Source organism: Microtus pennsylvanicus, chromosome 3 (genome assembly GCF_037038515.1).
Source record: "Microtus pennsylvanicus isolate mMicPen1 chromosome 3, mMicPen1.hap1, whole genome shotgun sequence".
NCBI lineage: Eukaryota > Metazoa > Chordata > Mammalia > Rodentia > Cricetidae > Microtus > Microtus pennsylvanicus.
The window spans coordinates 100,424,193-100,496,281 of record NC_134581.1 but is presented as its reverse complement, the minus strand read 5'-3'; the positions used below and the strand labels follow the sequence as shown (position 1 = coordinate 100,496,281).

The 72,089-nt window shown below is 36.2% G+C and overlaps 3 protein-coding genes and 1 pseudogene across 3 annotated transcripts; 1 reads left to right on the top strand and 3 right to left on the bottom strand.

Annotated features, from left to right (window-relative positions):
* Positions 1-5,456: 5,456 nt before the first annotated feature.
* Positions 5,457-6,395, bottom strand: LOC142847266 (olfactory receptor 7G2-like). Its single transcript, XM_075967982.1, has one exon. It carries the CDS (start codon positions 6,393-6,395, stop codon positions 5,457-5,459), a length of 939 nt encoding a protein of 312 aa, XP_075824097.1.
* A 17,212-nt stretch (positions 6,396-23,607) lies between these two features.
* Positions 23,608-24,578, bottom strand: LOC142846838 (olfactory receptor 7G2-like; annotated as a pseudogene).
* A 20,514-nt stretch (positions 24,579-45,092) lies between these two features.
* On the bottom strand, positions 45,093-46,034 carry LOC142847265 (olfactory receptor 7G2-like). The gene has a single exon (XM_075967981.1). The coding sequence runs from the start codon at positions 46,032-46,034 to the stop codon at positions 45,093-45,095; it is 942 nt and encodes a 313-aa protein (XP_075824096.1).
* Positions 46,035-61,206: 15,172 nt separating this feature from the next.
* On the top strand, positions 61,207-62,148 carry LOC142847264 (olfactory receptor 7G2-like). Its single transcript, XM_075967980.1, has one exon. The coding sequence runs from the start codon at positions 61,210-61,212 to the stop codon at positions 62,146-62,148; it is 939 nt and encodes a 312-aa protein (XP_075824095.1). The 5' UTR covers positions 61,207-61,209.
* The last annotated feature ends 9,941 nt before the right edge of the window (positions 62,149-72,089 follow it).

Below are 72,089 nucleotides of genomic sequence, written 5' to 3'. Positions count from 1 at the left end.
AAATCAAATCATAAAATCTTAAAAAGGATATCTTGTGTTCATTTTGTACCATATTGTTTCATTAGCCTTTTGCTGACCTCATCCCATTATATGAAAGCTTTCTGTTGATTCTGCCCATATTCCCTTTGAAAACCATATGTAAGATAATATAACCTTTAATAAAGTCGCTTACAGAGATATCATCTCATGAAAGATCTCTCGATCTGCAAATTACCTATTTTCTCGCCCTCCCTCTCAGGAGCCTGTCACTAAAGAATAACTTCAAATATAATATAGTAACAATGGCTGAACATGGCTAAAGAAATATTTCTGGCATAGGGCATATGCTAAGCAGTAGTGTAGCTGGATCATATGATCAATATACTTTTGCTTTTTTGAGAGCTTCACAGAGCTTATCATAGTATCCTTACCAGAATATGTTGCCATTTGTTTTGTTCATCTTGGTCATTTTGGACTATTGTAAAGAGAAATTTCAAAATAGTTTTTATCTCATTCCCTAATTATTCAGAATGTTGAGCATCTTTAATGATATTTCCTCTCCACTTTTTCTCACTTGTGAGAAGCTTCTATCAGATCATGTTGGTGATTGTGGACATGGCAAAAATCTAGCCCATGGAGATTTTAGGCAGGAATGTAAGGACATTGTCATCATTTTGCCATATGAACATGGTGTCAAACTTCATTCTTAATATTTATATTTATATTCCTATAGATGTATTCTCTCATTTTTAATAAAAATGAATTTCACTTAATAAGGTAGTGATGAATGCAGAGACATAACTGTTGGAAATGAATGAATAATTGACTGAGAGTTCTTCGATGGACACATTTCATGTGTATCATTGTCTATGCTCTGTGACTTATAGAAAATAGTGGAAGAGGGGATAAAATAATATTAGAGCCATATGACAGAGAGGAGTGCTGAGAAATGCAAACTTCCCTATGAATTATTGGAAATCTATGGCTTCTGAGTGAGGGAAAGTTTCTTTACTTGGTGAGGATGGCCACTGGTAGGTTTGTAGAGCTCCAGCAAATATCCATAAACATATGTGATTATGAACAGCACTATGGACTCAATTGTTTAATGACAATAAAGATAATAAAAGTTTAAAATGTGTAATATTGGGATGTTAAGGAGGAGGAAAGGTTCCAGATAAAATGGGTGCTGTGCTTCCAGGGTCAATATGATGAATGTACGTTGTAGAAATATAGGTAAGTTTTCTATAGGAACTGTAAATATCTTAAAGAATGTATTATTAATAGAAGAATGGTTCTCAGATAGTGCCTTAGACTCACCTCTTGTTAAAAAAATGCGTAAAAACAAAGATTAGTCAACCAATACAAAACCAGAATTTAAAAAATATCCTCTGATGCTGAAGATAGCCCACAAATGTAAATATGGGAACCACTGTTGCAAAATAATGAAAACTATATGACATAATTACTTCACTATTCCACTATTTTCAGCAAACTCAGGCATTCTTTTTGGAGGTATTTTGCTTATTTGCACCTAACTGAGAGACAGGGGTGGAGACCCCAATCAGAAGGCATTTTACTCTCTGCAGCAGAAGTTACCCAGAAAAACTCCCTTTAAATAAAATACTGCATTTCATTTTTCCTACATTGTAATGTTTTGCTCATGTCTTAGCTAACTTTTTTCTTTTGCTGTGATAAAACATCATGGCCAAAACAAGTTGTATAAGAAAGCATTTAATTTAGGGCTTAAGATTTAGAGTGTTAGAATCTATGACCTTGGTGTTGGAGAAGATGACAGCAGGCAGCTGACACTGAAATGAATTTGCAATTGAAATGCACCCACAATGCAGAGACAGAAAAAGACAATGGGGATAGTGGAATGTTTTAAAACCTCAAATTCCACCTCCATTGAAACACTCCCTTTTATGAGGCTACATCTCCTAATCTTCAACAAACAGGTCTTCCAACTAGGGAAAAGAGTATTCAAATATATGAGCCTATAAGTGTCATTCTCATCCACACTACCATGGTTTCTTATTTGTTTCCGACGAAAGTAGATATTAATGTATATTAACAAAATGTAATAATCATAATAAATTCCTGTCAGCACCAACACTGATGCTTATATAGCTCTATTACATAACAGATCATAGCTCTTATATTGTTATTCATATTACTTATTTTCTTATTCCATGAGGGTTATAAATTATGCATTTATTTTCTCTTAGTGTCACTAAGTGATTTACTCTTAGTTAACAAAGGTGAGGTGATGAATAAAGCTCACACAGATGTTTTCACAAGTGTGTTTCTGGTGTATGCCTTTAGATTGAAGGATTCATAGTCAGTAGCTCAGGAGTAGGATGTAAATATATAACTTTATTTCTTATGATCTTGATGTTTATACATTTAGGCATTCATTCAGATCTATATGATTATCTCCTTTGTTGCTAGAAATTATCACCATAATAAAGCTACTGGTTTTTGCATTATTTTCAAAGTAGATAATTTCCTGAAAAAAATAAACATTGTATACAAACAATAGATTAAAAATAAGAACTGTACTCAGAACCAGAAGAGTTGTTTCTGCTATCTATAGCTGCAAAGTTTGATGCTCATATTTAATATCATTAACAACGAAATGCTTGTTCATAAGTCATTATTTACATTAAGTAATGTACAGTACATTTTGGCTCCCTCCAAAAAAAGTAAATTACAGGACATTGCATGGGATTTGTATTAAGTAGAAATAAAAATAAAAGCTACTTTTTAGGCTTTATGTTGATTTATAGAAAAATATGGTGTAACCTCCCAATAGTAATACCCTAAACAAAAGTAGGATGAGAAAAAAACACAGAGACTGGAATGATATTAGAAAATATCATTTATAGATATATAAAATATATCTAAAAGTGATTTTAGAGGAAAAATGTAAATTATCAAGAGCTGATTTAGTAGAAAAATATTAAAAAGTGGATCCACAAACATAGCCTGGCTGGATCTTGATGAGAAATAGTTATGATGTTGTTGTTATGTATGGTTTTTAATAAAACTAGATAAATTATCAATGCATTTCCCTTTTTTCTATTTAAATGTTTAAATTTTTATTTCTCAGAATTCTACAAATTGTTACAATGAAATACAATCATATCTATCTCTATTTATCCCTCTAACATTCCTCACATTTTCTTCCACAAAATTCCCTCCAATTTAATGTACATATTTTTTGGAGAATGTACTGAATCCAGTTGGTGCCACATTCTCCAAAATGAAGGATTCTCCCTCCCTCCTCCAGCTACTACCCACTCCAAACAGATCTTATGGAAGACGTTTGACCTCGAGATTGTGCACTTGATATGCGCAAGTAATTTGGCAGCCTTGATCTGGCACAGTTCTTGTGAAGGTAGCCACAGTCATAGGGTGTTCACAGAAGACACCATTTCACTATTCTCCTCATTCAGCCTTAGATACTCTTTCCTCCTTGTCTTCTGCCATGTTCATCAAGCCTTGATGGCATGGTTACTATAGGTGTCCCATTTAGGAATGAGAACTCAATTTTTTATTCTCAGCACTTTTCCAGTTATGAATTTCTCCATCGACTACTGCCTGTATCAAAAGAAATTCTCTGACCATGGGTAAGAGCACCCCAGGTCTAAGGATAAAAGTACAAATATGTATAAGACAATCAGCATGGACATTTAAAAATAACAGCAACAGGTTTTAACCTAGGGTTTATGATGTTCACATCCATGAGATTTGGATCAGCATTACATTGTCAGTCATTAATTTCTCTTATGTAGGAAAGTCTCAAATTCGTCTGAGAAGTGACATTATTTCTTAGGACTTTTCAAAGTATTGTATCAGTTGGTATATCTTGCCTAACACGCTGGTACTACTCACACAAAATGTAGCACATAATAAGATGATTAATGCATTCCACTGCCCAGCAGCCTGCCCAAAACCTTCCAGCAGTATGGAATGAGAAGTGAGTGTGATTGAGGTTAATTATATGGAACTCCAAAATAATCAATAAAATATTATGCTGGAAAAATATTATTACATATTTTTCTTCTTCCCTTTCTTTATTAAGAAAAGTTCTCATTTATTCTTTCTGGCAATTATTTTTTAAAAACTGTCCAATTATGAATTTGAGCTTTTTTTTCTGTGTATTCAGTTTTGTGAGTTCTGTCACATTAAAAGTTAATTTTCATTGGGGAATGGAGAGATATTTTGTATTGATATTAACTTGAGGCATTTCTTTCTCATTGTTTATATTTAATTTGGCACCCAAAGATTTTACAAATATGTCAGTATTTCTAGGACCCCTGTTTATTTTCAATAGCTTTTAACATAAAGACAGTCTTGTCTACTTCTCTATGCTATCTCTCTTTGTTAGCCTCATATTCACACCATTCACACCTGTCTTTTTATACATTTATATCACGAATAAAAGACAGCATTGGTATTAATATATAAAATACATTCAGTAAAAATATAATAAGAAATTATAAATATCAATTATTTAAAAATCTACATGTAGATTCTTAGTGGAATTTTTAGTACTTTGCATAATAAAAGCTGTTTCTAATACATTTTCTATGACCAGATGGACATAAGGCCATCACTCAGTCCAATGCAAAGATGTGTTATGTCAATTATTCAAGTGTTAAATATTCATGTAACAGAGCAAAGGGCTGAAATGGTATGTCTTTGGCATCATATTTAATTTGACATCTATGTTTTTCCCTAAATCCATAGCATTTCTAAAGAAAACCAGTTCCTGGGAGGATTTTTTTTATAGAATCAAATGAAAATTACCTATATCTTGTTATAAATCTTCCAACATACTTGAAAAAAATGAAGTGTTATATTTTAATTCACTAATGCAGCAACTGATAATCTTAAACTGAAACCAATTTCACTGTTCATTTTAAAGCTTTATGAATCTGAACTAACTGATATTTTAATGTAATAAATTTTATTAATAAAGACACATTATAATAGATATCCTTACTATGATGATAGATAGATAGATAGATGATAGATAGATAGATAAATGATAGGTTCTCAATACATATCTAGCAAGTTGATAGGAATCTAAGTAATAAGTTGAAATTCTCAGGTCACCAAAAAAATAATACTACCACATAGATGCAGTTTTATTTCAGTGGTATTCATACCAAGTCCAGTTTACCAACTGTAACTACTTTTGAGAAAAAAAAAATACAATAACATCTGTAATTTTAGGTAGTCTTTCTGTGTATTGTGGGTAAAGTAACTGCTCTGAGAACTAAGGTAATACAGATAGAGCTTAATCCAGACCATATAACATAAACAAAATTGAGCGTGAGTTGAAGTATGCCAAGTCATCTTCACACATTGAAGTCATTTTAGGTACTACAGAAAAGGGAAGAATTTTTGTTCATTAGGATTCTACTGAATTTGAATTTCTCTAAAATGCCACATGGATACCACAGGATACATCACACAAGATAAATTATTCTACCAGCAAGTTTCCCCAATGCTTTCTTCATTTCCCTGTTTCGTAGACTATAGATAAAGGGGTTCAGCAATGGAGGAACTACACTATACATCATGGAAGCTATTGCACTGTTTTCGAGAGAATCTGTCACTGCAGAACTGATGTACACACCAAATCCTGTCCCATAGAATAAGGAAACGACAGACAGATGTGATGCACAAGTGGAAAAGGCTCTGTGCTTTCCTGCAGAAGTTGGCATTCTTAAGACTGAGGACACGATGTAAATATATGAAAAAATAATTCCACAGACAGGACCACCCCCAAAGAAAAAAGCTGCAACAAATATCAGGAAATTATTAAGAAAGGTATCCGAACAGGCAAGCTTGATAATCTGCGCAAGCTCACAGAAAAAGTGGGGGATTTCTAGTTCTGTGCAAAAGGAAAGCCGCAGGACCATCAGACTGTGGAGCAGGGCATCCATAATGCTAAGGAAAAGGGAGAATAGAACCATCAGGACACAGTGAAAAGAGTTCATGATGACTGTGTACCTTAGGGGTTTGCAAATGGCCACATAGCGGTCATAGGCCATCACTGCCAGTAGAAAATTTTCCATTCCACCAAAAATTGAAACAAAGCATATTTGAGAGAGACATTCTATGTAACTTATGCTGTTGTCCTGTACTTGAATGTTCACCAGCATTTTGGGGATTGTGACTGTACTATAACAAATGTCATTAATGGAAAGAATAGAGAGGAAAAGGTACATGGGAGTGTGCAGTTGGGAGTCAGAGCTGATGGCCATGATGATAAGCAGGTTTCCCAGAGCTGTGATCAGATACATGAAGAGGAACATGGTGAAGATGAGGGGCAGAAGTTTGTGATTGTCTGTCAGTCCAAGCAGATGGAATTCTGAAAGTGCTGTTTGGTTTTTTAGTTCCATTATTTTTGTGGGAACTTTGAAATGAATAAAGTAAAAAGAAAATTGAATTCAAGAGCATCTGTGACAGAATCACTTAAGTACTTGTTAGAATAGCCTTAGAATACCACTGGCTATAGTTATATTCTATTGATAGAAACCTATATTCTCTCTTTTTACCTACCTCATATATAATAGTCTTAATATTTAAAGTACTCCAAAGTCTTCTGTCCACAGTATAAAAAATCAGGAAAATAGTGTAATATATTAAGAGAAATATGTGTTGAGAAAGAAAATATTTTTGAATGAATAAAAATCATACCTCTGGTTGTTCAGAATATGGAACCTGGAAAATAAACTATTCATCAATGTTGGATTTATTTCATGGGATTACTTGACTGAGAAAAGACAAATCAAGAGGATCTCTTTTCATATTTACTCTTTCTCACTTACTTTCTTACTCATGTTACCTCAGGATAAAATTTTCATAAGATACTTGTCTTAATTTCAGAAGCTAACCTGTATATTGGAAAATGAGTATTTGTCCTCAGTAACTTCACTAAAAGGTCCAAGTGCTTCTCGTTCTGAGTGTGCAAGTATCATGCTTTAAACTTACACCTCACACTGATTTCCCCAATCACATGTCTCAAGGGGATAAATAAAAATTGGCTCATTAGTCCAGTTATTTACTCCACTTTTATTCTAATCCCAAAGATGCCTACTATGGGTAAGCATGTAGTTTTCAAGTGACTTGTTCTCTTACTCTGGAGAACAGATTGTGAAATCTTATTCTCTTTATTGCATCACTCTGATTTCAAAGATGTGGAATAAAAATAGATGTGGTAATTTTCTCCTCTACCACATACTATTGCAACTGTAATATCTATCTTCAGCACATGGGGCTACAGTCATGGAATGAACTCTCTGAAGCTGAGATTAAAAACTAAAATCTCTATTCTTTCTGTATTTTTCAGGTATCTACAGTGCTCAACTAAATTAATTAAATATATATTGAGCACCTTTTTACACACACACACATATCATCAATTTACATTTTGGCTTTTAAACTAGATAGAAAAAATAGGGATATAATTGAAGAATAAATAGGTGATTATAAAATTTTAATACTTTATTTTTAAGATTAAGTTGTTTGGCCTACATATCTACTCAAGATAGTAAACCCTTCTACAAAATAAATTTGATAATAGAGTTTTTATCTATGTGCTTAATTTGACCTGATGCTTTATTCAACTTATTATAAAAACAATTAATTTTATCAAATCCAACTTGCAAATTTGAATGGGAGGCTGTCTTGCATTTAGGGAAGTAATATTAAAAATAATATTACTTGTCATCAGAGAGGCTTCTTCAAGCAGCTCATAGGAGTAGATGCAGAGACACACAGCTAAATATTAGGAGGAAAGAGAAATCTCTATTGTGTCTGTACTCTTGGAAAACACCCTGAAAGAAGGGAAGAAAGAATTTTAGGAGCCAAAGGGTTCAAGAACACTAGGAGTGTGTGACCCACATAACCAAAAAAGTGGGGCTCCTAGGAACTCACAAAGACTGAAGATGCAATCAGAGAACATGAGTTTGCTCAGGTCCTCTGATGATATATTATGGTTTTAGTTTGGATGTTTTTTTGGAGACTCATACCAGAGGAAATGTGTGTGTCTTAGCATCTTTTATCCTGCTCATGATTCCCTTTTCCTCATACTGGGTTGCCTTGCCCAGTCCTGAGAAGAGGGTATATGGCTAGAATCCATTTATGTTATTGTGCCTTGCTTTGTTGATATTACTGGGAAGCCAGCTTTTTCTAAGGGACACCGGAGGAGAAGCAGAACTTCTCAAATGGCAAGATGGGGAGTGGGAACTGGAAGGAGAGAAGGAGAAATGACAGTCAGGATATTGAATAAAAGAATAAAAAAAGAAAAAATATTCCCATAAATGAGATCAGGGCAATTTCATCAATGTTTTTCCTACATTTTTGGTAATTTAATATTATTCCACTTTTACACATGAACTCTTAAATGTTTAGTGTGTCTTTATTTCATAATTGTAGCTAGTGATATACTCATATCTTGTAAACACTTCTACATAAAGCTCTTTTATTTGAGACATATGGATTAATAACTGATTACAGCCTAGGTCCATTATTAATGACCAAAAACATTTGACAGGATCTGAAATTATTCCAAAGTACAATATTATAACACTTGAATGAGGAATTCTGATATTCAATGTATCATTTTACTTATACAGTTTTAAATTTAATATATTAGAACACTTTTAAACCTCTGATGAAATCTTGTATTTACAAAAGAAAGTTCAGCATGGTAGGTGGGGAAAAGGAAAAGAAGGATTCCAGGAGCTAAAACTTAAAACCTTTAAAAATGAAAGTAGGTTTAACTATCAAGCTCATACATGTCTGTAACTCCAGTTCTCCATTCACAGCCCCTGATTGATGAGATGATAGTTATGTATCACATGCATGGTAGTGTTTTTTTAAAAATAATATGAAATTTTTCTGTTTGAACTCACATCAAAATATAAGCACCCATACATTATAGTTATACTATATTGATTTTATATGTCCCATATGTAAAAATAAAATCAATATAGTATAAGTATAATGTATGGGAAAACCAAATACTATTCATTCAGTTCATTTAAACTTGCAGTGCTTGCTACTCCCATTTCTGAAATTGTCTCTCAATAACTCTATTACTCATTATTTCAATTCTTTTTTGTTTTTTACTTTATTTTTTATTGAAAATTTCCACCTCCTCCCCTCCTCCTACTTCTCTCTCCCTCCCCCTCCCCCTCCCTCTCCTGTCCAAGGAGCAATCAGGGTTCCCTACCCTATGGGAAGTCCAAGGTCCTCCCCGCTCCCCCCAGGTCCAGGAAGGTGAGCATCCAAACAGACTAGGCTCCCACAAAGCCCGTCCATGCAATAGAATCAAAACCCAGTGCCATTGTCCTTGACTTCTCAGTCAGTCTCCACCATCAGCCACATTCAGAGAGTCCGGTTTGATCACATGCTCCATCAGTTCCAGTCCAACTGGCCTTGGTGAGCTCCAATTAGATCAGTCCCATCATCTCAGCGGGTGGACACACCCCTCGCAGTCCTGACTTTCTTGCTCATGTTCTCCTTCCTTCTGCTCTTCCTTTGGATCTTGGGAGCTCAGTCCAGTGCTCCAATGTGGGTCTCTGTCTCTGTCTCTATCTCCATCCATGGCCAGATGAAGGTTCTATGGTGATATGCAAGATATTCATCAGTGTGGCTATAGAATAAGGCCAGTTCAGGCTCCCTCTCCTCTGCTGCCCAAGGAAAAAGCTGTAACACCTGGGAATCCCTCCAGAGTCAAGTCTCTCGCCAACCCTAAAGTAGCTCCCTTAATAAAGATATCTACTTCCCTGCTCCCACAACCACACTCCTCCATCCCAACCATCCCATTCCCTCAAGCTCTCCCCATCCTCCACTTCTCTCTTCTCTTTCCCCCTCTCGACTTCCACCCACTCGACCCCCACCCCCATGCTCCCAACTTTTGCCCAGTGATCTTGCCTAGTTCCAATTTCCAGGAGGATAAATATATGTTTTTCTTTGGATTCACCTTTTTATTTAGCTTCTCTAGGATCATGAATTATAGGCTCAATTCCTTTATTTATGGCTAGAATCCACTTATGAGTGAGTACATGCCATATTCTTCTTTTTGGGTCTGGGTTACCTCACTCAGCATAGTGTTTTCTATTTCGATCCATTTGCACGCAAAATTCAATATGTCATTTTTACTGCTGAGTAGAACTCTAATGTGTATATGTGCCACACTTTCTTTATCCATTCTTCTATTGAGGGACACCTAGGTTGTTTCCAGGTTCTGGCTATTACAAATAGTGCTGCTATGAACATAATTGAACAAATGCTTTTGTAGTATGGTTGGGCATCTCTTGGGTATATTCCCAAGTGGAATTGCTGGGTTCTGAGGTAGGTTGACTCCTAGTTTCCTGAGAAACCACCACACTGATTTCTAAAGTCGTTGTACAAGTTTGCATTCCTACCAACAATGGATGAGTGTTCCCCTTACTCCACATCCTCTCCAGCAAAGGCTATCATTGGTGTTTTTGATTTTAGCTATTCTGACAGGTGTAAGATGGTATCTCAAAGTTGTCTTGATTTGCATTTCCCTGATTGCTAAGGAGGTTGAGCATGACCTTAAGTGTCTTTTGGACATTTGATCTTCCTCTGTTGAGAATTCTCTATTCAGTTCAGTGCCCCATTTTTAATTGTGTTTAATTAGAGTTTTAATGTCTAGTTTCTTGAGTTCTTTATATGTTTTGGAGATCAGACCTTTGTCTGATGTGGGGTTGGTGAAGATCTTCTCCCACTCAGTAGGATGCCTTTTTGTCTTAATTCTTCAATAAATATCTAAAGCACACAAAAAAATATGAGCACCATGATCCTAAGCAGCTGCTCATGAAGAAGCTGAGGTATTGGGATGCAAAAATTCAAACTCCCTGAACCTGTTCCCCTCCATATATAAATAAGATAGAATTGCTTATTTGAGATGGGTTGAAAAATGTCTGTTGAAATTGAAATCCAAAATGAAAACTGTTTTCAATAGAGTCAGATAATATAGTTTATATAATGGGATCACATAAAATTATACATATACCTTAACATACAACAGAATTAGATTAAATTTAAACTAATTAATACTTAGATATCATGTAACTGTTAATTGTGGATGAAATGGGTGATGGATGACTAAATTATTGAGTTTATATTTACTTTGTTATATTATCACATTATAGAAATCAAAGTTAAAATCAATAATTATACAATAACTAAACATGAATGTCAAGAATGAGATGACCCAAGACACCCTTCATTTCCCCATTTCTCCAGTCATAAATAGCAGGGTTCACCATTTGAAGTATTAAAAGTGTATACTTACAACACCTTATTTTAAAATGATTGGTAAACAACTGAAGAGCTGCAGTCCACAATAAAACTGATCTCATCGAGCAAGGTTTTCAGTGAGAGTTGAGAAGAAAAGGTACAAAAGATTTCTCATCTTCTCTCTGTATGTGGGATTGTAAAATAGATCACATGATTTAAATGTAAAAGAAAATATCTGAGATAGTGGTACATGATAAAACATGTTACCCATGGTGTATATCAAAATGTTATTGCTGAAATTATCATAATTGGCAAATTTGTTGATCTCTGTGAGTTTACACAGGAAGTAATGGATTTTCTGGTTTGCACACAAGGACAACCACAACACTGATAGACTGAAAGGTAAAGCATGCACCATGCTAATGGGAAGGAAAAGTTGAACCAGCGTGTCACAGAGGTATGGGCTCACGATAACTGTGTACATCAGCAAGTTCCAGATCTTGGCATAGAAGTAAAAGGCTGTAACTGTGAAGAGGCAGTTTTCCAGGTGAAAAAATTCAAGATAATGAAGGATTGAGAGAGACAGCTATAGAAAGTAATGAAAGTGATGCTGAGAATTCTTAGATGTTCATCATCATCTTAGGGACAACAGTTGTGCTTTTAATGATATCAGTGAAGGACAGACTGGAGAGAAAGAGGTACATTGCTATGTGAAGATGGAAGCCATAGCAGATAGCCTGTATAATTAATTAGATAATAAATTCTCCAGAATAATGACTAGGTAGGAATTTGAAGAACAACAGATTGAAAATAAAGGGCTCTAATGTTGAATCATTGTCAGACTCTAAAGGGAAAATTATGAAATACCTGTTTGATTAATGAGTTTGATAGATTGTACAGGAAAAAGAACATTGAAAATAAAGTGAAATGAATAGATTCTTTTAAAAAGGCCATGGTAACACATAGTGATTTTTATAAATGAAAGAGGAGGTATTTGTATGACTTTTCTGATAAGGTCTATTGATGGAAATGAGAAGTCTTTGTTCTAAAAACACTTGAGATAAACTTCTTAGTTCTAAATTCTAGAAACGGATCCTTATTATCAAAGACAGATATATTTTCATGAATATTTGCTAATAAAGATAGTACTTAATATTCACTGTCCACTCTTTCATCTTTCTATCATTCTTTCCAAACTTATCAGATGAAAATATTTTCATGAGTCATCTTTACGTAATTATTTCAGAATTTTTCTTTTGATTTTTCAAGACAGGATTTCACTGTGTAACCCTGACCGTCCTAGAACTTTCTTTGTAGACCAGGCTGGGCCTAAACTCAGAAATCTTTATGGCTCTGACTCATGAATGCTGTAGTAAAGGCCTGTGCCAGCACATGGGACTCAGAAAGGGAGAGTGGAATGGAGAAGGAAGTATGTGGAGAGATAGCTTGTATTGGGATACACTTGGGAGGAACTGTGGAAGCCTAAACCAGTGAAGACTTCCTAGAGACCATAGTGATGACTGCTAGTAATGAAGGACACAGAGTCTGAAATGGCCATTTGATGCAAGTGGATGGTCAGGATAGCACTCAGTGAAGTTGTTGGCCAAGAGTGTGCAGTGTTTATCTCCAAAGAACCCAGGCTGATGTTAAAACAGAGGGTCATGGTGCAGGAGAATTGTCTTTAAGCTGTCAACCATGTTTTAAATAAATGCTGATTGGCCAGGCAGGAAGTATAGGCGGGAAAACCAGTGGAAGTAGAAATGATACAATGAGAACAGGAGAATTCTGGGAAGGAGGAAGTTAGTTGATTCCTCCCACTCCTGCCCAGACCGCAGAAGCAGCAGGATGTGATCTGCCCCACTGAAAAATAATACTGAGCTACATGGCTAACATAGATCAGAAAAATGGGTTAATCAAGATGTGAGAGTTAGCCAGTGAGAGGCTAGAGCTAATGGGCCAATCAGCTTATAATTTATAGAGACCTATGTGTGATTTTCTTTGGGGCTAAACAGTTGTGGGGTAAATGGCGGGAAAGAAATCCCAACAAACAAGCAGGCCCCTCATGTTACAGGGTCATTTGCTGAAAACTGAAATCAAAACCTCATTGCCAATGGCAATGTTCACATAGTTCCTTGAATGAAGAGAGGTTAAATTGGTGCCTGCCTAGAGCTTTCAGCCCTATGTTCCAATCTATTTAGCTTGAGAGGGTACTATGCAGGCTACAGACAGAGAAGCCAGAATTTAAACTCTCAAGGTATAGTCTGTTCTGCCTGTAAGATATGCTGAGACAATGGTGGCTGCAGGATTTATAGGAGTGGCCAACCAATGTTCTGTTTAGTTTGAGGCCTACTCCCCAAAAGCTAGCCTGTGTAATCTACTGCCTGGATGGCTGAGAACTAGAGACTGAATAGTTTAGAAACCTAGGGTAGAACCAAACAGGATTGGTAAAAAGTACCAAACAAGCAAATGAACAAATGATAAAATTATTCCTAATGATATTCTGCTATACTAATAGATCAAAAACTTGTCTAGCCATTATCAGAGAGACTAACTCTGACAGCAGATGGGAGCAGATACAGAGCACAAGGTCAGACTTTGAGCAGAGAGATAGTCTTAATAGGAGGTCTCCATAAGATACTTCTCCTCAGAGATGAGGAAATCCAACAGAACATGGAGAGGAAAAATTATAGGAGTCAGAGTGGATGATGGACACTAGGAGTACATGGCCTATTGAATCAATGAAGCAGAGCACAGGAGGTGACAGAGACCGAAACAGCAAGCACAGGTCCTGCATGGGTCTGCACCCTATTCTCTGTGCATAAGGTGTGGTTCTTAGTTGGTGTTTTTTGTAGGACACGTAGCATTGGGAGCAGGTGTATCTCTAATTCTTTGACATGCTCCTAAGACCCATTTTGTCTTATTAGCTTGCCTTGCCTCATCTCAAAATGAGGATTTTTGTCTTGTTAAAATGTATCTTGTTTTTTTTTTTCCTGTTTGGCTGCCATCTCTAGTAGGCCTGTTCTTTTAACTGAAAAAGAATAGGTGAGGGAGTGAATCTTGGAAAAAGATGAATTGGAGGGCAAATGAGAAGAGTAGAAGGAGGAAAAACTGTGCTCCAGATATATTACATGGTATATGAATCTATTTTTAGTAAAAATGAAAGAAAAGAAGGAAGACATTTCCTGTAGTATAACAAGAAAAAATATTGACTGTCTACCAGACTTACTCTAAACTCTCAAGCAAAAATAAAATTAAAAGTAATTTCGTCATATGTATAAGGTAAAGTTTCTATAACTTTTAAATGGCTCACAATTATCTTAAAACCCACTCAAAATGCATCTGTAATAGTTCATGTTATCTATCCTATAGATGTATAAAAATGTCATTAAACCATCACTAGTCAGTGTTTTGAATAGATAGGTTCAGTATTAATTTCTTGACACTTTATTTGACCATCTGAGCAAAAGCTTCTTAGTATAAAATTAACATTGATAAGTAAATGACTATAATTATATTTTTTGTAAATATGTATGTATTTATGTGTGGTCAGGTACAGATATATATTTTGAGTTCACATGAACATCCAAGTGCATTCTTGTATAGGTGAAAGAACCAACTTGGGTACTGTTCCTCAGTCTTCAGATACTTTATTATATAATTTTTTTTTGCTATTTTAAGACAGGTGTCATATAGGAAGTGAGGCAAGCATGCTCTAAGGATCCACCTATCTTTACTTCTCCCACTTCTTAGATTACAAGATCACACTAATATTCCTATTTTTAAAAAAAAATATATCTCTTTTAGAGTTCAAACTCAGATCCTCTTGTATGAAAAGAGATTTGCCCACTGAACTGTATTATAAGCTTAATAATAAAATTCTTTCAAATTTCTTTATAACAGCTTCTGCATATATGTGCTATAATTTTTAATTTATAGGTAGTTGGATAACTTATACTCAGTAGGTCATCTGTGGAATATGGAAAGTAACCCTGCAGGTGGTCATTAGTAGTAGTTAAAAACTGTTGCTTTTCAACAGAACTCACCTAGTTAATATTGCTTAGATTGCAAGCAATCCTTGATAGTAATTAACTCTAAATTCATGTGAATATAATTACTGGAATCTCTGTATCATCCTAATTGAGCCTAGTCTCATGAGACTCATAGCATGTCACTGTACAATATAAACACACACCAAAAAATTTAAATGAGAAAAACAAATATAAAGTCTCCTATGGAAACATGCCAGAAGGCAATCTCTCAGTGATAAAAACTAACTATATAATAGCTCTAAGTAATCAGCAATTTCAAAAGATATGTCCTTAGAGAGCAATATTATTTGGCTCCAGAGAACATAAAAGTAGTTGACAGTGATAATAATTATTTTAGTGTTTGATTCATACACTCAAAATTGTTATAGTGTCTCCAACTTTCTTTTAGAATAAAGCAACATATATAATTGAATGAGATGATTGTGTCCTCTTGGGAACTGCTAGATGAATATATTTTCTATGAGCAGGGTAATAATCACTTCAAAATGTGCATGTTTCCAAATTTCACAATCATACATAAACAAAGTTAAGAAAAACTCGTGCTGATTGGAATCTAATGCTGATCTTATCTCTAATGCCTCATCATTTCTTCCCTCCTTCAACTCTTTCTCTCCCTCTCCCTTCTCTCTTTCTCTGTGTTTGCATGAAGCTAAATGAAAGGCATTAGAGCAGTTTTGCAAGGGAAAATAGTCAATAACAGTATATCATCCCTTGAGGAATTTTAGAAATTACTTCCACATCAATTATGTGATAACTGTAGGGGTGGTAGATTCAACTGCATCTTCCTTTAATTCTCACATTTAGACAATACAGAAAACAAATAGGTCAGGGAGAGAGACAGTAAACCATTGAAAACTCAGTCAAGTAATGAATTCAGTTTCAGCTGTTGTCCTTACTTTAGCATATTAACTCATTTGTGGCTCATTTTATGCAGTTATTGATCTAAAAATGACTCCATCTCTATACTGTCCATAATAAGATCATAAACTATTTGATTACAAGCCAACAAGACCAGCAATATACATTTCTCACTGAAGGATTTGTTAACTCCTCAGCCTTGTATAATATCTAAGTTCAAAAGGATGTTGATTGCTTGTCTCTTCCACAATATATTTATGACATTAAGTTGAATGTATCAAGTGTGCAAGAGGTAGCAACAATTTCTAGCTTACTATTAACTTTATTGCATCACTGGATATGAAATGAATCCAATCAAAAATCAAGGACCTGCTATTTCAGAGAAGTTCTTAGAATATCAGTGGTGTAAGACATGCAAGGATATTCCTCTGAAGTGAAGAATAAATTATCACACCTGACTTCTCCACCACCAAGAAAAAGCACAGCATTTAGTTAACCATTTGGATTCTGGAGACAACATTTTCCTTATTCCAGAGGGGTACTCCACTCCATATACCGAGAGACTCAGAAAGCTGTTAGGTCTGGGCAGGGCTTGGAACAGGAGGTGGGTCCTTGCAAAGTTAATACTACTGTGCAGGTCACTCTATCTCTTGGGACACATGATCAAGCAGACCCAATGTGACCTGAGATGTCAATGGTTGTGGTGGATACTGTTTGGGGTCTTTGGTAAACCTAAATAGGTGAAACACAGAAGAGACCTTTGGGATTTTGGAACAACTATCTGTCATCATGTATAGACAACTATTTTCTCTATGAGAAATATTTCTTGGTCTATTATTGGACTTTGTGGAAACTGAACATTTGAATTGGGCCACTACGTTATCATATGATATGAGAACTTATGATGAGGTAAATATTATCTGACCTATGATTTCAAAGGTAAGCTGTGCCACCCAGAATTTCATAATAAAATGGAAGTTATATACACATGATAGAACTCAAGCAAGTCTTGAGAGCATAAGCAAGTTACAAAAAAATATGCCCAAACACTTGTATTATTTCTGTCACAATGTAGTCTGCTACCAAGCATGTACCTATTGTCTCATGAAGTATGTTGAGAGAGGAAAAGACAATGAGGGCCTGCTTTAATGATGATTTTGCATGTATGTAAGCATCATGCAGAAGTAGACAGCAACAGCATTACAGCCAATGAAAAACACCAACAAAAATAAATTTTCCCAGTGGGTAGAACTATGGGATGAACAATATATTGTTTTTAGCAAAAATGATCAGATGTGTGATTGTTCATCGAGTTATGAGCTATAGTCAATGGATTGGGTGGATGGTCAGAGACTTTGAAAGACAATGATTAGAAAATCGATGAGAAACACAACTAGAGAAATAGTATGAAGGTAAATTTCTCCTAATGGGTGAAGCAAGTCAAGACACATCTGTCCCATATAAATTCTCTTTAAAAAGTGACTTCATCTGAAGAGGCATTTAATTATCAATTATATAGGATGACCCATTTTGTGAATGGACAGCCTCTTCCCAGAGCCATCTATGTCATTGTCCAAAGGGCCTATGAACAAAGAGGTCATGGTGGCGGAGATGGGAGTTATGCATAGACTTGACAATGTGAACTGCCAAGTACTAAGATTGTCCTGTCTACATCTGCTGCTGACTATAATATCAGCCAATAGTAGAGATCAACATCAAAACTCAGAAATGGCATCATTCTTTCAGTGTCCAGCCAGTGACCTGGTGATAAGTTGATTACAATGGATCCCTATCTCCACAGAAAGAATAACACTTTGTCCTAACTGGAGTAGATCCTTATTCAGGTTATATATTTGCCTTTTCTGCATGTACTGTTTCTGCCAAAATCATGATACATAGACTTACAGAATGATTTTATATCTTCATGTTATTCCACACAATATTACTTTTATCCAAAGCACTCTATTCACATCCTGAAATGTGTGACAGTGGGCCTATAGCTATGGATTCCACTGGTACTACCATGTTGTCTACTGAGGCAGATTGCCTAATACAAAGATAAACTGGTCTTTTGAAGACATACTTGCAATGTGAATAAGGTGGCAGCAGCCCGAAGGGCTGGGATGCCTTTCTCCAGAATGAAGTATATGCTTTGAATCAGTATCTAATATATGGTATGGCTTCTCCCATACTCAAGATCCATGGAGTATGGAATGATGAGGTGGGGGTGGTAATAATTCTACTCATTTATCACTCCAAAGAACCTACTAGGAAAATATTTGCTTTTTCTTTCTATGACCTTAAGCTAAGCTGGCACAGACATTAAGGGAAACGTTGAATAAATGGGACCTCCTGAAACTGAGAAGCTTCTGTAAAGCAAAGGACACTGTCACTAAGACAAAAAGGCAACCTACTGACTGGGAGAAGATCGTCACCAACCCTGCAACAGACAAAGGTCTGATCTCCAAAATATATAAAGAACTCAAGAAACTAGACTTTAAAATGCTAATTAACCCAATTAAAAAATGGGGCACGGAACTGAACAGAGAATTCTCAGCAGAAGAAGTTCAAATGGCCAAAAGACACTTAAGGTCATGCTCAACCTCCTTAGCAATCAGGGAAATGCAAATCAAAACAACTTTGAGATATCATCTTATACCGGTCAGAATGGCTAAAATCAAAAACACCAAGGATAGCCTTTGCTGGAGAGGTTGTGAAGTAAGGGGTACTCTCATCCATTGCTGGTGGGAATGCAAATTTGTGCAACCACTTTGGAAATCAGTGTGGCAGTTTCTCAGGAAATTCGGGATCAACCTACCCCTGGACCCAGCAATACCACTCTTGGGAATATACCCAAGAGATGCCCTATCATACAACAATGTTCATAGCAGCATTATTTGTTATAGCCAGAACCTGGAAACAACCTAAATGCCCTTCAATAGAAAAATGGATGAAGAAAGTGTGGAATATATACACATTAGAGTACTACTCAGCAGTAAAAAACAATGACTTCTCGAATTTTGCATGCAAATGGATGGAAATAGAAAACACTATCTTGAGTGAGGTTTCCCAGACCCAAAAAGAAGAACATGGGATGTACTCACTCATAATTGGTTTCTAGCCACAAATAATGGTCATTGAGTCTATAATCTGTGATCCTAAAGAAGCTAAATAAGGTGAACCCAAAGAAAAACATATAGTTGTTATCCTGGGTATGGGAAGTAGACAAGATTGCCGGGTAAAAAATTGGGAACTTGGGGGCGGGATGGGACGGGGGTAAGGGTAGATAGGGAGAGAAAAGTAAGAAGGGGAGAATGGGGGGAACTTGGGGAAACGGGATGATTAGGAGAAAGGAAGGTTGGATAGAGGAGCAGGGATTCACATAACTTAATTAAGGGAGCCATCTTAGGGTTGGCTAGAGCTCTGAACCTAGAGGGGCTCCCAGGTGCCCAGGGTGATGTCCTCAGTTAGCTCCTTAGGCAGCTGAGAATAGGGAACCTGAAATGACCCTATCCTATAGCCATACTGATGAATATCTTGCATATCACCATAGAACCTTCAACTGGCGATGGATGGAGATAGAGACAGAGACCCCCACTGGAGCACTGGACTGAGCTCCCAAGGTCCCAATGAAGAGCAGAAGGAGGGAGAACATGAGCAAGGAAGTCAGGACCACGAGGGGTGCACCCACCCACTGAGACTGTGGGGCTGATCTATTGGAAGCTCACCAAGCCCAGGTGGACTGTGACTGAAAAAGCATGGGATAAAACCGGACTCTTTGAACATGGTGGACAATGAGGGCTGATGAGAAGCCAAAGACAATGGCACTGGGTTTTGATCCTACTTCATGTTCTGGCTTTGTGGGAGCCTAGCCAGTATGGATGTTCACCTTCCTAGACCTGGATGGAGGGGGTAGGACCTTGGACTTTCCACAGGGCAGGGAACCCTGACTGCTCTTGGGATTGGAGAGGGAGGGGGAGAGGAGTGGGGGGAGGAGGAGAAGAGTGGGAGGAGGGGGAGGGGAATGGGAGGCTGGGAGGAGGCAGGAATTTCTTTGTTTTTTTCTTTCAATAAAAAAAAAATGGGAAAAAAATCAATACTTCACAGGAAAAAAAAAAAGTTCCCCTGCAGTCACTCTGGAGTCAATGAGCTCTCACTAGCTCAAGTCAGCTGTTTCTTTGGGTTTCCCCATCTTGGTCTTGATCTCTTTGATCATATTATTCCTCCTCCTCCTCTCTCTCTCTTTGACTGAAATCCAGGAACTTGGCCCAGTATGTAGCTGTGGCACTCTGCATCGGCTTCCATCAGTTACTGGGTGAATGTTCTATTATGACAAATTAGTTATCAATCTGATTACAGGGAAAGGCCAATTCAGGCACTGTCTCCACAATTAGAGTCTTAACTGGGGTCATCTTTGTGGATTCCTAGTCATTTCCATAGTACCAGATTTCTCAATAACCTCATAATTGTTACTTCTATCAAGATAACCCTTTTCCTTCAATTTCGGAGAGAGAGAGAGAGAGAGAGAGAGAGAGAGAGAGAGAGAGAGAGAGAGAGAGAGAGAGAGAGAGAGATCCTATGGGATTTATTGTAGTGTCATTGAGCTCTCTTGTTCCAACAATCTTCCCTCCCCTTCTTCTGCAGGATTACAAAAGTTCTGCCTAATGTTTGGCTGTAGGTATCTGTATCTATTTCCATCAGTTTCTGGATGATTCTTCTCTAATGACAATTAGATCATGTGCCAATCAATGAGTACAGCAGGATATAATTAGCATCATTACATTGACTGTCTTTTTTGTTTTGTTTTGTTTTGTTTTTTGCCTGTCATGTATGGTTCTATCCTAGGTCTCTGGGCTATCCAGCTAAGAGTCTTTGCTGAGGCCACTCTCGAAGATTCCTGGGAGTTTCCACTACACTATGTTTTTACCTCACCCTGAGATGCCCCCTTTTCAATTGTTTCTTCCAGTACTCTCCCTGTCTGTCCACCTACCTGATGCTTCTTATTCACATCTCTTCTCACCCTTCGTGCAACTGGTGAATCTATTCTATTTCTCCTTCTGAAGGAAATTAAAGCATTGCTCACTTTAGCCCTCCTTTATAATTATCTTCTCTGGGTCCGTGGATTATAGCATGGTTATCCTTTACTTTAGAGCTAATACTCTCTTATAAATAAGTACATACTGTCTTTGTCTTTCTGGGTTTGGGTTACCTCACTCAGAAAGACTTTTTTTAGTTTTCTTCCATTTCCTCCAAATTTCATAATGTCATTGTTTTTAGAACTGAGTAATACCCCATTCTTTTTCTATTCTTTGGTTGATGGATGTCTAAGTTGTTTCCAGTTTCTGGCTATTATAGGAAGACCCACTTTTAATCTGGATCTTTGAGGAGGGAAGTCACATATTTTAATCCAGATATTTTGAGGTGGGAACACACACTTCTATTCTGAGTCATACCTTCTGCTGGGAATCTATATATAGGACATTTAAAAAGACCTCCCCTCTCTTTGCTTGCAAGCTTTCTCTTACACTTTCACATCCTTTCTTTAACTGGCATTAGAGCTTACTTCTTCAGGATTCTAGCATCTATTGAAGACCAACTGGGATATCCAGCCTCATAGACTGAACAGCTCCTGGATTCTTTTGCCTTCCATTCATAGGATGTCATTTTTGAATTAACTGGAACACAGCCTTTAAATCATTCTAACAAATCTCTTTTATCTATAGATATAGATAAATTCATTCTGTAATTTATGTTACTCTATATATTCTTAATATAATGTATTAATGTGTAAATATGATTAAAAAATATAAAGTTAAAATGAATAAAACACATGAAAGTTAATTCAAAATATGTCTCAGTCAAATTAAAATACCTTTACCTTCATTCATATTATGGTATATTATAAATATTTGTGCCTGTATTTGTGTGCTTGCATATTTTAGTGTTTAAGCACAGGACTATTGCCAATCTTATAATGAAATGTGCATTTTATCATTAACATTGGACATAATTTTAGTTACTAAAGCAAATATTATGATATTTACACGGTATTTTACTTTCCATAAAAGAATTGCTTCTCCCTGAATTAGGTATTGATTATCAGTGTAGCCAGACTGACCCAAGAATTAAGCAGGCCATAATGAAAGAAAATTGTGAATTTTAGTTATGTGTTCTTATCCAGGAGCAGACTTGGCAAGTCCATTATGAGCCAAAAGCGTTAAAAGTGTCAAGGTTGAGGTTTGTGGGGAACTAGCTCTTCCTCCTGGGCTTTATTAGTTTTAAAGCAGTTATGTGTCTTAGATATCCTGCATTATTCTTGCCAACATTTTCTGATTTAGTTCTGTGCTGACATTGGTCATTTCTCACCTGTAATCATATATAGGATTCTTTACTTCTTGATAAATTTGCTTGGCATAAGTCCTCAGCTTATGCAAGACCTTCAGATTCTAGATATTGTTTTTGTCTATTTTTCATCTCCAATCCTCCTATTTAACATTATGCTATTCCAGACCCTTTTTCCTGTAGGTCAGCATGCACTGAGGAATCCAATGTTAGTATTAGGGAATATAGAGAAGTATCCTTGATCAGAAAAGGTAATTATTAAAAATATTTCTTCATATATAAATGTTACATCTGGGTCAATTAATGAATGGATCTGATGAACATAATATATTTATAAGTTCTGTATGTTTCTGTATATTTATGTTTTTCTTGTGCCTTTTCTTTAGTATTTTCTTTTATTTGTTTTGTCCCATTCTGATTTGTTTTTGTTTTACATAATTTTATTTTTTATCATTTACCCCAGATGCCTGTTAATTTTCTAATGAGAGATAGAAAGGGTTTGGATCCAGATGGGAAAGGAGTAGGGAAGAACTAAAAGGAGTTGAGAAAGGTAAAACCGTAATCAGAATAAATTGTATGGGAAAAGTATTTTCATTTAAAGAAAAATAAAAGAAACTAATAATACAATTTAAACATTTATAGAATAAATTTCATAAGGTTTCATTGCTCATAATATGAAAGAAACCTCCATTCACTACTCAGTACAGCAATATAAGCTTTATTTTGTTATTATTGAGAATTTCATCATTGAAATATATCAATTGCCACACAATCCTCTCTAAGAGCTAATATAATCTAATTGTTCCACATTCATGACTGCTGACCATAAATAACTCAGAAGATACAACTGTCCACAAATATTTGTATTATCAAGGGTAAGTCTTAGCAAACTACTTACACATTGTAAAAAAGTAAGTATTTGCTCTAAGTATGGAGTATTACTAGGTTTCAATTATAGAGAAATTAACCCAGGAATAAGGCAGAAAATGTTCTTTGGGTTTTTTTTTATCAGGTATCTTTTCTAACTTTTTTTTCTGTAATCTTCAAGTAATGGAGAAAAAGGTAAAATCTTAAGTGTTTCTTCAAGTTATCCTTTAATGGAATTTGAATGCCATCGTAAAGCAACCCCAACACTTGAGCTTAATTTCCTCAGGGCTTCTTTCATGTCTTTGTTTCTCAGACTGTAGATAAAAGGGTTCAGCATCTGAGGGACTACAGAATACATCACTGAAGCCACTACAGTCTTTTCAGGAGAGTTAGTCACTGCAGAACTGATGTACACACCCAAAATTGTACCATAAAACAGTGAGACAACTGACACGTGAGAGCCACAAGTGGAAAATGTTTTATATCTTCTCCCTGTTGATGGCATTCTTATAACTGTTGATAAAATGTGAGTGTAAGAAAAAATTATCCCAGAGATAGGAATGCCACCAAATACACATGATGCAAAATATACCAAGATGTTATTAATGAGTGTATCAGAGCATGCAAGTTTAAGTAGTTGAGCAAGTTCACAAAAGAAATGAGGTATTTTAATGTCAGTACAGAAAGACAAGTGTAAAACCATCAGAGTGTGCAAGAGACCAAACATAAAGCTAAGGACCAGAGAGAATAAAACCATCAGGAGACACCAAAAAGGGTTCATGATTGTGGAGTACCTCAGAGGGTGACAAATGGCCACATAGCGATCATAGGCCATCACAGCAAGGAGACAGTTTTCCAGTCCAGTGAAAACCAACACAAACCAGACTTGTATAAGACAAGATGTGTAAGATATGTTTGATTCTGAGTTATGAGGTTTGTGAGCATCTTTGGTATTGTGTTTGTGCTTAAACAAATGTCATTAATGGAAAGACTACAGAGAAAAAAGTACATAGGTGTGTGCAGGTGTATGTCAGAGATGACAGCCAATATGATGAGCAGGTTTCCTAGTACAGTGACCAGATATATGCATAGGAACAGAATGAAGATAAGCTGCTGGAGCTGAGGATCATCAGTTAGCCCAAGGAGAAGAAATTCTGAAACAGCTGAAATGGAATGGTTTCTAGATTTCATTTTTCTGATAATTCTTATGGAAATGAGGACTGAACATAAAAAAATAAATAAAAATTTTGCTAGATTTACAATACTTGTATCACCTTCTCATTTGATGAAATGACAATTCTAGAACTGTTTTCTACTTCCTGATCACTCCTAGGTTTATGGCTCTGCAGTGTTCATTCAACACTCAGGATGTATTTGTAAAGTATAAAATTGAACACCTAGAAGGAAAAATAAAAGAGAAATTGACTCTTCATACATTGTATAAAATTTAAATTTACAGGCTAATGATCTATGTTCACTTTCATCTTGTACCTCTCCAATCACATTTATGTTATCAGACTACAAAGTATTACAAAGTGTTAAATCAGTAAACTCTATGAGATACATCATACAACTTTACAATTAATATGTGCTTTTAAAACATCAAACTTGACACTTACATTCTAGACAAAACATGTGAATAAGGCCATGCTGGAGAATAATGTGAGGGGCACCTGATACAATAGTGGAGACACTTCATGCTTTCAGTTATAGAAGCACACAGAACACCTCAGGAAATATAAGAAGTATGGACTAGAGATGAGATTCCTGAAATCTAGAAGGATGTTTTAGGCTAACCCCTACTAATACATGAAAAAGTTCTAAAATGTTTAATGGTCTCTCAGATTTCCCAATTTACCATTTTGCTTTTTTATTTTTCTGAAATGATCCTTTTTTTCCCCATGGACTATTTCCCCCATTTCCTTTAAGATATTCTCTTTTTACATATAGCTGAATAATGCAGATGAGGAGAGCAATTATCCAAGGTGTTCATAGAATTATTAAATTTGAGAAGAGGTAGCTTTATATTTGAGAGAAAATGTTGTAGAGACCAGATGTCTATCAGAATACCACGTCTGATGTGGATGGCAGTGTAGATGAGACTGTGCTAAGGAAATCTAGGTTTCCGTTTTTGTTCTGCAAGAAGTTCATAGGCACCTGGTTTGCATGTATGTTCAGTTTGCTTGTTGCTTCTTTTGCATGAAATTATCAAAATATCCCTATTTATAGTCATTCACTAATGAAGTACTTACAAATTTTCTGTTGTTGAGAAGAATTGTGCTCAACAGCTCACCTAAGTGGGAGAAAGCAAATGTCTTTTTCTCGGGTAAAAGAGGTGCAAAAATGGCTTCCTGGTTAGATAACAAGTAGAAAGAAGAGAGTGAGGCTACTGCTGACTTGCAGCTCAGGCATTTTGATTCAGTGTTTATATGTCTGACAACTATGTAGTCTCAAAGTCCCCATGGCTTGATGGTGAAATCTCCTCATTATACACCAGAAATAGTATCATAATTTTTAGCCCAGGAGTGCAAGCAGGAGTCAATATGACAAGCATTCGGTATAGTTGATAAATTGACCTTATGTTTATACTTCTGTTATTCAGTGTCCTCTGTTTTTTCCATTTCTTCCATTTAATACTTCCTAATCACTGATCATTTAAATTCTGTAAGCAATTTGTGCATCTACTTGTGTTCTTTATTTCTTGTTATCAAGAAGCATATTTGAGTGTGAAATTTGAATACTTAACTCATATTTTATTATTTATTCAGGTTAAAGATGTAATCAGAAATAGGCTTTGTTTCATATACATAACATATATCCAATACCATATGGGGCTACCAGGTCCTCTAGCACAAAGTCATGTAGAAACTGATTGATTATTGATTGGAAATATGATGAAGGCCTCAGAATCTCACAAAAATATCATGTCAGCAGCAAAGGCATAAAAAAGGGCTTTTCCACTACACAACAACAAGCTGAGTGGATTATAAGGAGATGTCCTAATTTTTTGTTATATAACTAAACACCACTGCCTACAGGACGTAGCATAAAGAGTATTCAAAGGAATACCCTTTATGAAATCTGGCATATGGTTGTGTTCCACTCTGTAGAATTTTGAAAATTAAGATATATACACCACACCATTTCACTCTTTCTGGTTTCTAGTGAGCAACTGCTTTGAGTTCAGCAAAGGCTCATTCAATAATCAGACATTTCCTAGAAGTTATGACCATCATATGAACCATATTACAAGTATGCCAAAAAATCTTACAGGTTAGGAAGTTATAGAAAGATCAAACTGAATGATAAAGGATATGTTAAACAAATGAAAGGGATGAAGAATACCCCCAGAAATGCATCACATGGTATTGGGGGAACTCCTTCAGACAATAGCTTTTAAGATACAAACCCACTCTGACAGGTGTAAGATGGTATCTTAAAGTTGTCTTGATTTGCATTTTCCTGATCGCTAAGGAAGTTGAGCATGACCTTAAGTGTCTTTTGGCCATTTGAAGTTCTTCTGTTGAGAATTCTCTGTTCAGCTCAATGCCCCATTTTATAATTGGGTTGATTAGCCTTTTACGGTCTAGTTTCTTGAGTTCTTTATATATTTTGGAGATCAGACCTTTGTCAGTTGCGGGGTTGGTGATGATCTTCTCCCAGTTGTTGGTTTCTAGCCATAAACCAAGGACATTGAGCTTATAATTAGTGATCCTAGAGAAGCTAAATAAGGAGAACCCAAAGAAAAACATATAGGCATCCTCCTGAATATTAACCTTCAGCAAGCGATGAAAGGAGACAGAGACAGAGACCCAAACTGGAACACAGGACTGAAATCTCAAGGTCCAAATCAGGAGCAGAAGGAGAGAGAGCACGAGCATGGAACTCAGGACTGCGAGGGGTGCACCCACACACTGAAACAATGGGGATGTTCTATTGGGAACTCACCAAGGCCAGCTGGCCTGGGTCTGGAAAAGCCTGGGATAAAACCGGACTCTCTGAACATAGCGGACAATGAGGACTACTGAGAACTCAAGAACAATGGCAATGGGTTTCTGATCCTACTGCACGCACTGGCTTTGTGGGAGCCTAGGCAGGTTGGATGCTCAACTTACTAGACCTGGATGGAGGTGGGGGTTCCCTGGACTTCCCACAGGACAGGGAACCCTGATTGCTTTTCGGGCTGGGGGGAGACTTAATTGGGGGAGGGGGAGGGAAATGGGAGGCGGTGGCAGGGAAGAGACAGAAATCTTTAATAAATAAATAAATTTAAAAATAAATAAATAAATAAATAAAGGAAAAAAAAAGATACAAACCCACTTGGTCATGGTCTCATATACCATGAGGTTGTGCTCACTCTCTCTTCCAGTTGCTGAATTAGGTTCCTATTCCCTATTCATGCAGAGGACTGTGATCTGTGAGTCTGTCTACCCCGAAATAACCCTTTATTATAGTGAATTCTGAGCTAGTGTGGGATTTCTTTTTGGCATCCATATTCAGCACACTCCTTTATTAATCTTGACTTTTCTTTTTTTTTCAAATTTTTTATGGTTTATTTAACTTTATTTTATGTGCATTGGTGTGGAGGTGTCAGATCCCCTGAAACTGGATTTTCAGACAGTTGTGAGCTGCCATGTGGGTGCTGGGAATTGAACCCGAGACCTTGGGAAGAGCAGTCAGTGCTCTTAACCACTGAGCCATCTCTCCAGCCCATAATCTTGACTTTTCTTAATGCTAATGAAAAAAAACAATGGCAGAACAGAGACATTAGATAATAGAAAACACTTCTGAATTAAGTAAACCGGTATATTTCAAGGATGTGTTAACCTCAGGATTGAAAGCAGGAGATGTGTTATGTTAGTGATATTCTACCTTCTAAGAGCAATCTGAGTTGTATCATCAAGGCAGAAATAGAATTATCAAATAGCTGATATAGACATACAGTGAGTAGGGCAGTAAGTTCACAATATAAAAGCTGTCTGGATAGATGTTGCAGAGTTCCGTGACCTCTTGTAGGGTAATATATATAGCCATCATTGAGTGGATCCCACACAAGGGAGAATTTTGGTAATTTTTGTCTTGGATGTTTTTGTCAGGATGTTTCCCTGATTTTTATGATCGCATCAACTATTTGATTGACTAGAGAGTACACTCTGGGAGTGGCCCCCATGATGGTGTGTACCCATTCTTGTGGTTGTGACCCCTGTACAATGGCAACCAGCATGGTCTTTTTTTTCCTAATAATATCCAGCCTTGGATTGGAATGTTGGGATTATATCTCACCAAAGAAGCCAAATGGAGCTCATTGACTTCTGTGACTGCCTGTTGACCCTCAAGGGGTAAGAAAATGATCTCATAAAGTTGTCCCACTTTTAGGAAATCATATAACACATCTGGTCTCCCAGTCTCTATGGGCAACCAGGGCCTTACCCGATTCATTTTCCCCATTATGTTTTGTAATAAACATAAAGTGATAAAGTGAGAAGCTCAGGCAGGATTAGTTGGGGTTCATTTACTTTGTATTGAGTGAGTGCTATTTGGAATCCCAATATATGAAATGGGGGTACCTTTTATATTTTGTTTGGGGCTATTTTAAAGCCATGTTGTTGGAGGATATCAACAATAGTGGTTACTCAGGGAGCTAGCCCTCATTCCTCCAAATGCCCAATGACTAGATCATCAGTATAAACATATAAAAGAGTAGAAGGGTTTTGTCTCTGTCAAAATAAGGAGAGAGGGCACTATACAAATATTGTTGGCAAAGCTTGAACTATTAGTTCTCCCTTTGGAAGAACAGCCCATTAGTATCCCTCATCATGTAGAGAGTAGTTAACTGTAGGAATGGAAAAGACAGATTTTAGCATTCCTTCTCATGAAGAGCAATTGAGAAGCAGCAATCTTTTAGACTGACTACAGTGAGGTGAAACTGAGAGGGGATTTCTGGGACCAAAGGTAAACCTTTTAAAGGGGCTTCTACTAGCTCTGTATGGGTAGTGATTGCTCATAGGTCCTGTAACACTCTCCAGGTCTCATTGAGTTTACATATCACAAACACAGGACTATTCCAAGGACTCAGATTTCTGGTGATTTCTCTGAGCATCTTAAGTTTAAGTTCAGGTAATGGCCATTGCTCCACCATACTCGCTTACCAAGTTCCTGCCTAATGGGGAAGGTCCTCAGGACAGTGGCCTCTACTTTTGGGGGTGAATCCAGGTGTCAGGGGTCTTCCTGATGACACCTTGCTCAGTTGTATCATCATAAAAGGCTAGGAGGTCAGTTGTAGTAACAACATCTATTTGTCTTAACAAATCTTATCCCAGATTTGCAGACCATGGAGGGTCAGAGACCTGACCTTTCCTTTGTCTATATCTGCCCCCCCCCAGGATATGGAAATGGCCATTCCCTGGGATATAGACCTTTTCCCAACCCCCACGATAGGCAGCCTGGTTATGAGATTGCGGCTTGTCTGGACCTCTCTATTTCTGATAACTATCTTGTCAGCTCCTCTATCTATCAGGCATTAGAATCTTTGTCCTTCAAAGATTATAGTCACATTTGAATTGGAACTCCTCTGCCATTGGAATGGTCCAGTTAATTGAAGGTGCATCTTTTCTTTCTCTGGTTACGCTGGCTGTAAGTCACCTCCAATCTAGTTTAAAGGTTGATTTGAAATGGGTTTCCAATTTATATCAAATTTGGAGTGGCATTCCGAGGCCTAATGGTACCTCTTCTGGCAGTAGGGCAGGAAGACAAAGGGACTCCCTTCTGCACCTGGTTCTTATTGCCCTTTTGTGGGAAAACCCTATTAAAATGCCCCAGTAGACCAAATAAGAAACATTACCCGTGTGTTTGCTTTTGCTGTCCAGATGCCAGGGCTTAAGTAATAGAAAAGGCTAGAGTTTGGATCTGGGCCTGAAAAGTCACTACAAGAGTCTGCTTAGTATGTGCCTGAGTCCTGACAGTCTGCAACACCACAACTCATTGACTCTTGGACCCTTCTATAAGGCCAAAACAAGCAATCCTAGTATCTTGGTTCATACCTTCCCAGACTAGGAGCTTTGTAAATTGGACTCTAAGCCCACTGGGGGGCAATTTCCTCTCAAGGCTGGTCTGTACATGGACAATAAAGTCTGGAAGCGGCTCCCCTAGTTTTTGCCTTGTGCCAACTATAGGTGATTCAGTGGGTCCCTCCTAGCTTTGCCCAGGTCTACCTAACTGACTTGGTCCTGATACAGAAGTACAGTTGTGGCTTGTTGGACCCCAGTGGAAAAGCCTTCCCCTGTACCAGTTAGCATTGCATAAGTGATGGGAACTGGGGGGTCAGCCACTCTATTGAACTGTCCTAGTGCGAGAGGCCTCCTTAAAGAAGGCCATTCATTTAACATATTGGGTTTGCCCAGGGTGGCCTTAGCCAGAACATACCAGTTCTTGGGGATACAAGGATGATAAGCTACCTCCTGAAAGAGAGTCCTGAAGGAGGGGCCATACTCGGCCACTGCCTTCCTCAATTCTTTCTGGTCCTTAGATTCCCAAGGATACCAGGCTAGGGGGCAATTAGGGTTGGGGGCAACACTGATTGTAAACCTTAGAGCTATATGCCTCAGCATAAGTAGGGTTAGGATCCCCAGAAGGCTCTGCCCTATGTTCCTCTGTGTGAGAGGTCCCAGCTTTGCTGTTCCTCCCATATTCATTTCCTCCTGGCAAGGATGGAGCCCCTTATTTGTCCCATTCTCCTCTCCCATTTTATTCTTTCCAGGGCAGCTCATGGCATAAGGAGGCGACCATTCTCTATCACAAACAATATCTACTTTCCTTTTTGTCTTTGCCTCTGCCTGCCTTATTTTTTCCCCTGGAACCACTCTTCAGTAAATTGTGCGCATTTTTCCTCCTTGTCTGACTCCTTTTCTCCCATTCTTTTGGTTAGTTGGTTACTTTTGGATTCTTTAGACAGCCCCCGATCTTTGGCCTTTTCCTGCTCCTCACCTGTCTCCTTTTCTCATGCCCTTCTAGCCAGTTGATTATTTTCAGATTCCTTAGACCTATCCTAGTCTCTGGCCTATTCCTTACCATCTGTTGGGGAAGGCCGAGCAGTGGTGTGAAAACATGTCTTAAGGGCCGTAATAATTGGATAGAATCCCTATGGTGAGGGTATATCAAAGTGTTTTTCCCTTTCTCTGACCAGAGTCTCTGGAGTAGGAGAATTGTCTATATTCTTTCAATCATGTATTTTAATAAAACTCTGATTGGCCAGGCAGGAAGCATAGGCGGCTCAATTAGACAGCAAGTAGAGGCAGGGAGATGGGAACAGGAGAATGCTGGAAAGGAGGAAGCCCATTCCTCATACTCCTGCCCAGACCACTAAGAAGCAAGATGTAACCTGCCAGCTGAGAAAGGTACTGAGCCATGTGGCTAACATAGTTAAGGATAATGGGGTAATATACGTTATAAGAGCTAATACAAAGCCTGAGCTAATGGGCCAATCAGTTTATAATTAATGCAGACTCTCTGTGTGGTTTTCTTTGGGGCTTGTGGCTCTCGGGTACTGGGCAGGACAGAAACCCCCACAAGCAGGACCCGTTTGTGTTACAAGTCTCCACCTGGTTCCATGTGTCCCATGAGAAAAGATTCCCAGTGGGTACCCAGGGGGCCACAGTAATTATATTTTCCCACACCTCCATTGAATTGTAGTCTTACAATTCCAGACCTTGGGAGAGTAGCATATATCTCAACATCATAATCACTTGGTCATATTTGTGTAAATTTGCATTATCCATCATGGGATCCCACTCACCTTGACCAACCACTTAGCCCTGAGACCAGATGTGTCCCTGTTTGGGTGCCAGTTGCCAGGCCTCCTTAGCCTTATTTCCCAGGGAAAGGTGAGTGTGCTGTCTGCCCATTCTGCAGCCGCATGATGCAGGACAATCAGATCTGATAGGCAGTCAAGTCAAAGCAGGAACTTAGTTTATTACTGTGAGTGACATCATATATAGGTCAAGTGACATCATGTGATTCAGGGATACCTCCATCAAATGAGAGACAGCCAAGACCTCCCTCTGGCAGCAGGGGAGTCTACCTAGATTTTGCTGTCACATCCTCACTTGAAAGCTTTACGACTATCTTTCAAACTTGATACAGGTTTTCTCTGTCCTACAGGCCTTGAGGTGCATGCCCTGAGATAACTTTGATCTAAAAAATTCTTCTCTAAAATTGACCACATACTTGGTTACAAAGCAAATCCCAACAAATTCAAAACAATTGGAATAACCCCATGTATCTTATCGGATCACCATGGCTTGAAGTTAGAATTCAACAACAACACTAATCACAGAAAGACTATAAACTCATTGGATTTGAACTGTGTTTAACTGAATCACCCATGGAGTCAAGGAAGAACTGAAGAAATTAAAAGACTTTCTAGACTTCAATGAAAATGAATGCGCAGCATGTCCAAATTTATGAGACACTTTGAAAGCAGTGCTAAGAGGAAAGTACATAGCATTAATTACTTACATAAAGATCCTGAAGAAATATCACACAAGTGACTTAACAGCACATCTGAAAGATCTAGAAATAAAAAGAAACTCACCCAGGAGGAGTAGACACCAGGGATTAATCAAATTGATGGTTAAAATCAAAAGACTAAAAACATAGAATGCAATACAAAGAATCAACAAGACAACAAGTTGGTTCTTTGAGAAAATCAATGAGGTAGCAAACCCTTATCCAAAGCAACCAAATAGGCTTATAGGGAATATGCAATTTTGTTGTGATCCAGCTGTCCTCACTCCCCCTGTCTGACAGTGGAACTTCCTTGTGGTCTGTATTTGACAAGGATGTTTGTGTTCTTTCTGGCTTGTGGGTCTCCACAGAAAGAGTAGAGGTATAAAAGGTTGCTGGGCAAAATAAAGGTTGCTGTTCTTCCACCTGAAAAGAAGCCTTTGTGTCTCAATCCCAGCACCTCCTCCCTCCCCCCACCAGTCTTGGCATCCAGGCTGCGCTGGCAGCAGCACAATTTAACAAAATCAGAAACGAAAATGGGGACATAACGGACACAGAGGAAATCCAGGGGATCATCAGGTTATACTTCAAAAACTTGTACTCCACAAAATTGGAAAATTTAAAAGAAATGGACAATTTTCTGAATAGGTACCATGTATCAAAATTAAAGCAAGAACAGATAAAAAATTTACATGAACCTCTAATACCTAAAGGAATAGAAGTAGTCATCAAAAGTCCCCCCCCCCCCAAAAAAAAGGGCCAAAACAGTTTGAGTACAGAATTATAACAAAATTTCAAAAAAGTGTTAACACCACTTTTACCCAAAAAAAATGAAAGGGACAATAACAAAATCTTTTTATGTGGTGACAGTTACATTGGTAACACAAAGACGCAACTAAGAAAGAGAACTGCAGGACAATATTCTTCATGAATATAGACGTAAAAATACTCAATGAAATACTGGCAAACTAAATCCAAAAACACACCATAAAAATTATCTATCATGATCAAGTTGGCTTCTTCTCAGAGATGCAGGGATAGTCCAATATATGAAAATCTATCAATGTAATAAACCATATAAATAAGATGAAAGAAAAAAGTAGATCATCATCTCCTTACATTCTGAAAAAGCCTACAACAAAATTCAACACACCTTCATGATAAATGTCTTTGAGAGCTCAATAGTACAAGGAATATGTCTAAACATAATAAAAGCAATAGACAGTAAACTCACAGTAAACATCAAAATATCAAATTAAATAAAGAGAAACTTAAAGTGATTTCCTTGAAATCAGGAACAAGACAAGGCTGTCCACTGTCTCCATACCTATTCAGGATAGTTCTTTAAGTGGTAGCTAGAGTGATAAGACAACAAACGGAGATCAAAGGATACAAATTGAAAAGGAATAGATGAAACTTTTGATGTTTGCAGATGGTATTATAGTATAAATATATATCCCCAAAACTTTGATGAGGGAACTACTATAGCTGTTAAACACCTCAGTAATGTGGCAGGATACAAAGCTACTAAAAAAATTCAGTAGCTCTCTTATATACAAAAGATAAAGCTGCTGAGAAAGAAATCATAGAAACATCACCATTTACCATAGTTAAAAATAACAAAAATATCTTTGGATAATAGTGACCAAACAAGTAAAAGACATGCTCAAAAAGAACTTTTAAGTCTTTGAAGAAAGAAATTGAAAAAGGTAACAGAAAAAAGAAATTGAAAAAGATATTAGAAAATGGAAAGATCTCCCATGCTCTTGGAGAGGTAGGGTCAACAGAGCAAAAATGGCAATCCTACCAAAAGAAATCGGCACTCAATGCAACTCCCATCAAAATCCCAGACCAATTCTTAACAGACCTTGAAAGAATAATATTCAATGTCATTTGAATAAACAAACAAACAAAAAACAGAATCGCCAAAGCAATACTTTATGAAAAGGAAATTCCAGAGGTATCACCATCCCTGACATCAAGATCTATATTAGAGCTACAATAACAAAAACAGTTTAGTATTGACATAAAATGGAACAGGTGAATCAATGGTATCAGATTAAAGACCATGATATTGATCCAAACACCTATGAACACTGATTTTTGTCAAAGTAGCTAAAAGTATTCAATGGATTAAAGAAAGTATCTTCATTAAATGATTCTGGTATAACTGGTTGAAAGCATGTAAAAGAATGTGAATAAATCCATATCTATCCCCCTGCATATAACTTAAGTCCAGATAGATCAAATACCTCAACATAAATCCAGCCACACTGAATCTTACTAAAGAGAAAGTTGAGAGTAGCCTTGAACACATAGGCAAAGGAGACCACCTCCTGAATAGAAACTCAGTAGCACAGATACAGTGAGAAGCAATTAATAAATGGGACCTCCTGAAATTTAGAAGCTGTTAAGGACACAGACACTAAGACAATAAAGCAACCTACTGAAAGGAAAAAGATCTTCACTAACTCCATATTGGAGAGAGGACATATCTGCAAAATATATAAAGAACTCAAGAAACTAGACACCAAATTATCAAATAATCAATCAAAAATGGGGTACAGTTCTAAACAGGGAACTGAGACGGTGGGGCTGATCTAATGGGAGCTCACCAAGGTCAGCTGGACTGGGACTAGAAAAGCATGGGATAAAACCAGACTCTCTGAATATGGCGGACAATGAGGGCTGCTGAGAAGCCAAGGACAATGGCACTGGGTTTTGATCTACTGCATGTACTGGCTTTGTGGCAGCCTAACCAGTTTGGATGTTCACCTTCCTAGACCTGGATGGAGGGAGGAGGACCTTGGACTTCCCACAGAGCAGGGAACCCTGACTGCTCTTTGGACTGGAGAGGGAGGGGAGTGTGGGGGAGGGGGAGAGAGGGAAATGGGAGGTGGGGAGGAGGCAGAAATTTTTACTAAAAAAAATTAAAAAAAGAAATTTAGGCTGATGTTTATCATGAGTTCATGAATCCTCTTTCAGTAGGGTAGAAAATTACTTTTTTCTACTTATATTACTCAAACAGTTTATGCTAATGGATCTCTTATAACTGCTTTTTAAAAGGCTAATATTCACTAACAGTGTTCAGCATTTTAAATTAAGCATGTAAGCAATTTTCACATATAACCTTAATAATAAATGAGTAAATGACAAACAAACATATCCGAACTTTACAAGTAGTGTTAAATATATGTGAATTTGTAAAAATTATTCATTATTGATGTATTTAAGGAGTTTGAGAAAAGGTATATTTATTTACTTCTTTACCTAAGCATGTTTCCTCATGTGAAGAAAAAAGTAATATTTCTCTTAAACCATGAGGTTTGTCTGAAACAAACCATTATGGAGAGGGAGAGTGAAGGAGAGAAGAGGGAATGGGAAGGATGTGAAAGAAGGGAGAAAGGAAGCGGGGCTGGTTTCCTAAAGGGGCAGTGTACCCAGGTGACAGACCAGGCCAGAAGATTATAACATCAAGTTATATAACAAATAATTCAGTTTTAATATAAAATTCAACTCAATGATTAAAATGCACCCTGGTGTTCTTGGAATCTCCTATGATTTATCAGTTTACAAAGAAATGAGTGGAAATATTTATGAACAAAATAAACAACATAAGAGGAATTTCTCATCTCAATTTTATGATGCTCAAACACTGAAAATTTATTATCACCTAAGATAACCAACATTACATGGAACATGAAGTCATTAAATATATGTGGGTCATAAGTAGATCTAATACAGAGATTATGTATAGTAAATATCACTTGCCCAAACATAGTATAACCAAACTTTTCTGTGTGGCAACAAGACTAGATTCTGCCAGAATCCAGCCTTCTTACAAGGAACAAGCATACTTGCAGGCTTCCACAGATCCCTTCTCTACTACCCTTAAAAACATTACTCTGTACTTAGACTTCATCTATCCTCCTCCTGAATCAAGTCTGATCTCATTACATGGCATATAACAGCCTACATTACAAAAGACACCATAGAAATTTGGACTATTATAAGAGAATACTTTTAGAATCTGTAGAATTTTGCCATCCTTCATGAAGATCTTTGGCCAGTCATTTTCAAAGCACTCAAAAAAAAAAAGAAAAGAAAAGAAAGAAATAAATAAAGAAAGAAAGAAAGAAAGAAAAGAAAGAGAAGTAGCACTCTCAAATTCTTTCCATAAAACCATTTTTACTGAAATACCCAAATGATGATACAATGAAAAAAATCACAAGCTGGTATCTCTGAGGAACATAGGCTAAACAAATTCTATAAAATACCTGCAATAAGATCAATGCATACATAAAAAAGATTATCTACTGTGAAAACTCTGGCCTTTTCCATGAAATGCAGGGATGATTCATATATGCAAGTCAATTAATGTGATAAGCCATGCAAATGAACTTAAAAGCAAAAAACGCATGATCATTTCAATATATGGAGAAAAAAATCTTTGATAAAATCCAATGTGCTTTCATGTACTAGGGAATGTAGTGCTGTTATTCACAGTCTGTGGTTACCCCACATGACCACCAGGGAGACCAACTCATTGAAATGCAAAAGCAAGGTTTGTTGTATTCACAATACCAGCCAACAGGGACCCTGTCAGTGCAGCAGCAGCAGCAAGAGGAGGTAACCCACCCTTCTAGAGGTCATTATTGTGAATATATATATATCATGATCAAATAAATTTTTAAAAGATGATATTTAATTGGGGGCTTACAGTTTCAGAAGTTTAGTTTATAATTGTCATGGTGGGAAAATGGTGGCAGGCAGACATACATGGTGTTGGAGAAGTAGTTGAGATCTTACATCTCATGCAAAAACATGCAACAGTAAAAGAACTAGAATCATCCTGGCATAGAATTTTGACACCCCAAAGCCCAACTCTAGTGACATACCTCCTGCAACAAGGCCACAACTACTCAAAAAATGCAATACGTCTTTATTATTCACAAATAGCTTAATTGCCTATGGAAAAAGCATTTCAGACAAAATGAGTATATGGGGGGCATTCTCAGTCAAATCACCACAGCTAGAAAATGGAAACAACCTTAATATCCTTCAATCAACAAAAATGTTTCAGTGTGTGAATAAATGTATATGTATACATCTACATATATATGATGTAAATACATGATTCAGCTCTAAAGAAAAAAAAGTGATATGAACTTGGTAGATAAATAGATAGAAATAGAAAATATCTTATTGAGAGAGATAACCCAGACTCAGATAAAAAAAAATCATGTATTCTCTTCTATTGGAGGCTGTGGCTCCAAATCTTCAGATTTGCATACATAGCGTGGGGTGGCTGTAGAAACCATGAAGTGTAACAGATTCATTGCCAAAACAGGAGGTTTGGGCAGCTATAAAAGAGAAAAATAACAACCTTTTCAGTTTTGAGGGAGAAAGGTATCTACAGAAGGAGAAACATGGGTGGATTAACAATAAAAGTATCTGAAAAAACTCTAATGAATGAAGTCATTTATCTAAAAATCAGTAATACAAATAATTCTGTACTAAACTTACAGAGTTTAATGAACTGTTCAGATTTGGCCTGATAATGATTTGTCCAAAATATAAAGAACACCTAACAAAAACCTCAGTAATGGACATGAGAAGGCCTCTTTTAAATTATTTGCCAGACCCATTGACTGGGAGAAGATCTTCACCAACCCCACAACAGACAAAGATCTGATCTCCAAAATATATAAAGAACTCAAGAAACTAGACATTAAAACTCTAATTAACCCAATTAAAAAACGGAGCACTGAACTGAACAGAGAATTCTCAACAGAAGAAGTTCAAATGGCCAAAAGACACTTAAGGTCATGCTCAACCTCCTTAGCAATCAGGGAAATGCAAATCAAAACAACTTTGAGATACCATCTTATACCTGTCAGAATGGCTAAAATCACCAATGATAGCCTTTGCTGGAGAGGATGGGGAGTAAGGGGTACACTCATCCATTGCTGGTGGGAATGCAAACTGGTGCAACCACTATGGAAAGCAGTGTGGCGGTTTCTCAGGAAATTTGGGATCCACCTACCCCAGGACCCAGCAATACCACTCTTGGGAATATACCCAAGAGAGGCCCTATCATACAACAAAAGTATATGCTCAACTATGTTCATAGCAGCATTATTTGTATTAGTCAGAATATGGAAACAACCTAGATGCCCTTCAATGGAAGAATGGATGAACAAAGTGTGGAATATATACATTTTAGAGTACTACTCAGCGGTAAAAAACAACGACTTCTTGAATATTGCATGCAAATGGATGGAAATAGAAAACACTAACCTGAGTGAGGTAAGCCAGACCCAAAAAGAGGAACATGGGATGTACTCACTCATATTTGGTTTCTAGCCATAAATATAGGACATTGAGCCTATAATTCGCGATCCTAGAGAAGCTAAATAAGAATGTGAACCCAAAGAAAAACATATAGTTATCCTCCTGGATATTGGAAGTAGACAAGATTGCTGGGCAAAAATTGGGAACTGGGGGGGGGGGAGGTGGGGTGGAATGGGGGAAAAGGGAGATGGGGAGAGAAAAGTGAGAAGGGGAGAATGGGGAGTGCTTGGGGGAATGGAATGGTTAGGATAATAGAAGGATAGATATGGGAGCAGGAAAGTATATATCTTAATTAAGGGAGCCATCTTAGGGTTGGCAAGAGCCTTGACTCTAGAGGGCTTCCCAGGGGTCCAGAGAGGTGTACCCAACTAGGTCCTTGGGCAGCTGAGGAGAGAGAGCCTGAAATGGCCCGATCCTATAACCATACTAATGAATATCTTGCATATCACCATAGAACCTTCATCTGGTGATGGATGTAAATAAAGACAGAGACCCACATTGGAGCAATGGACTGAGCTCCCAAGGTCCAAATGAGGAACAGAAGGAGGAAGAACATGAGCAAGGAAGACCGCGAGGGGTGCACTCACCCACTGAGATGGTGGGGCTTGTCTATTGGGAGCTCACCAAAGCCAGCTGGACTGGGACTGAATAAGCATGGGATAAAACTGGACTCTCTGAACATAGCGGACAATGAGGGCTGCTGAGAAGCCAAGGACAATGGCACTGAGTTTTGACCCTACTGCATGTACTGGCTTTGTGGGAGCCTAGCTGGTTTGGATGCTCACCTTCCTAGATCTGGATGGAGGGGGGAGAACCTTGGACTGCCCACAGGGCAGGGAACCCTGACTGCTCTTTGGACTGGAAAGGTCGGGGGAGGGAAGTGGGGCGTGGGGAGTGGGGGTAGGGAGAGGGAAAAGGGAGGCAGGGAGGAGGCGGAAATTTTTAATAAAAAATTAATAAATAAATAAATAAAAATAAATAAATTGTTTGCCAGGTCTGTCCAAAAGAATCCCCAAGCACACTTTTTATAGCTCTTTCACTTGGCTACCCCTAAATGTGGAAGACAAATTCCTATTCCTTAAAACATTTTGTATTGCAGAAACAGGTCTCAAAGATTTCTAGGGTGGAAATTATCTGAATGCCCCTTTTCTGAGGACTGTTCTTCATTGTAACCAAGGCTATCATGTAATATTCCAGAGGAGGTAGGCAATTAAGAGTCATACCCTGCTATGATGCCTATAAAACACATTGGTGACCAGCATGGTATGATAATCAAGGTGTAGCAGTGTCATGTAAATATTTTCAGTAAACAACAAGTTTCTAATTGCCTTAAGACCTTTTCAGCAAGAGGGAAACAATGCTTCCTGCTGGAAACCTAGTAGTCAGTGCAGTCATGTAGACATTGAAGGAGGATCTGCAAGCACTACTTTACTAAGCCAGATAATGCCTAATGTGAATATTTCTTCATATCCTGTGTTACATGTTCTCCTCACCCCTTATCAAGGAAACTATTCTTTGTAATAGAAACCACTGAAGAAAGCCACAATAAATAAAAATGAAGAGTTGAGGACCCAAGTTCCAATACAAAAACACTTCTGAATACAAAGCACAAGGAATATTATAGGCGTAGTAGAAAGATTTGAATTACAAAATCAGAGAGTTTCTTGTAATATCATCTGTTCCTCAATCACATCTCACAAATATGACTGTTGTTAGGTAAGTATGGCTTCTGTAACACTATATTACGGAGCAGGGAATTCACAGTGAAAACATAAAGATTTTGCATGATAAAAACATGGGGGGAGTTTTGCTATGTGTACTACAGAAAGTAACAAATAGTCACAAAATAATCATAAGCCATAGGGAATGGGAAACCACCTCATCTGGTAAAGTGCTTGTTATAGAAGGAAGTGGACCTAAACTTTATAATCAGGTTTTTTTTTTGTTTTTCATAATTATGTGTGAGTGTGTGTGTATGTGTCCTATTATCCATATAGACACATTACTTTCAATAGCCTGCAGAGTCCAGCTCTGCTGGCTTCCTCCCAGGGTTCATGTCAGTTATCACAATGAAGCTAAGGGAACACAAAGGGAACTTAGAAGATTTCTAGTCTGAGAGGTTACAGAATGAACTCATATTAGTACTGCTTGCATAATGATTATTTATTCTTATGTCTCTATTCTAATTCTCCTGTTCTGATTCTAATTGTTACTAGTGTCTCCTCCTCTATTCTAACTTTTTACTTTTAGAGAAGGCTTGAAGCAATAAAAATTTTAAAAGTTACCTCTCATTAGTCAAAAGCACGTTTCTCATGTAAGCAATGAGGAGCTGAATCATTTACCATGGAAACATAAGGTTTGAGGAGTAAAAATGTGATCAGACTCCAATGGAACTGTGCCCAGTGACAAACTTTGAGACATAGGTCTTTTGTTAGCTAAACTTGGCAAGTGAAGAATTGGCATGCTTTTCTTATGGTGCTTCATGTAGTTACCTTGGCTAGACACCTGCGACTCTGACCTTGTACATAGGTGTAAAGCTTTTTTTTTAGGTCTTATAACCTTATATTTTCTTTTTTTAATGTTTTTATTTATTTATTTATTAAAGATTTCTGTCTCTTTCCGTCCACCGCCTCCCATATCCCTCCCCCTCCCCCAATCAACTCCCCCTCTCTCATCAGCCCAAAGAGCAGACTGGGTTCCCTGCCCTGTGGGGAGTCCAAGGACCTCCCACCTCCTTCCAGGTCTAGTAAGGTGAACATCCAAACAGTCTAGGCTCCCACAGAGCCAGTACATGCAGTAGGATCAAAACCCAGTGCCATTGTTCTTGACTTCTCAGCAGTCCTCATTGTCCACTATGTTCATCGAGTTCCTTACTCGTGCTCTCTCTCCTTCTGCTCCTGATTTGGACCTTGGGGTTGTTGTCCGGTGCTCCAATGTGAGACTCTGTCTCTGTCTCCTTCCATCGCCTGATAAAGGTTAATATCCAGGAGGATGCCTATATGTTTTTCTTTGGGTTCACCTTCTTATTTAGCTTCTGTAGGATCACGAATTATAGGCTCAATGTCCTTTATTTATGGCTAGAAACCAAATATAAGTGAGTACATCCCATGTTCCTCTTTTTGAGTCTGGTTTACCTCACTCAGGATTCTGTTTTCTATTTCCATCCATTTGCATGCAATATTCAAGAAGTCATATTTTTTTTACTGCTGAGTAGTTCTCTAATATGTATATATTCCATACTTTCTTCATCCATTCTTCCATTGAAGGGCATCTAGGTTGTTTCCAGGTTCTGGCTATTACAAACAATGCTGCTATGAACATAGTTGAGCATATACTTTTGTTGTATGATAGGGCCTCTCTTGGGTATATTCCCAAGAGTGGTATTGCTGGGTCCAGGGGTAGAAGTCCTCAATATCAGTCCGAACACACTGAACCTGATAGAAGGGAAAGTGGGAAGTACTCTACAACACATGGGCACAGGAGACCACTTCCTACGTATAACCTCAGCTGTAAAGCTTTAGATTTATAATCTATTTACAAAGGCCTTTAGTCTAGATTGAACTTGATGTGAGGAAAAAAATAAACTAATTGTGTGCAATTAGTCTTAAACTGAGGAGAAATTGTTACTTTCTTGTGTTAGTCTGAACAAAAGGAACAAGGCAGTTTTTTGTGTGTCTTACAGCTTCATGGAACAATAAATCTAGTTATGAAGCATGTCCTAGTATATTTTTTATATATCAAAAATATACAACTAAATGAAAAGTCATCTTCCTGACTACCCACAGATATATGAACCAATAAATTTAAAATGTAATCATGAGATTACATATACACATCATGTGAGATTACCTACTACAATGCAGTTATTAGGGATACACCAATCTGCTTTCGCAAGTTTGAGCAAGAATTTCCAGAAACAGTGGTCCTCTAGAATTTTCCCAGACAGGATTAACCTCCATCAGAGAAACATTCTTCTGGTGGGTTGACATCTGAACATGAGTTGTCACCTGCTGTAACTCTCATGGCCTTCAACAATTTACCACATGCATTAAGGAGCTATCGTGGTACTTTAAATTGAGGCATTTTTATTACATAATATCTGGAAAATTGATGCTGATGAAAAAATATACAGAACTACATTCTGCATATGTTTGTATTAAACTCACTAAAATGTATGTAACTAATGCTTATAGAATGTTATTATTGTGTGTTTCTTAATATTTTCAAAGTAATTAATGTTGTCTAGTAGTGATAGTCCATGCAGAAAAAATATGATTATACAATTTTAAGTTTTACTTATATTTAAGTAACATACCAATAGTTTCAATAACTTTCTTAACAAAAATTACACTGTTGAAATTCTACTTCAATTATAGTTGAGGTGGTAATTTCAATATTTGATTTGTATGTATATACATGTCATATAACATTATCTTATACACTAACATCAAACATTTTATAAAGAAAGGGAGAAATAAACCAACTGATTTTGCAATATAAAGAGATTTCCATACACTCAGGATAATTGATCAGATTTAAATCATCAGTTCATTGGTAGAGAAGTGGTTTTGTTTTTTTCCATTCAAAACATCTTTTACTTCATAACTTTAACAATCCTGCATACTTATTAATGAAGGAAGGTTCCTCTATTATTAATTTCATATGAGCTAATGATTTTAAGTACAGACTGTTTAAAATTTCTTTCAATATGTAATTTTGTCTTTTATTAATGCTATTAACTATATTCAAATTTAAACAAAAACCAATATAGATGAAATATAGAAGATAACAGAAATATAGCCATACATTAATTATTCTACCAGTTACCAAAACCACCAATATTAAATATTAATATAAATTTTTTTCCAGTACCACCCTCCAATAAAAGTGTCTGATGGCTGGACTGAAACCATTACTCTTTGTATTTATCATTAAACTCATCAAAATGTTTTTGAATTATACAAAAATTTTAAGCTATCCTAGCAGTCATTAATTTGTAAGAAGAGATTTACAGCTGTTTCCTATTCTCTTATTCTTGCTGAAATATACATGCATAAATTTAATTATGGTGTTTTCATATTTGGATAGTATTATTAGCATTCATTTGTAGTTGTCCTGTCATATACACCCTGACCACAACCACTGTCTCCCTTTATCAACTTAAATTTCCCCTTAAATATTTTCATTATTCATAGTACTCCAATGATAGAAATGTAATTTTGAAAAAAATATAATATATCTATTCTTTGAGAAATAATATGAATTTTAATAACAAAGATATTTATCATGACAAAATTTGCAGACACTCAAAGCATGAATTGAAAAATAACAAACCAATCAGTGTGGGTGGTAATACAGCTCCATGAAGACTGTTTTCCTGGGATGTTTTCAGTAATTATTTAGAAAGTATGAAATTTCTGTTAGTGTGGAAAATAGTCTTTCTGTGGGTTACAAACCAAACATAATCAAGCACGGGATGTGGCTGTATCCAGTTTTTAATATAAAGTTGATATTGTACAAGTTTTTATTTACCTGTATGTTATTAACTTTTACTTTTCATAAACATGTCAATTAAATTTTATTAAAAACAAACAACAACAACAACAGCAAAACATACCTTATTTGCTTCTGCCCCAGAGAAGTCACAGAAATGAAATGAATGAAAAATAAAATTATTTGTAGAACACTATATAACTGAAAATTCAAAACCAATATCATACTTATGAACCACCTAATAATATGCTTAAACAAATCAGGACCCAGTCATTTTTGAAAGACTTAATGATGAAAGGTTTTGCTAATCATTGTCACAAATGTTTCTCTCATTCTGACTGTTTGTATAAACTCAAATTATGGAGATGATAAGACCACAGAAATGATGAAGTGTCTCATTGCCTGTTTCATTTCTTTGTTTCTCAAACTGTATATAAAAGGGTTCAGCATTTGAGGCACCACAATATACATCATAGAAAATACTACATTTTTAACAGAAGAGTCAGAAATGGCAGAACTCATATACACTCCAAAAGCTGTCCCATAGAATAAGGACACTACTGAGAGATGAGAGCCACAGGTAGAAAAGGCTTTATTCCGTCCCTGGACTGATGAGATCTTGAGAATTGAGGACATAATTTGAATATAAGAGAAAATAATCCCAGCAATAGAAATACCACCAAGGATACTAGGAACTGTGTATATAAGAAGGGTATTGATGAAAGTATCAGAGCAAGCAAGTTTGATGACTTGAACTAGTTCACAAAAGAAGTGGAAGATATTATGGTCTGTGCAGAAAGACAAATTTAGCAACATCAGACTATGCAGTAGTCCATACATGATACTTATCAACAGTGAGAGAAAAATAAGCAATACACAGAGTAAAGGGTTCATGATAACTGTGTAACTCAGGGGATGACCTATGGCCAAGTAGCGGTCATAGGCCATCACAGCAAGGATACAATTTTCTAAGGTACCAAAAATCAAAACAAAACACACCTGGGACAGGCAGCCAGCATAGCTGATACTTTGGTCCTGTGTTTGGATGTTCACTAGCATCTTTGGGATTATTGTTGTGCTTATACAGATGTCAGTAAAAGACAGATTAGCAATGAAGAAGTACATAGGAGTATGGAGGTGAGAGTCAGAGCTTACAGCCAGTATAACAAGAATGTTTCCGAATACTGTAACAAAATATATAGACAGGAATAAGGTGAAAATAAATGACTCAATATCTGGAGCATATGTAAGCCCAATAAGAAAGAATTCAGAAATATCTGATTGATTTGAAAGTTCCATATTGATGCTGAATATTACATAAAAAAGAAGTAAAATTTATCTTAATTATTGGGGGGTAATTATACTGTTTCATTAGTGTATATTGGGTATCATAATTATTGAAACATTTTGTATGCAATTTTTATAAATTCCTTGGCATAACTTATTGAATATATTTTCCGTAAATGGTGTCACTGAGTTTGATTTATTTGAAACTTGAGAACCAGTGCTTTAATATTTTTAAGCTACGTTATTAATGTAAACTGAATTAGTAGTTCTTTTTTTTTGGTTTCAGGAGACAAGATTTCTTTATATACTAACCCTCACTGTCCTGAAACTCAGGCTGTAGACCATGCTGCCCTCAAACTTACAGAGATCCCACTGCCTCCTGGCTGCTGGATTTAAAGACATGCATCATTACCACCTGGCTCCAGTTCAACTTCTAATACACTTATATTCCATTCCTCTTGTATGATGTTCCTACACTTCAGTTCTCTTCAATGAATGTTGAAATATTTGTAAATATAGTGGCAAATGATTTTATTACAAAAAATAAAGAATGCCATTTCCTTGAGATGCCATTCATACCTAGGAGGAAGATATCAGATAGAGCATAGTAAACCTGTGTGTCTACAGCAATTTGTACCAATATGGGAATGCCTCAGATTTTTTTTAACTACTCATCAAATTACAGAATATGTTCCTGCTATGAGTTCTGATGACTGCTATGTTGATTACATAAACATAAATTATATATACAGAAAGAGATAAAAAGTCTAATTTCCTAGCATTCTGTTTTAAATATATGATCAGTCTACACTCCTGCCTTCAGATATGACTCAACTAATATTCTAAAATAATGTAAAGGATTTTATCATGTTTCTGTGACTACAATAAAGCACCATGACCAAAGCAAATTACAGAAGAAAACATTTACTTTGAACTTAAGATTTTTGAATAATAAGAGCCCATTTTAGCAAGGGAGAGAAAACATGACAGTTAACATCAGGTCAGGTTGTCACAATATTGACCTGATAGATCACATCTTCAATCACTAGCATGGGACTTAAAGAACTAACTAGAAATAAGAAGAGGCTATTTCTTCAAACATGACCTATAATCGTGTGTGTGTATGTGTGTGTGTGTGCACGCGTATGCATGTGGCATGCATGGATGTATGTTTCAATTTCCTCATCTCACTGCAATTGTCTTTCCAATTTCTGTTCAGTTAACTAATACTGTGCAATATAGAAGAATTTATGACAGAATTATATAAAGAATTCTTAGGGGATGAGATGGAAAATAGTGAGAAATATTGATGCAAATCTACATTTTAGTAGGCTTTATTTTAATTGTTTCTAGCTCTGAAACATGTCAATGACTTTTTATGTGTATGTAATTGGTAAGTCCTTCTGGACTCATAAGGGAGGGGAGGGTTTGCATTTATGTTTTTCAGAAAAATGCTTCTGTTCAAAATATTTAGTAATTGAAAGAGTAAAACAGGAAGACTGAAGGAGAATAATGAGGCTTTCTATACATCTACATTTTCTTTATAGATATACACCGTATGACTATGTGGTAGTCTAAACATTTTATGAAAAGTTGTATTCAAGAAACATAAAGGAAAACGGAAGCTACTCACGGACATGGACTGGTGCTCTATTTAGAATCCACATAGTGAAAGGTTATCCTGCTAATCCTAAACATCTGATTATACTTGGGAAGAATTTCTGGGGAAAGAAATTAAGTTAGAATGTGGCCATGTCTGAAGAACAGTTGAGCTTGTGTCTTTGTAATAAGAAAATAAATATAACACCAACCCCCATATGCACACAGAATGGTACAATAAAACAAACCTCTAAATATAAGAAGAAATAAGCTATGCTGATATTTGATCTTGCAACTTCTGCATCTGAAAGAGTGAGAGAAGAGATAATCAGTTATCCAGCCATGTAGATTGTACACATACCATTCTGGAAGACCTAGAAAACTCAGGTACACATAAAAACCCTGTTTATTTACACCATAATGTTTAAAAAAACATCAGAATAATTTTTTTAAAAAATTGTAAAAATGGAAGAAAGGTATATTTCTCACCATCAAAAATATATCCTTCTCTAATATACATTTTAGGCCTATAATAATGTAAACAAGGTGCATGTCACTATAAACATATTTGAGAAGTTTTCAAGAACTAACAATTGATCAGAAACTAAAGGGGGCCAAATTTGTAATTTGATGTGTGTACTTTCTTCAGTGTTTTCCAAAATATAGTTGTAAGAAAAGACCCACTTTCATTTGCAAATCATTGACTGAGGAAAAGCTGAGATCTCTGACAATCTTCACTAACGCTGAAGTCCAGAATCACACGTGGATGCTGCACAGGGTTTGTTTTCAGGACAAGTAGAAATATCAACTTACTTCACAATTTATTTAGAATCAAGGGCACCTTTAAGCTTCAATGTAGAGGTTTAACAACCAAAGTCCACTAATTATGTGGTCACAGGCTGACTCTGATAATGTATGTATCTCATGGGGGTCAATGCCCAAAGATTCCCATTAGATTCAGTTTCCTGCTATTACTCTAACCTCAAGAGAGCAAGTAGACATTGAATCTACACTCAAAAGTTAAAATATGTCCTCATTGATTATCAGATCCCATGGGTATGAATACTATACTCAGTTCTATTTATAGTATCTGCATATTTTGATTATTAACACTGGAAATATATTTTATTATAGTTTACTGAACAATAATTAGAGATTTTTAAAATAGAAAGAAAGCTCTACATGTTTGTTATTTAAAATACAGGCAAGATTATAACTGTATGTTTTTAAAAATCACTTAACTAATTTTTAGTTCTGTCAAAATTAATTACTTTTTCTTAAAGGCAAATGCATTTTAATTTTTCAGATCATTATATATAATTGAAGAATCAAATGTTTCAATAAAATTTAAAACAGTGGAATAAAGATGTGTGTATAAATCCTGAAATTTGTCTACATCTCATCTATACTTTCACAGGTAGAGATGATGATATTCCATACTTGAATTCACTTTGAACTTTTCAGTATTAATGAGCTCAGAATTTATATGTGTATATCAATATACAATATGTTTTGATGATTATATTAACAATTCTCTCTCCAATTAGGTATAAAATTCATTAGTAAATCTTATAAAAGGAAGACAAAGTTAATACTGAGATGGGATAGAAGGTCACAGGAAACAAAAGGTTTAGAGCCATATATGATCAAGATAAAATAGGCACATATATAAAATTATGAAATCATAAATTCAAATAAAAGGATTAAGCATGGTGACCAAGTGAGATTTATCCCAGAGATTCAAGGTTTATTTAACATTTGCAAATCAACAAATATAATACACCATCTAAATAAGAAAATAAATCATATTATTATCCCAACTGATACAGAAAAGTCATTTGATAAAGTTAAACATTCTTCATGATAAAATTTCTAAAGAAATTAGAAATAGAACAGTCCTCAAAATAAAAAAATATGTGAAGAACAGAACTGCAGTCCATAGTCTAATAACTTAATTTTGTCTACAATAAGGAATTAAACAAAAATGCCTATTCTTGTATGCCTTATTCAATATACTGATGAAAGTCTCCATTTCCTACATCTTCTTTTTTTATTTATTTTTTCATTGAGAAAAGAAAGAAAAAAAAGGTTTCTACCTCCTCCAAGGCTCCCATTTCCCTACCCCTCCTCCCACCCTTCTCCCCCTCCTCCAATCCTTCTCCCCCTCCTCCCACTCCTCTCCCCCTGCCTCTCCAGTCCAAAGAGCAGTCAGGGTTCTCTGCCCTGTGGTAAGTCCTAGGTCCTCCCCGCTCTGTCCATATCTAGGAAGGTGAACATCCAAACTGGTTAGGCACCCACAAAGCCAGCACATCAAGTAGGATCAAAACCCCATGCCATTGTCCTTGGCTTCTCATCAGCCCTCATTGTTCGCCATGTTCAGAGAGTCCAGTTTTAACCGATGCTTTTTCAGTCACAGTCCAGCTGGCCTTGGTGAGCTCCCAGTAGATCAGCTCCACTGTCTCAGTGGGTGGGTGCACCCCTCGTGGTCCCGACTTCTTTGTTCATGTTCTCCCTCCTTCTGCTCCTCATTGGGACCTTGGGAGCTCAGTCCAGTGCTCCAGTGTGGGTCTCTGTCTCTATCTCCATCCATCACCAGATGAAGGTTCTATGATGTTATGCAAGATATTCGTCAGTATTGCTATAGGCTAGGGTCATTTCAGGTTCCCTATCCTCAGCTGCCCAAGGAACTAACTGGGGACCTCGGCTTGGGCTCCAGGGAGCCACTCTAGGTTCAAGTCTCTTGCCAAATCTAAGGTGGCTCCCTTAACTAAGAATTGTGGTTCCGTGCTCCCCTATCCAACCTTCCTTTATCCCAATCCTCCTTTTTCCCCAAGTTCCCCCCATCCTCCCCTTCTCCCTTTTCTCTCCCCATCTCCCCTTACCCCGATCCCACCCCACCCCCAAGATCCCGATTTTCTCCCCGGCAATTTTGTCTACTTCCCATAGCCAAGAGGGTAACTATATGTTTTTCCTTTGGTTCACCTTCTTACTTAGCTTCTTTAGGATCACCAATTGTTGACTCTGTGACCCTTATTTATGGCTAGAAACCAATTATGAGTGAGTACATCCCATATTCATCTTTTTGGGTCTGTGTTACCTCACTCAGGATAGTGTTTTCTATTTCCATTCATTTGCATGCAAAATTCGAGAAGTCATTGTTTTTTACCACAGCGTAGTACTCTAATGTGTAGATATTCCACACTTTCTTCATCCATTCTTCCATTGAGGGGCATCTAGGTTGTTTCCAGGTTCTGGCTATTACAAATAATACTGCTATGAACATGGTTGAACAAATGCTCTTGTCATATGATAGGGCATCTCTTGGGTATATTCCCAGGAGTGGTATTGCTGGGTCCATGGGTAGGTTGATCCCGAATATCCTGAGAAACCGAAACGCTGATTTCCAAAGTGGTTGCACAAGATTGCATTCCCACCAGCAATGGATGAGGGTACCCCTTCCTCCACAGCCTCTCCAGCAAAGGCTATCATTGGAGTTTTTTATTTTAGCTATTCTGACAGGTGTAAGATGATATCTCAAAGTTGTTTTGATTTGCATTTCCCTGATCGCTAAGGAGGTTGAGCATGACCTTAAGTGTCTTTTGGCCATTTGAACTTCCTCTGCTGAGAATTCTCTGTTCAGTTCAGTGCTCCAATTTTTAATTGGGTTAATTAGCATTTTAAAGTCTAGTTTCTTGAGTTTTCTATATATTTTGTAGATCAGACCTTTGTCTGTTGTGGGGTTGGTGAAGATCTTCTCCCTGTCAGTAGGTTGCCTTTTGTCTTGGTGACAGTGTCCTTTGCTTTACAGAAGCTTCTCAGTTTTAGTAGGTCCCATTTATTCAATGTTGCCCTTAATGTCTGTGCTGTTGGGGTTACACATAGGAAGCGATCTCCTCTGCCCATCTGTTGTAGGGTATTTCCCACTTTCTCTTCTATTAGGTTCAATGTGTTCTGACTGATAGTGAGGTCTTTAATACATTTGGACTTGAGTTTTGTGCATGGTGATAGATATGTGTCTATTTTCATTCTTCTACAGGTTGACATCCAGTTATGCCAGCACCATTTGTTGAAGATGCTTTCTTTCTTCCATTGTATACTTTTGGCTCCTTTATCAAAAATGAGGTGTTCATAGGTTTGTGGGTTAAAATTCGGGTCTTCTATACGATTCCATTGGTCGACTTCTCTGTTTTTATGCCAGTACCACACTGTTTTCATCACTGTAGCTCTGTAATAGAGTTTGAAGTCAGGGATGGTAATGCCTCCAGAAGATCCTTTATTGTATAGGATTGTTTTAGCTATCCTGGGTTTTTTGTTTTTCCATATAAAGTTGATTATTGTCCTCTCAAGATCTGTGAAGAATTTTGATGGGACCTTGATGGGGATTGCATTGAATCTATAAATTGCCTTTGGAAGAATTGCCATTTTTACTGTTGATCCTCCCAATCCAAGGGCAAGTGAGGTCCTTCCATTTTCTGATACACTCCTCAATTTCTTTCTTCAATGCCTTAAAGTTCTTGTCAAATAGATCTTTCACTTCCTTGGTTAGAGTTACCCCAAGATATTTTATGCTGTTTGTGGCTATCATGAATGGTGAAGCTTCTCTGATTTCCCTCTCTGCTTCCATATCCTTTGTGTATAAGAGGGCGACTGATTTTTTGGAGTTGATCTTGTATCCTGCCACATTACTAAAGGTGTTTATCAACTGTAAAATTTTTTGGTGGAGTTTTGGGGGTCGCTTATGTACACTATCATATCATCTGCAAATAACGAAAGTTTCACTTCTTCCTTTCCAATTCGAATCCCCTTGATCCCATTATGTTGTCTTATTGATATTGCTAGAACTTCAAGCACTATATTGAAGAGGTATGGCGAGAGTGGACATCCTTGTCGTGTTCCTGAGTTTAGTGGGATGGCTTTGAGTTTCTCTCCATTTAATTTGATGTTAGCTGTCGGCTTGCTGTATATAGCTTTTATTATATTTAGGTAAGACCCTTGTATCCCTAATCTCTCCAATACTTTTATCATAAAGGGATGTTGAATTTTGTCAAATGCTTTTTCAGCATCTATTGAAATGATCATATGGTTTTTTTCTTTCAGTTTATTTATATGATGGATTACATTGATAGATTTTCGTATGTTGAACCAGCCCTGCATCCCTGGGATGAAGCCTACTTGATCATAATGGATAATTTTTCTGACGTGTTCTTGGATTCGGTTTGCCAGTATTTTGTTGAGGATTTTTGCATCGATGTTCATGAGTGAGATTGGTCTATAATTCTCTTTCTTGTTTGAGTCTTTGTGCGGTTTTGGTATCAGAGTAACTGTAGCTTCATCAAAGGAATTTGGCAATGCCTCTTCTGTTTCTATATTGTGAAATACATTAAGGAGTATAGGTATTAGGTCTTCTTGGAAGTTCTGGTAGAATTCCGCATTGAAACCATCTGGTCCTGGGCTTTTTTTCGTAGGGAGGTTTTTGATAAACTCTTCTAATTCTTCGCGACTAACAGGTGTATTTAGATTGTTCACCTGGTCCTGGTTTAACTTTGGTATATGGTATTTATCTAAAAAAGTGTCCATTTCCTTTACATTTTCCAGTTTTGTGGCATATAGGCTTTTGTAGTTAGCTCTAATGATTCTCTGAATTTCCTCTGTGTCTGTGGTTATGTCCCCCTTTTCATTTCTGATCTTATTAATTTGCAAATTCTCTCTCTTCCGTTTGATTAGTTTGGATAGGGGTTTGTCAATCTTGTTGATTTTCTCCAGGAACCAGCTTTTTGTTTCACTGATACTTTGTATTGTTTTCTGTGTTTCTATTTTGTTGATTTCAGCCCTCAGTTTGATTATTTCCAGTCTTCTACTCCTCCTAGGTGAGTCTGCTTCTTTTTTTCCTAGAGCTTTCTGGTGGGCTGTTAAGTCTCCAATGTGAGCTTTCTCTGTTTTCTTCAAGTGGGCACTTAGTGCTATGAACTTTCCTCTTAGAACTGATTTCATAGTGTCCCATAAGTTTGAGTATGTTGTTTCTTAATTTTCATTGAATTCCAGGAAGACTTTAATTTCTTTCTTTATTTCTTCCTTAATCCAGGTATGGTTCAGTAGTTGACTGTTCAGTTTCCATGACTTTGTAGGCTTTCTGAGGGTAGCATTGTTGTTGAATTCTAACTTTAATCCATGGTGATCTGATAAGACACAGGTCGTTACTAATATTTTTTTGTAACTGTGGATGTTTGCTTTGTTACCGACTATGTGGTCGATTTTTGAGAAAGTTCCATGAGCTGCAGAGAAGAAGGTATATTCTTTCCTATTTGGGTGGAATGTTCTATAGATGTCTGTTAAGTCCATTTGCTTCATTACCTCCATTAATTCTCTTATTTCTCTGTTAGGTTTCTGTCTGATTGACCTGTCCATTGGTGAGAGAGGAGTGTTGAAGTCTCCTACTATTAGGGTGTGCGGTTTGATGGCTGCCTTGAGTTTTAGCAATGTTTCTTTTATGTACGTGGCTGCTTTTATATTAGGGTCATAGATGTTCAGGATTGAGACTTCATCCTGATGAACTGTTCCTGTTATGAGTATAAAATGCCCCTCTCCATCTCTTCTGATTGATTTAAGTTTGAAGTCAACTTTGTTAGAGATTAGTATGGCCACACCTTCTTGTTTCTTAGGTCCATTTGCTTGATATGCCTTTTCCCAGCCCTTTACTCTGAGTAGGTGCCTGTCTTTGTGGTTGAGGTGTGTTTCTTGTAAACAGCAGAATGTTGGATCCTGTTTTCTTATCCAATCTCTTAGCCTGTGCCTTTTTATAGGTGAGTTGAGTCCGTTGACATTAAGTGATATTAATGACCAGTGGTTGTTAACTGATGGCTGATGATGGAGGTACTAATATAAAAGTCCTTGATGGTGCTTCTTCTTTGCTTATGTTTCATACCCATTAGATTGTTTTCATCCTTAAGAATCAAAATTTTCATGCCAATAGTCCATACCACTATTGAATAGTCCCTTTCTACCTCATAAATCTTATGTCCAATCATAAGCCTCAGTAAAGTCATGAAATTTCTATGTGAGTCCAAACCAATTTAACTCAATCTCATAACTTTCACAGAACCTAACCCTATCTGGCCCAATAAACTGAGCATCAATCACTACTACTTTTTTTATACCCTCTCTTTCATCTGATGTACTCCACTAATTAACATTACAATAACTTTAATCCAAAATAATCAGTATCCATAATGACCCATGCGAGCTAGTCCATCAGAGAACGATGTCTCTATCATGCTTCACGTCATATAGCTTTTTTCTCAAGGTGGGATAAAGTGGTTTTATTATACATCTTCTTGCCTACTTTAGTTCAAACACTGATTCTATCCTTCAAGACCATCACAGCCACATAAGTCAGAATGTTAGTAACACTCTTATTTTTTTTTTCTTGCTTCAATTTTATTTTTTTATTGCTTTGATTGAGTTATATATTTTTCTGCTTTTCTCCCTTCCTTTTCCCCCCTCCTCTATGCTCCCCTTCAACCCTTTCCCATGGTCCCCATGCTTTCAATTTACTCAGAAGAACTTGTCTTTTTCTACTTCCCATGTAGATTATTAGATCCTTATAGTTGTCCTTGTTGTCTAGTTTCTCTGGTATTTTGAATTTTCGGCTGTTTTTTTTTTTGCTTTATGTCTAAAAGTGACTTATGAATGATTATATATGATATTTGTCTTTCCGGGTCTGGGTTATCTCACTCAATATGATGTTTTCTAGCTCCATCCATTTTCCTGCAAGTTTCAAGATACCATTATTTTTCTGCTGTGTACTCCATTGTGTAAATATGCCATATTTTCTTTATCCAATCTTTGGTCAAGGGACATTTAGGGTTTTTCCAGTTTCTGACTATGATAAACAATGCTGCTATGAACATAGTTGATCACATGTCCTTGAAGTACAATTGAGCATCCTTTGTGTATATACTCAAAAGTGGTATCATTGGGTCTTGAGGAAGGATATTTCCTAATTTTCTAAGAAATCACCATACTGATATCTAAAGGGGCTATACCAATTTTCACTCCCACCAACAACACAGGAGTATTCTCTTTATCCCATTTTTTTCTCCAGCATAAGTTGTCATCAGTGTTGTTGATCTTGCCCATTCTTATAGTTGTAAGATGGAATCTGAGAGTTGTCTTGATTTACATTTCTCTGATGGCGAAGGATGTTGAGCACTTTTAAAAGTGTCTTTTAGCCATTTTAGATTCCTCTGTTTTAAGTTCTCTGTTTAGGTCTGTACTCCATTTTTTAATGGATTATTTGTTCTTTTGATGGCCAATTTCTTGAGTTATTTGTATATTTTGGAGATCAGACCTCTGTCTGATGTGGGGTTGGAGAAGGTTTTTTCTCATTCTGTAGGCTGCTGTTTTGTGTGTACATATGTATGTATGTATATATGTAGTTATTCATATGTACAAATGTGTATACATATGATAAAACATTAAAAAACTAGTTTCTGAATTGAGAGAGAAAGGAATGACATTGGAGGAGTTATAGGAAAATGATGTGGGAATAGAAGTATAAATATATCACTCATGTATGAAGTTTTAAAATATACTTAAAATTTAAAATAAAAGTGATATAATTAGGTTCATATGATTCTGTTTTTTGTATTCTTATCAAGAGTTAGAGATTTCAATACAAACCAATCAACAATAATAAAATATTTAATATCTGTAATTCATGGAAGGGTTCATCATCAGTAGGCCATTTTTAATATGTTAATGTGACTTTAAGTTGTGTGTCTGGTATACCGCAGAAGTATAGATCCTGGTTTTGTATTCACTTTCTTACTCTTTTTCTTAGAGAATTGAGACCATTGGTGTTGCTGGAGAATAACAATCATTTTTTGTCAAGACCTCTTATTTTTTGGTTTATTTGATTGTATGAGTATGAAGTGTTGCTTTCTTCTTTTGACTTTCTGGTCTTGGATCATTTATTTTCTGTGAGTTTTTGTGTGTGTGTGTGTGTGTGTGTGTATGTTTAGATAATCTCTTTAGTTAACTTATTTTTCTAGCACCTTCTTTTGAGATAGACTTGCAGATAAGAATTTCATATTTTTGATTTTATCAAGGGATGTCTTAATTTCTCCTTCTGTAATGATTGAAGATTTGTTGGTTAGAGAACTCTGTGCTGGAATTTCTAGCTCTTAGAGTCTATAGCACATCTTTTCAGGATCTTCTGGCTTTTTAGGTTTCCATTGAGAAAGCAAGTGTAGTAAAAATTGGTCTGCATTTATATGTTACTTGAAATTTTTCTCTTGCTAATTTTAATATTTTACTTTGTTATATACATTTAGTGTTTTTATTGTTAAATGCGAAAGGTGACTTTATTTTCTGACTTAGTTTATTTCATGTTCTGTATGCTTCTTGTACCATAGCAGACATTTACTAATTTAGATTAGGGAAATTTTCTTTTAAATTTTTTGAAATATTTTCTGTATATTTGACCAGAGTTTCTTCTCATTTCTCTGTTCCTATTATTCTTAGATTTGGTAATTTTATAATTTCCCGGATTTCCATTGGTGTTTTGTTTCAGGAGTTTTTAGAATTAGCATTTTCTTTGACTGAGGTATCCAATTTATCTACAATGTCTTCAATGTCTGAATTTTTCTTTTCCATCATATTTCCTTTTTTGCCTCTGAGATTCTTCTTTGAATTTCTAAATTATTTCTAGGTTTTTCTGGGTTTTTTTATTTTGTTTTAGTTATTCTCTTTTTAATTTCAGTTACTATGGGATTTTGTCATTTCATTACAAAATTTGTATTTTTATGTATGTCTTCAAAAAATCATTTCCTTTTTAATTATATCTATCATATTCATAAATGCTTTTTTATAGGTCTTTTATTTGTGCTTTAACTATTTGGGTATATTCATGCCCTACTGTGTTAGAGATGCTGGGCTATATTAAAGACATATTGTCATAGCTGTCATTGATTATGTTTCTACACTGGTGTCTACATATCTGGGGTTGGGAAGAATGTTATTCTAAGTGCTAATATCTGGTCTTGCTTTTTCTCAGTGTGTATTGTCTTCTTTGGTTTCTGCATCATCTTGGGTTCTCAGGAGTGTGTGGTGGAAGTGTGTTGCCTGTAAGTAAAATCTTTTTTGATCCAGATAGGTATGGGCACTGGAGGTTCCTAATAAAATATATTTCTGTGTATTGGGACCAGAGTCTTAGAAATGGGTATGGGTTCATGGTGGTAGTGTGGCTTCAGGAGAGTGAGGAAAACATGCTATTCCCCAAGGTTATGCTTAGTCAGTCTCCTTGGAACAGGGGCAGAGAGTAAGGATAAGTCACAAGAGAATTTCTGCTACAGAGCTGGGTCTGGACATGGAGGAATCCTGAGGTATGTGAAGATCTGCAGTTAGCCTACCTTCTTCCTTTCCCAGTGTGGAAGTGGGTCCTCAGGGAATACCTACTGGGCTTGGGGGAATGGAATAAAACAATGAGTTGGGGGTAAAAGTTTAAGGGGAATATCTGTGGGACATGGTGTGTATGTGTTAGGAAGTAAGAAAGGCTGCAGCAGATGTGTGGTAACAACTGGAGATGAGACTGGGGTAACCGTCCTGCTTTCCTGCCCAATGTGGCTTGCTGGTTCCCAGGGAATGCCTGATGGAATTAGAGGCGGGAGAAAGCTTTGAATGGGAAAAGATTTGGAGAGGGTTAGATCTATGCCATCTACCAGAGACGGAATGTGGAGGAGCTGCTGCAAGAGTTCTGCTGCAGAGCTACTGATGAGATTAGGGAATTAGAATTTGAGGAATGGAGGGAAAGGATAAGATATGTAGTTAGCACTGCTTGCTTCCTTGGCAAAGGTGCTACTTTTAATTTTTTAACCTTTTCTTATGGTGTTTATGGACTTACACACACACAAACACATATACACACATTATATGACTCCCTATATTTACTAGCTTACTATTTTGTAGTTGAAGAATATTGAATGTTACAGTATAATTATACATTGATTTTTAAGCTGAGTAATCACTGATAAATCAGATACAAAGAAGAAAGTGTCCATTTTCATTTAATTATTGATTGTATTTTAGAAATATTTGAATGTAACATAGATGGCACAAATTAATTTGTCACAGTTTTTATGTGTTTCATTAGACTGTATTTTACCTTCTCAATTGTGTATTTAATGGTTTCTTTTTAATTTATTTTAGTAAGTCACACATGAAAAGATATATTTTAACTATCTCATTCACATTTTGTGAATATAATTATTCATTTTCTTATTCCTCCTTCCAAGCTTACAGTCTTAATAATACTACCACAGCTTTCCACATTGATGTTTAGGATAGAGTGGAAAAAAACTTTCCTTGAATGATAGGATAAAGATAGGGTAAGATATGCAAGATACTATCCATAACTATGGTAAAAAAAAATATCAGATGATGGAAAGGTAAGGTCCTCTTTTCGTGTGTTAATCAGCAAAGAAACTTTCTTCCTTACAGATGTTATGTCTGTAAGGACCTGTGCTGTCCTGTAGCCATCTGAGAGTCAAATGGGCTCCACTTAATTGGGACTTTTGTAAAGCAAAGTCCCATGGGTCACCAACACCATACTTAATCAAGCTGTAATCATCATTTGACTGTCTTTCCCATTTAAGTATGCACTACACCAACATTTGCTTTGAGAATCATTTATTTCTTCAAAGAAGGAAAAGTGCCCTTTTCACAGAAAGAACAATTTCTCTTATGTGTTTGTAAGTTCAAGAAGAACTGTATGCCATTCCTTTATGCTAGTGCCCAAATAACTTGAAAAACTCCATTTATGCTCTGCAACGTACATTTATTTGAGAAATTTTCATTTTGCTAATATCTTACCCTGGTCTTAAAACCATTCTAAAGAGCAGTCTACTCTTGGTTCTTTTAAAGAGTGTTCTATAATTCTCAATCATTTTTATAGTGTATTGGACAAAGCAAAAATTGTAATAGTGTATATGTAGGTTAGATAATATTTGGCTCACTATTATAAAGCATCTATTTGCAGAACAGTTCTTTTTTGATTTTTTGTGTATGTGTATTGACAATAATGAGCATATTAAGGCTGATACTGAGGTAAAACTCTTATTTGTGTTTTTAAATATTATTCTATGATTTTGAAAATGCACAACATAGAATACCACATAAAACAAATTAATTACATCAATTTAGAATTATGTAATATTATTATTTTATATGTAGTTCTGAATAAAATCATACACACAGACACATACGTGTGAATATATGAATATATATTCTGAATATATATTTTAAAGACTCAGGAGAATAATGAGTACCAAATTCTGTTTCATTTTCTGTCTGGGAATGGAGCATATATATTTTTCAAATTATTAGATGTACATATGTGTTGTTTTAGCAATGTCAAATATTATATAGTAATATGCTTTAATTTATTGGTTAGTGATAGATGACAATAAAACTATTTTAATCATGATGCATAGCATGCTTACCAAAAATTTATAATTATTTAGTATACTTTAATGGTTATTAAAATATTTTATAAGTTTTATTTAAATTATTTTTCTCTAATCAGTTTGATTATTCTTTTTTTAAAAATATATTAGTTATTCATGTTTGTGAGTGTGTGCATGTATGAACATCTGTGTATAAATGTAGGTATATCCTTGCCATGGTGTGCGTGTGGAGGTTAAAGGATATCTGTGGGTGTTGACTCACTCTTTAGCCCATGTAGATTCAAGGGTTCAAACTATGGATATCAATCTTTACAGCAAGCACCTTTACCTGCTGAGCCCACTCATCAACCTCAGATTGGTAAATCTTGTAGCTAACTGTAGGTTATGTTAATTTAATTGCTATATATTTCATTAAATTTATGGGAGAAGTGATAATATTGTTCATCTATATTGTTAAGTTCTTGGTCTTCTATACACACAAAGTTCTAAGGTCTGTGATTTTACACTTGAATTTGAGATTATAAATCAAGGCTTCTCTATCTTTATTTCACTTTCAAACATTATTTTTCTCCTATTTTGAACAGTTTCATGTCATTAATAAGTTACAAATTATAATATAGGTGCCTCATATATAAAACTCTGTTTTGGAATATCCTTGCAATACTTACTTAAAAAAGGATGATATGTCACAATGCTGTATATTAAGACACAAAATATCTTATACAATGATTTTATATCTTCCTTGCATTAAGAAAATAATGAGGCAAAAATTAAAATGAAGTGTGCCAATTTTAAAAATATTACTTGATATGGCGATTGTACATGCTGTAAATCATTTTGTTTGATTATTTTTTAGTTGAATTCAGAATTTGGAGGAATTTTAGTCAGACACAATGTTCTACATTATTAATACTTAGTGTTTAAATGAAGAAAAAGAAATAATTCAGTTTAATGTAGCCAAAAGAACAGAGCAGAAAAAGCAAAATGGACATTATTACAGGAAAGTGGGAAAAGAAAAAATAATTGAGAATTATTTTAAAAGGTGAAATTTTTCTGTAATGAAGTATCTTCGGAAAAAATATTTATGTCTTAATGTCTGTTTTTTCTCCCCTAGTCTTCTAAACAACATGGAATCCACGAATCAAACAGCTACAATAGAATTTCTGCTCTTGGGCCTTTCAGATGATCCAGAATTACAACCCATTCTCTTTGGACTATTCCTGTTTATGTACCTGGTCACATTTCTTGGGAACCTACTCATTACCCTGACCATCAGTTCAGATTTCCATCTCCATACACCCATGTACGTTTTACTCTCCCACCTATCCTTGGCTGACATCTGTATAAGCTCAGCCACAGTACCGAAGATGCTTTGGAACATCCAAGCACAGGATCAGAGAATATCATACACAGGCTGCCTCTCTCAGGCTTGCTTCGTCTTGATTTTTGCTGGATTAGAAAATTGTTTGCTTGCAGCAATGGCCTACGATCGCTATGTGGCGATTTGCCACCCTCTAAGGTACACAGTTATCATGAATCCACACTTCTGCACTCTGCTCGTTCTAGTTTCACTAATCATTAGTGTTGTGAATGCACTACTGCTTGGTCTCATGGTGCTGCGGCTGACTTTCTGCACAGACTTGGAAATCCCCCACTTCTTCTGTGAACTTGCTCAGATCATAAAGCTTGCATGCTCTGACACGCTTATCAATAAGATTTTGATTTATATTGCAGCTGTCCTATTTGGCGGTATTCCTTTCTTAGGAATTTTTCTGTCTTATATTGAAATTGTCTCGTCTGTTTTCAAAATCCCATCAGTGCAAGGACGGTATAAAGCTTTTTCCACTTGTGGGTCTCACCTGTCAGTTGTTTCCTTGTTTTATGGGTCAGGTTTGGGAGTGTATATTAGCTCTGCAGTTACAGAATCTCCCAGAAAGACAGCAGTGGCTTCAGTAATGTATTCCACAGTCACTCAGATGCTGAACCCATTTATCTACAGTCTGAGGAACAGGGACATAAAGGAGGCCTTGAGAATGCTCATCTTTAGGATGGCACACTTTATGTGATGTGGTCATTCTTAAAATAATCAACTTGGCAATAATCAAGTGACAGATTAGTACATGATTCTCAGACAGAAACTGAGAATATTTTCTTCACTCAAAGAATAAAATTTCTTTGAGTCTATTAACTGACAAAAATTGATTGTTGTGTCTATATCAATATGTCTATATCCTTATTCATTTGACCTTGGAAAATCTGCTGTATAATAATTATATAAGCAAGTATACTTGCACAGGAATGACATATTCTATATTATATTGGTGGGCTTATATTCTATTGTTATTTTACAATATGAAATACAGTGGTATGAAGATAGAGGACAAAGAATGACTTAATTTAATTATGGATACTGAAATTTCAATATTGGAATTAGTAGTTCAACAGTATGAGTTTATGATTTTGCTCTATGTATCTCTCATATTAATAGACCATGTTCCGTTTTATAAACCTGTACAACTTCTGTGAAGAGCTCTCTTCCTCGTTAAAAAGTAAATTTCAAAGACAATGGTTTTCCATGATCAAGGATAGTCTCATTTCTCAATTGAGATATAATTGTAACATTAGCTTTAGTAGGAATGCATTTGTGTGCATGTGTATAGATATATGTATATAATATACACGTATTTATACACACATATACATTGTTTTTAACGTGTTTTATACATATATGTATATTTCTATGTAATTTAAATGTACATAGCCATCCTTGTTTTGATTAAAATTTTGATAGTCTTTTTTTGCTGGTTAAGCAGAGCTGAGTGTATTTTCTCTCTCATGTTTATAAGCAAAATATCTATTTTATTTGATGTATTATTATTTTCAACCTAGATATATTTTCTGATTTAAGTTCTTCCATAAATTCTCTTATTATATTAATGTCATACAATAAACATGTATTTAATTTGACATTAAATAAGCTTAAAGAGGCTTAATTTATCTTTTATTAGACTATAGAGATATTTTGTATGCTAAGCACATAAAATTTTCATTTTTGTTAAAAATGCATATTGGTAATTTGTGTAATGAGCATCATATTATATTTATATATGATTTGGGGGTTTGTATATATTTATATATATATATATATATATATTTCAGAAATTTATCTATTGATATATTAGAACAAATATACTTAAATCATAAAAATTTATCAAGTTTATTACATTTAAAAATGCATTAGAAATATTTTTTCTGTAGACCTTTTGTGAACATATCTCATTGGAGGAAGAAAAAACACAAAAGTGTAAGTTTTAGGAATGTTCTAGTTTACCACTATTGTCAATTATTCTCACCTACTAGATATATTTTTCAAAATCCTACTTCCTTCGATCTAAGGTATTGGTAGAATTTTGTCTTCCTTATGAGGCATGTAAGAGCATAGTGGATGTTATTTTCCAAAGCTCATTCTATATTCAAAATTATAGAAAATGCAGATTTTAATTTAATGTTAGTAGCAGTAATAATATTAACAGAAAATTTAAATGAGCATAAAATAATAATCCTTGCACACATATACTAATGGGCAATGACAATTCTTAAGATATGGAAAGAAACTGGATATTATTAATATATGAGCAAAAGTAGTATAGGTATAATACACACACAATTTATATTGTGAGAGGCTTTTCCGAGGTAGATGCAACACACACACACACACACACACACACACACACACACACAGAGTCAACTAGAAAGGGCAGATAAAAGTTATTATTGTACCAACTTGGTGATCTAACGAATTTCTATTGTACTCACTAACTGGAGTATGATTGAGGAGCTACTTATAGGCACAAGTAGCTTATACTTATACTCAAAAGCAGTTGCAACACTAAAACGTCCACTTCAGTACAGATGAAAAGTTATGGAATTCACAACCCAAATTTTTACATTATTACCAACAAACTCCACAGTGCTGAGAATAGGCTTGGCATGGCCTTTTGCTCCAGGCAGCTTTTTTCTGCATTAATAACACTGGTAAGTATATTCTGAATCCTAAAAACATAAGGATTTCCAGACATGGAAAATTGGTTTCCTACCACAGTTTCAAGACTTTCCTATCCCACATGGGAGAAAAGTTTCAATGTAGAGGAAACGACAATACAAAACCTTAGACTCTCACTTGGAAAATCATCTGAGAAACAGGAGTACAATTCCAAACCTTACGGTTACTTAAAGCAAGTCAGAAACATAAAATTAGTGCATTTGTGATGCTAGCAGAAACACGGTATCATTAAATCTGTAATGAGGTTTGGTGCCCTCTTGAAGAAGAGATCTGGTAAGTTGTCCTCATTAACTAAGACCATGAAACCCAATATAGACAAGTACAAAATTACCACCATATATGGGCTGCCCATACATGTCAGGGAATAAATTTCATTCACCTTATATGTGGTACTGGGTTAAAGTTGTACTCATTAGATTAGTACATTCTGTTTGAAGATATTTCTTCCTTGAATTTAAATTTTTGAAGAGGATTTATCCTTTTTAACTGTTTTAAAATTGCAAACACATATGTAAAGTATCTATCACATATTCATTCTGTTATTTTCATTAACTGGGAAATGAACAACTTGGCAGAAGCTACCTACAAAGAAAACTGATTGTCTTTAAGTAGTCAGCTCCTCAGCTAGGGGTGGTACTTTAGAAGTTCTTTCCTATATAAATATGTTTTTCTTGTTGCTTTCAAATCATTAGCTCAACTGTTACAATCTAAAACATGTCCAGATATAGTAACAAGTGCAAGCGAGCTTGTGAGTTATAAACTAAGATTGGTGATCATATTTTAATTCCATAATTGAATACAAGCAAGCATAGGGGAGCTTTGATTGTTTGCTTTTCATCAACTTGGTATGCACTCCAGCAAACTGGGAAGAGAGAACTTCAACTGGGAAAAGATATATATTACCTTAATATATATGCATCTATGTGAATTTTCTTTATTAATATTTGATATTAGAGCCAAGCCCGCTGTGGGCATTAAGGCCTTTGAGGATATGGTGTGGGTTTTATGAGAAAGCAAACTGAGCAATTCATGGAGGTCAAGCCAGTCAGAGGCATTTATTCACATTCTTTGCTCAGCTCTTGCCTCCAGGTTCCTGCTTTAAATCCCTTCGCTGACTTCCCACCATGATAAACTATAAACTGTAAGACGAAATAGAACCTTTCTTGCTAAGCTTACTTTTGGTCATAGTGTATATCACAGCATATAAAACAAAATTTTAGAGTACAACAACTCAGCCTCTCTTTTGTAAATATCCTGAAAATATAAGCTTGCCTAGAATCCAAGAAATTCCAATACATTATATTCACTCATTAATTCAATAATATAATTTTATTTTTCTATTTTCGTTAAGCAATTAATCCACTCCATAGCATGCAACATCTTTCTTATTTTATTTCATGAATGAGTATGTGTCTGTAGTGTTGGAAGTGGAGCTTGCATTTGCCACAACATTCATGTAGCAGTCAAAGGACAACATGTAGAGATGATTTATACCGTCTTTAGTTCAGGTTCTTGATTTGACTTTTCTTTTACTGAGTTTGTTTAGGAAGAACCATTATGCAGCAAGGGATCTTGCTGGTCCACATCTAATTCATAAATACAAAACTCTACATAATGGAAAAAATCCACATAATGTTGTGCATTTATGATAATCATGCAATGTGATTGTGCTAATTTTGTGATATGAAGAACATTTTCTAGTTTTAGAGACAAGCATTTATTGAATAACTAATTCATAATTTCAGGTGTTTTTACTTACTAGAAGTTGCTATAAGAGATTCAACAAATTCATTTTCTTTCTATTTGTATTAAATTGCATTAAAAAAATTCAAATACCATATTTACTATTGTAATTTAATTGCTCATATTGGCACAGCTAGAATGAAGTAAAGAGTAATTATGCAAAAGAAAAGACTTCATTACCAGTATAAAATAATATAAAATCTTGAAACATCAATGAATAAAATATATAAAAATTTTAAATAAAGAAAAAGACTCTAACTATACCCCTAAGTAACAAAAACACTGCTTTATTGCAGTGGTTGTTAACCTGTGGGTTGTGGCCCCTTTGAGTATTAAATGACCTTTTCATGGGGGTCAGCTAAGAGTATCAGAAAACACAGATATTTACATTATTTTTCATAACCACAGCAAAATTGCAATTAAGAAATATGAAAAAAATTGTTGCAGGTGGTCACCACAGAATGAGGAACTGTATTTTAAAAAGCCTGAGAATCACTATTATTTTGCACTATTTTTCTCGACCTTGGTTTGAAGGCATGATCTGAAAAGATTACTCCATTACAACTTTCAGATGACCAGAGAGCTTCTGGGATCCATATGTCCGCTTTAAAATGATAGGTTTACAAATGTATACACGTATCTGAGAGCATCTTTTGAATGTGTTGTTGGGTATTTGAACTCTTGCTTGCTGGTCTTCCCAGAAAGTAATACGTTCTATCGTGTACTTTCCTCGTTATCTTGTTTACACTTTTGGCACCATAATTATGAAATATACTATTGTTTTGTTTCAAAGAAAGTTACTTTGGCTGAGCCTTACTCTGCTTACTAGGAGAATAAGGAAATCAGCTTATACTTCTTATCATGGTGATGCTAAAATATAACTTTGAAAATCTAATATATATATTATATATAATATTATAATTATTATATATAAATATTATATAATATTATATCATATATATATATATATATATATATATAGAGAGAGAGAGAGAGAGAGAGAGAGAGAGGGAGAAGTACTTTGGTGTGTGTGTGTGTGTCTGTGTGTGTGTGTGTGTCTGTGTGGGGGGGGGGAATTTAAACTGCATCACTCTTGATAGTGGGTAGATAGTTTTCCTCCTTTTTTTCTAGAAACTTTTTTATTTTTATTATTTTTATTGAGCTCTACATTTCTCTCTGATAGTTTTCCTCTTAAAAAATACACACTTATCCCAGCACTTGGGAGGCAGAGGCAGGCGGATCTCTGCGAGTTCGAGACCTAGCCTGGTCTACAGAGCTAGTTCCAGGACAGGCTCCAAAGCCACAGAGAAACCCTGTCTCAAACACACACACACACACACACACACACACACACACACACACACACTTCCAAAAAGAAGACTGGGGTCACTATTTAATAAATTCCTAGGAATCTAGTAAGACAAAGGTATCTTAGGGGCATCTTCAAAATAATAATTTACTGACATAGTTCTTGGTTCCCCAAGACACCACTTTTCTTACTTTGCTGAATGTATATAATGTAAATTTGCTCTAAAATCTATATGCTAAGAGGAAGTTACTTCCTACTCATCAGAGAGAACCCTTCTGAAGTGGACAGAAGTAGGCAAAGAAACTCAGAACTCTCAAAAGTACAAAAAATAATTGTTTCTGAAGAGGTTATCATAAACTTAATATTCCAGTGCTTTTTGCTAAGTCCCCAGGAAAATTAACAGTAGGGAAGCAGAAAATCATAAGAAGCAGAGATCGGTGAGGAGAAGAGAATGATAGTATCTTCTAGACATGATAGGGCCAGGTCACTTATAGTACCTTTTTTTTTTTCATTAACAATACTGGAGCAAAAGCAAACAAACCTGTTTCAATATGGATAGAGAAGTGGCTCAGGAGCCCTCAGCACTTTCTGAAGATCCACCAACATTTGATGACTGTTAGGAAAAGAAAAATCAATGACTTTAAGGACTTAGTACTTGGAATATGATTCTTGTTCCAGTAGCTGACTCTACATCCATGAGTATACAGACGGCATTAACTGTACTTAGTGTGTTATATAATTTAAAAACATATATAAAATTTAGAGTGGTAGGTGAGAGTGAATCTGTGTGGAATGGGGTAAGAATAGGATGAATGGCCTGAAATAAACCTCACACACAGAAAGCAATCCAAAGAATTAATGAAACAAATAGCTGGTTCTTTGAGAAAATCAACAAGATTGACAAGCCCCTATCCAAACTAATCAAAAGGCAGAGAGAGAATGCACAAATTAACAAGATCAGAAATGAAAAGGGAGACAAAACAACAGACACTGAGGAAATTCAGAGAATCATTAGGTCTTACAACAACGGCCTATATGCCACAAAGTTGGAAAACGTAAAAGAAATGGACTTGTTTTTAGATAAATACAATATACCGAAATTAAATCAAGACCAGGTGAACAATTTAAATAGACCTATAAGTTGTTAGGAAATAGAAGCTGTCATAAAAAACCTGCCAACCAAAAAGTGTACAGGACCAGATGGTTTTAATGCCAACTTGTATCAGAAATTCCGAGAAGAGCTGATACCTATACTCCTTAAGGTGCTTCACATAATAGAAACAAAAGAATCATTGCCAAACTCTTTTTATGAAGATACAGTTACCCTAATACTAAAATGACACAAAGACTCAAACAAGATAGAAAATTACAGACCAATCTCACCCATGAACATCAATGAAAAATTCTCAATAAAATACTGCCAAACCAAATCCAAGAACACATCAAAAAATCATAATCCATTGTGATCAAGTAGGCTTCTTCCCAGAGATGCAGGACTGGTTCAGCATATGAAAATCTATCAATCTAATCCATCATATAAATAAACTGAAAGAAAAAAACATATGATCTTTTCATTAGAAACTGAAAAAGCATTTGAAAAAATTCAACACCTCATTATGATAAAGGTCTTGGAGAGGTTAGGGATACAAGGAACATATCTAAATATAATAAAAACAACATACAGGAAACACACAGCTAATATCACATATAATGGAGAGAAACTCAAAGCCATTCCACTAAAATCAGGAACAAGACAAGGCGGTCTACTCTCACCATATCTCTTCAACATAATACTTGAGACCTAGCAATAGCAATAAGACAACATAAAAAGGTCAACGGGATTTGAATTGGAAAGGAAGAAGTCAAACTTTCGTTATTTGCAGAAGATATGATTGTGTACAACAGTGACTCTGAAAACTCTTCCAAAGAACTACAACTGATAAATACCTTCAGTGATGTGGCAAGATACAATATCAACTCAAAAAAATTAGTAGCCCTTCTATACACAAAGGATAGAGAAGTAGAGAGGGAATTCAAAGAAACTTCACTATTCATGATAGCTACAAATAGCATAAAATATCTTGGGGTTACACTAACCAAGGAAGTGAAAGATCTATTTGTCAAGAACTTTAAGGCTCTGAAGAAAGAAACTGAAGAGGACACAAGAAACTGGAAGGATCTCCCATGCTCTTGGATGGGTAGGATCAACATAGTAAAAATGGCAATTCCTCCAAAGGCAATATAGAAATTCAATGCAATCCCTATCAAAATCCCAACAAAAATTTTCAGAGACCTTGAGAGAACAATAATCAACTTTATATGGAAAAACAAAAAACCCAGGATAGCCAAAACAATCCTATACAATAAAGGAACTTCCAGAGGCATTACCATCCCTGGCTTCAAACTCTATTACAGAGCTACAGTAATGAAAACAGCTTGGTATTGGCATAAAAACAGAGACGGACGAATGGAATCAAATCAAAGACCAGGATATTAATCTATAAATCTATGAACACCTGATTTTCGACAAGGGAGCTAAAAGTATATAATTGAAGAAAGAAAGCATATTCAACAAATGGTGCTGGCATAACTGGATGTCAACCTGTAGTAGAATGAAAATAGATCCATATCTATCACCATGCACAAAACTCAAATCCAAATAGATTAAAGACCTCAATATAAATCTGACCACACTGAACCATATAGAAAAGAAAGTGGGAAGTAGACTGTAACACATGCGCACAGGAAACCACCTCCTACGTATAACCCCAGTAGCATAGACAACAAGAACAACATTGAATAAATGGGACCTCCTGAAACTGAGAAGCTTCTATAAAACAAAGGACACTGTCATTAAGACAAAAAGGCAACCTACTGATTGGGAGAAGATCTTCACCAACCCTGAATCGACAAAGGTCTGATCTCCAAAATATATAAAGAACTCAAGAAACTGAACATGAAAATTCAAATTAACCCAATTAAAAAATGGGGTACCAAACTGAAAAAAGAATTCTCATCAGATGAAGTTCAAATGTTCAAAAGACACTTAAGGGCATGTTCAACTTCCTTAGTGATCAGGGAAATGCAACTCAAAACAACTCTGAAATACCATCTTACACCTCTCAAAATGGCTAAAATCAAAAACACCAATGATAGCCTATGCTGGAGAGGATGTGGAGTAAGGGGTACACTCATCCATTGCTGGTAGGGATGCAAACTTGTGCAACCACTTTGGAAATCAGTGTGGTGGTTTCTCAGGAAATTGGGAATCAATCTACCTCAGGATCCAGCAATACCACTCTTGGGAATATACCCAAGAGATGCCCTATCGCACTACAAAAGCATTTGTTCACCTATGTTCATAGTAGCAGTATTTGTAATAGCCAGAACCTGGAAACAACCTAGATGCTCCTCAGTGGAAGGATGGATAAAGAAAGTGTGGAATATATGCACATTAGAGTACTACAGTGTTAAAAATTAATGACATTTTGAATTTTGCATGCAAATAGATGGAAATAGAAAACACTATCCTGAGTGAGATAACCCAGACCCGAAAAGATGAATATGGTATGTACTCACTCTTTAGTGGATTCTATCCATAAACAAAGGACATTAAGCCTATAGTTCACAAGCCTAGAGAACCCAAATAACAAGTTGAACCCAAAGAAAAACATATATAGATCCTCCTGGAAATTGAAAGCAAACAAGATTGCTGGGTAAAAGTTGGGAGCATGGGGGTGGGAGTATCGGTGGGGGTAGGGTTGGGGGAAGGGGAGATGGGGAGAGAGAAGGGAGAAAGGAAAGACTGGAGAGAGTTTGGGGGAGTGGGAGGGTGGAGCTGGAGGAAGGGCAGATATAGGAGCAGAGAAGAAGATATTTACATTAAGGGAGCTATTTTAGGATTGGCAAGAGACTTGGTTCTAGAGAGGATCCCACATGTCCACAGGGATGTCCCTAGCTAGGTCCTTGAGCAGCAGAGTATAGGGTGCCTAAACTGGCCTTGCTCCACCATCACACTGATGATTATCTCGAATGTCACCCTAGAATCTTTGTCCAGCGAGGGATGGAGATAGAGACAGAGACCCCTCATCAGAGCAATGGACTGAGTCCCCAAGGTCCAGTTGAAAAGCAGAAGGAAGGAGAAGATGAGGAAGGAAGTCTGGACTGCTAGAGGTTGGTCCACCCACTGAGACAGTGTGCCTTTTCTAATGGGAGCTCACCAAACCAAGCTGGACCAGGACTGAATGAGCATGTGATCAAACTCGACTCTGAACGTGGTTGAAAATGGAGGCTGACTGAGAAGCCATTGATAAAGGCACTGGGACTTGTTTCTACTGCCCATACTGGATTTTGGGGACCCCAGTCTATTTGGATGCAAAGCTTCCTAGGCCTGGATGTAGAAGGGAAGGGCTTTGGACTTCCCACAGGGCAGGGTTCCCTGCCCTCTCTTAAGGAGGGAGGGAGCTGGAGGGGACTGGGAAGAGGGAAGGAAGTGTAAATTTTTTAATGGAAAAATAAATAAATAAATAAATAACTTGAAAAATAATTAATTTATATGTGAAAGTTACATAAATTATTTTGATTAAAGTAAATCTTTACTAACAGAACAACATTAGTCAAGTTAATATTGTTCTTTTGAAATTACAGTGTGAACATTTGAAATTTTAGTTTTATTTATTTTTAGTAGCTTCTATACAAGATAGTATCATTATAATCACTCTAAATCCCTCACATCCCTCAGATACCTCCAAAATAAGGCCCTTACACCTTTATTTCCATTATAGGATTCCACAACCTAATGCATCCAATTAGTAATACCCATTTCCTCATGGGTTTGAGGGAACCCAATGGAGCATGGACAAACTCATAGTAGACAAAACTCTTAAATTCCC

Bases quoted from the DNA above. Each gene is read 5' to 3' on its own strand.
- LOC142847266 (XM_075967982.1), bottom strand. From the start codon at position 6,395: ATGGAACTAAAAAACCAAACAGCACTTTCAGAATTCCATCTGCTTGGA.
- LOC142847265 (XM_075967981.1), bottom strand. From the start codon at position 46,034: ATGGAACTTTCAAATCAATCAGATATTTCTGAATTCTTTCTTATTGGG.
- LOC142847264 (XM_075967980.1), top strand. From the start codon at position 61,210: ATGGAATCCACGAATCAAACAGCTACAATAGAATTTCTGCTCTTGGGC.